This window comes from Rattus norvegicus, chromosome Y (genome assembly GCF_036323735.1).
Source record: "Rattus norvegicus strain BN/NHsdMcwi chromosome Y, GRCr8, whole genome shotgun sequence".
NCBI classification, from domain to species: Eukaryota; Metazoa; Chordata; class Mammalia; order Rodentia; family Muridae; genus Rattus; species Rattus norvegicus.
The window spans coordinates 27,363,694-27,435,782 of NC_086040.1; the positions used below are offsets into that span (position 1 = coordinate 27,363,694).

Below are 72,089 nucleotides of genomic sequence, written 5' to 3' on the forward strand. Positions count from 1 at the left end.
GGACTTGTAGACATCACAGCCACTAACAACCCTAATGTGATTCAAGATTACTTACAACAGATCAGTGGAATGAAAACAGTTCCCTGGGTCTTCATAGTAAAGAAAGACTGCATAGGCAGACACAGTGATCTAATATCCCTCCAACAGAATGATTAGCTGAGGACATGGCTGAAGCAGATTGGAGATCTGCAGTTATGAAAGGGTTGGCAGTAAAAGCCCGTGCTGACAGAAGATATTCAGTAATACTGAGGCCAGTGCACCTGAAATATGATGTGCATCATGGAGGATGTCAGTATTTTCTTGATTGGAATTGTCTACAAATTGGTTTATTCGATTCCTCAGTGCAAAAATCTGATGCTGTTTGCCTGAAACCATGGGCTATGGAAGCTTAACACATCACACAGGATTGAGTATCCATTCTTCATGTGCTGACATGTCTCTACCTCTAAGCCCATGTTTAACAATCCAGTGCATCTAAATCTCCAGTGAATCAATTACTGTTTATCTACCATGCTGTTCTGCTGAGGTCATTTGGCAGAAGTCCACTTCCTAATGGTTAAAAAAAAATCAGATTAAAAGTAGATTTGATATATATATATATATATATATATATATATATATATTGTGTGTGTGTGTGATTTGGTTGCGGTATGTGAACTGTATGTTTGGTAATTCAAGCTTTTGGGGTATTGAGTGTGTTGTGTGTGTGTGTGTGTGTGTGTGTGTGTGTTTTGTTTTTGTTTTTGTTTTTGTTTTTGTTTTTGTTTTTGTTTTTGTTTTGTGTGTGTGTGATTTGGTTGCCTCATTCCGGATGGTATTTCATAGTTTCATTCATTTGTTATGAATTTCACGATGTCATTGTATTTGATTACTGAGGGGCTCTCCATTATGTAGATTAACCACATTTTCTGTACCCATTCCTGTGGTCAAATCATTTGGGTTCTTCATAGCTTCTGGCTATCATGAATACAGCTGCTGTAAACAGAGTACAATGTTTGTCCTCGTTCTATGTTGGGGCATCATTTGGGAATAAGCCCAGTAGTGGGATAGGTAAGTCCTCAGCATATACTATGTCCAATGTTCTGAGGAAAGCCCAGAGTAATTTCTGGAATATTGTACCTCATTTCAATCCCACCAATAATGGAGGAGTCTTACCCTTTCTCCACATGGTGACCAGCATCTACTGTTAACTGAATGTTTGATCTTAGCCGTTCTGCCTGGTGTATCCTTTGATTTGCATTACCCTGGTGAATAATGACGTTGAACATTTCTTTATGTATTTCCCAGCCATTCCAAGTTCTTCTGCTGAAAATTATTTGATTAGATCTGTACCCCATTTTTAATAGGGTCATTTGACTTTCTGGAGCATAACTTCTTGAGTTCTTTTTACATATTGAATATTAATTCTCTTTCAGATATAGGAGGGCAAAGACTTTTTTCAATGTATTAGTGGCCATTTTGTCATAATGACAGCGTTCTTTGCCTTGAACACACTTTGCAATTTTACAAGGTCCAATCTATCAACCCCCTTATCGTAAAGCATAAGCCACTGGTTTGGGGTTCTGTTCAAGAAATTTTCCCTAGTCATCACGTGTTCAAGCTTTTCCCCACTTTTTTTTCTTTTATTTTTTTTCTTATTTTCAGAGCTGGGGACCGAATCCAGGGCCTTGCACTCGCTAGGTGAGTGCTCTACCACTGATCCAAATTCCCAACCCCGCCCCCACTTTTTCTTCTATTAGTTTGTGTATATCTCTTTTTTCTCGATGTCCTTAGTCCACTTGGACATCAGCTTCTTACAGTGTGATAAGAATAGATTGATTTACATTAATTTACATGCTGGCATCTACGTGAACCAACACAGGTGTTTACTTGCCTGTCTCTGTACCCATACCATATAATTTTTATCACTATTGCTGGGTATTCAGCTTGAGGTTAGGGATGTTGATTTCCCAAGAATTTCTTTTAATTTGAGAATAGTTTTTACTACCTTGTTTTTTTCTTATTCTAAATGAACTTGCATATTTCTCCTTCTAACTGTATGAATAATTTTGTTGAGATTTTCTTGGGGATTGCATTGAATCTATAGATTGCTTTTGGCAAAGGGCCCTTTTTACTATATCAATACTGCCAATCCATGAACATGAAAGGTCTTTCCATCTTCTCAGATTTTCTTCTTTTAGAGACATTAAGTTCTTTTCATATGGCACTTTCCTTTGCCTGGTTTGAGTTACACGGAGGTATTTTTGTTATTTGTGATTATTGTGAATTGTGTCATTTCCCTAATTTCTTTCTCAGTATGTTTATTCATGGAAGGTCACTGATCTGTTTGAGTTAATTCTATATCCAGGACGTTGCTGAAGTTCTTTATCACATGCAGTAGTTTTCTGGTGGAAATAATGGAGTCACTTAGGTATACTATCATATCACCTGCAAATAGTGATAGATTGGCCTCTTCCTTTCATATTTGTATCCCTGTGTCCTCCTTTTCCTGTCTGATTGGTCAGGCTAGCACATTGAGCACGATATTGAATAAGTAGGGAGAGACTGAATAGCCGTGTCCAGTCCCTGATTTTAGAGGGAGATCTTCAAGTTTCTCTTCATTTAGTTTGATTTTTGGCTACTGGTTTGCTGTCCATGACCTTTACTATGGTTGATTATGGGCCTTGAATTCCTATCATTGCAAGGCTTTGGCTATGAAGGGGCATTTTATTTTGTCAAATGCTTTCGCAGCATCTAATGAGATGAAAATGTCATTTTTTTCTTTCAGTTTGATTATCTGGTGGATTATGTTGATGGAATTCCATAGTGAAATATCTTTGCATTCCTGTTATGAAGTCTCCTTGATCGTGACGGATGACAATTTTGATGTGTTCTTGGATTTGGTTTGCAATGATTTGATTGAATATTTTTGTCAATATTCATAAGGGAAATTGGTCTGAAGTTCACTTTCTTTATTGGGTCCTTGTGTGCTTTAGGTATAAGTGTAACTGTGGCTTCATCAATGGAATTGGGTAGTATTCCTCTGTTTGTATTTAGTGGAAAATTTTGGACAATATTTGGTTCTAGGAGGTGCGGATAGAATTTTCCACTAAAATCATCTGGTCCTAGGATCTTTTCCCAATTGGGAGCCTTTTAATAATTGTTTCTAATTTTTTTAGGATTCATGGTACAGTTTAGATATTTTTTCCGACCCTGACTTAACTTTGGTAACTGCTCCCTGTATAGAAAATTGATCATTTTGTCCAGATTTTCTACTTTTCTTGAACATAAATTTCAGTAATACGGTATGATGATGTTTTGATTCCCAGATTCTGTTATTTTGTTTCCCTCTCCTTTCTGATTTTGTTATTTTGATACTTTCTCTGTGCCCTTTTGTCATTCTATCTCAGGTTTATGTACCATGTTGATTTACCCTTGGATCCAGCTCCTGGTTTCATTGATTCTTTGTCGAGTTCTTTGTGTTTCTCCTTAGTTGATTTCAGACCTGAGTTTGATTATTTCCTGTTTCTGCTCCTCTCGGGTGAATCTGCTTCTTTTTGCTTTTGACTTTTATATTTGTTGTCAAGCTGCTAATGTATGCTCTCTCCAGTTTCCCTTTGCATACTCTCAGAGCTATGAGTTTTCCTCTTAGCTCTCCTTTCATTGTGTCCCATAAGTTTTTTTGTTGTACCTTACATTTCCTAAAATTTTAAAACATTTTTAATTTTTTAATTTTTTTCTTTAGTTCTTCCTCCACCAAGTTATCACTGAGTAAAATATTGGTCAAACTCTATGAGTATTTGGGCTTCCTGACATTTTTTTGTTATTGAAGTCCAGCCTTACATCATGGCAGTGTGAGAAAATGCTTGGGATTATTTCACTCTTTTGTATCTGTTGATGCCTCTTTTATGACCAACTGTATGATCAGTTTTGGAGAATGTGCCGTGAGTTCCTGAGAATAAGGTGTATTCTTTTGTTCAAGGATGAAATATTCTATAGATATTTCTTAAATCCATTTTTTTTACCCGTGTTGTCCTGTATTTCTTGAAGAGTTTTATATGTTCCCTACTCAATGTCCTCTATCATTATCATGAAAAATGATTCTGAATCCACATCTTGCTTTTTCAGTTTGTTGGGGTATCCAATTTTTGCTTTCTTGGGATAAGGGGGCTCTGATGATGCCAAGTAGTTTTGGTTTCTATTGCTTAGGTTCCTGTGCTTGACTCTTGTCATCAGGTTTTCTCTGGTGTTTCGTGGTCTTGCTGTCTCTGACAGTGGCATGACCATCCTGTAAAACTCTTTGTCACTGTTCCTATAGACTTCTTTTCTCCCACCAAGATGTGGGTACAGAGATATGTAGGACCAGATCAGCAATGTTTGCAGGCAGAAACAGTAAGTGTCCTGTCCCAGACTGCGCTTGATTTCTGTGTCCTCAGGCCTCCAGCCTGGTTGCTTGGAGCAGAAGGGTTGATCTCGCCTGTGTTCTCAGTTGTGTTACTTTTCCAGGCCACTGGCTTCCATTTCTGGACACAGGTAGATACTGGAAGGATCCCCTCCATTACTCTCCCAAGGTTCCTGTATCCATAGGGCTGTAAACAGCTTCCTCTCAGCACAGGAATGTGAGCAGAGGTAATGGTTTCCCCTAAGTTCTCAGAATTTTCCATGATTCTGTGAGTCCAGCTTTCTCTCCCTCAGATTTTGGGTACAGAGAGCTATTGTAGTATGTCATCTCTGGGCGCAGCCAGAAACAGGAAGCTTGTATCTTCTTGATATTATCATCCTAATAAATGGAAATATCAGGATAGGCATTTACAGTATATGAAATATGTGTTGAGGGCGTTGTCATGGAGAGGTGGATACAAATAGATACAAAATACACTTGAATAAGCGTGGTGTATTAAGATACATCCTGACTAGAATCTGTGGAGAAAAATGACAGAGTCTGTATTATATAAAATAGATTATGAAAGTGAGTGGAAAAATTCTTCTAATAAACATAATATAATTTTAAATTGAATCTTCTTCATCATTTATTTATATAACACATCTTCATTAGGCATCTAGAATTCCATCGATTATGATACATTAAGGATGCCAATAAGAAAAAAAACGAATCTTCCATAAACAGGCATTTTAGATTTTTTGTTGCATCTTAAGCATGGATAATTCAGAGAACATAGGGGAAATCATTACTTCTGCTCCCTTAATGTAAAGGGAGAGAAAGAACTTAGAGTGTTGTCAAGCATATGCTCACAGGTACTTACTTATATAATGGGTCCATGGTCTTAATTTTCAGTGAGCTTGGTTTTTTTTGGGGGGGGGTAATCTGAGTTTCAATTTTGTAATTTATTTCTGTGTTTTCTAACTTCATTTACTATATCATTTATCTTTTATAAAGATTAATATTTTATTCAGTTTGTTATTTTATTTATATTTCATTTCAGCTTTTCTGCTGAGATTAGATCTCTCCAAAGTAAATGAACTAAAGAAACCGATTTTGATATTTTACTAACATACCAGATTACCGCAGACGATGTGGCTATTTGATTATAGGAGAGCACTAACTATGCTTCCTTTGGTATAGAATATGAAGATGAAACCAAAGCACAAGTTAAATAATTAAAATAAGGTATTAGCTATAATGGTGAATTTTGTAATTGGATGGATTCACTATCATTATCATTAGACCTGATATGATGTAGAGAATTACAAAGAGCTAATATGTGACTATTTCAATAAAAACACCTAATATACAGTGTCTAATTTCAGTTTCATTGACATTTTGGTTGTGTCACAAGCCTTTAACATCTGAGGTATTTTTGTAGCCTCTTATGTGGAGTTCTCAAACACACTAAATGTATTTACTCTATAGTATGCAGGAGAGTTCAGAAAGCATATATAATATAATAAACACAAGACAAATAAAATTTTTTAGCCATAATCATAGAAAGATTATTTGTCCTCAATATTTATGCTTGCATGTAAGAACAGGATTCAATGTACAATTGTCTTAACACTCTTCCAGGCAAGCCACACATCCAGGGAGGGGCTGATGTGAGTAGATCCACACTGAGTTGTAGTAACCTAAATCTGAGCTGTTCTCACCATACTGAACGTGTTACCTTTCATCCTCTGTGGCTAAGACCTTGTATGAACAAACCTAAGAAACCTAGGCTCTCCTGTTCTGTCTGCAACTCATTAAGTCTCTCAGAAACCATGTTAGGAACCCCAGTGTGTTCCGTTACCATAACCTTTCTCTGCCTGAGGCATCTCATCTGTAAAATAAGAATAAAAAGCCCCTTTTGCTTAACAAACACTCAATGTGGCTGAGACCCGGGAGCTGTCCCAGGTGCTGAACACAGAGTACAGCCAGACACAGATTCAGTGCTCATGAGAGTTAAAAGCTGAGCTGGGAGAGATACATAATTAATACGATCATATATTAATATAATAAAGAACTTGGTAGTGGAAAAGTTTGAAAGAAAAAAATAAAACAAGGAAAGAACAGAGAATCAAAACAGAAGGTACAGTTGTGGTTAGAATGGAAATCACGCCCACTGCAAAACAGGGAGGATGGCACAAGTTCACTTCTGAAATAAATAACTCTAAAGATCAATTCTGTGCTCAGAAGAAAAAAAGTGCCTATTAAAGATAAACTTTAATTTTTTTTCCCAGACAACATCTAATGGAATTGCTAACCAACTGGACTAAATGAAGAAATGTTAAAAGGGTGCCACAGAGACGACATAGTAATTAAGAATGCAAACTGCTTTTACAGAAGATCTGAGTTTGGATTCAGGCTCCCGTGTCCTGTGACACACAACCACTTGTTATTTCAGCTCCAGGGGATCTATCGCCCCCTACTGGCTTTCTTGGACATCGTGCTCATATGTGTATACACACACACACACACACACACACACACACACACACACACACACACATACACGGACATACACAGAGATAATTAAAAATTAAAAAGTAGACCTGGAAAAAGAATGTTACAGAAGAATCATATAAGGAGACAAAATAATGAGTCAGAAATTCATATCCATACACAGACCTCAGTGCATGAGGGACAGGGTAATTAAAACAGAACTAAAATTAACATTTTCAGTCATGATTGCTCTGTAACATGAAATAATAGCACTATATGTTCACATCTGAAGTAAATATAAAATAGACAGCAAGCTAGAGCAGATGGGAAGGAGTAATTGGAAATATAGATTCCACGGGCTGTGTATTAATAAAACTAAAGAAGTATTTATAGGGGTGAGTCTGGATCCTTTGACACATATTATAAATACCAGGTGTGGTGGGAACACATAAAACAAGTGTTTTAATTTTTAATACATCTTGATGCTGAGGACCAGGGATACCAGCACATCTGCTTACATCTTGCTTCTAGAAAAAGAGTGGCCTCATCTTTAGTGCCCATTCTTGGGAAGGTGAAAAAACAAACAAACAAACAAACAAACCCGGATTATGTCTACTAAGTTTGAAGAACATGTGGACTTTGACAAGTTGGTAGCCAGAGTGCCTAGAACATCTACAAAACACAGTACTGGAGAGAAAAGTGAAAGACTCAAAGATCATACTGTGCCTGGCCCACCTTCTGCTGATTCTTCTACTGACAAACTTGGACAGGTAATTTCCCCACACATTCCAGGTTCATATAAACCATCCTCTCTTGCCATAGAGATCTTGGATCTTCCACTTTTCCAGGAGTTTCTGGAACTATCCAAATGTTTCCAAGGATCTACAGGTCATTCCACATTTGCCCAGGTGTGCAAAGTCTTCCCACAGATCCTGAAAAGAAATCATACATTCTCCTCTTCCAGAAGGAGTGTCTTTTTTTCTTCCATCTTTATTAAATTTGGTATTTCTTATTTACATTTCAAATGATATTCCTGTTCCTGTTTCCGGGCTAACATCTCCCTAGCACCTCCCACTCCCCTTCTATAGGGGTGTTCCTCTCCTGATCCACCCACACATTCTGCCCTTTCCCAACAATCCCATTCACTGGGGAGTTCAGTCTCGGCAGGACCAGAGACTTCCCCTTCCACTGGTGCAGGACTCCCAGCTGCCGAGATGGTTCTTTTCTGCGCATGTGCACACATATGTGTTGATAAGCCCGCAAACCCTCTATTCCTCTGGGAGAACGTTGCCCTAGAGATATAACAGCCAGAATATAGCCATCGAGGCCCTGGCAGCCTGAGAGTTCTGCAGAGGCTGACAGTCTCCCATTCCGCTTCTGTGACAATCAGTATTGAATGTCTGGGAATTCTGAAGTGGCTTTTGTTGTATCGACTGACTTGTTAGCAGAAATGTGAGAGCATGAGTAACCCACACAGAGGTGGCTCATATCTCACAGGTGACAGGCGTGGCACTTGTGCTTGCCCATATGCCCTTTTATGGTGTGCATGTGTTTCTCTCCCTCTCCAAGCAGGCTTTGGTGCAGGGAAAACTCCCGTTATCTCTCTCTCCATAAAAGGATATTCATCTCTGGTTTGAAAGTCAAACCATCAGCCATGTGTGCCATGGAACAGCAATGAGGACAGATTCTTTTACGTATGCAAATGTATTCCGAGTATTACTTTGGATTTATAATCGTAAGAGTATTACCAGCAGGTGATGAAATTAAGATTTAAATATCGTGCTCCATTTAAATGGTAGGTAAGCTTTTGGCTTGATCAGGAATCAGCACATTGTTGGGTAAATACTAAATGGGGTGTGATGACATCCCGTAATTAGTTAGGACTTGGGGGTGAATAAGATTTCCTTTGCTGCGTGACATTTTAGCTCAAGGCAACTTTGAGGCTTCAGGGAGGACGCTCGCAGTCTCAGAAGGGTTTCCATTAGAAGGAGGAGATGGTTGAAGCAGTTATCTCACCTCCGGGTGAGAGTCTAACTCTAGACCTGGATAATTAGATCAACAGTTAGATCTAACTGCAGACAAACATTAGGATGGAGTTCAGGCTTATAGCCACACAAAGCCATTAGGTGGATCAATGAAAAGTAAGCATTTCTCCTCCTGAGCAGAACAATCCACACTGGAGCTGCGCGTGGGTGGCTGCAGGCTCGAGTCTCTACAGGTGCTCTCTGAGTCACCTGCAGGTATAGGATGGTTTACAGTCTTTGTCCCAAGCCTACAGTTAAGAGGTCCTCATCCTGTCTCCGGGCTAGAAGGAACTGAAGTTCAGAGATGTCTTTGTTCAGGTCTGCAAAGCAAAGGGCAGGGCAGAGAGAGATTCACTCTCGGTATGTCTGACCCTTGAAGACATCCTCAGAGACACTGCTGCAAATCTCCACCCCCAATCATTGATCCCAATGCAAGAGTGACCATCAAGATATCTAAGACTTGACTTCCACTGTGCACGGAGAAAAACTTCTGTACGAGTTGAGGTCTCTTTTAGGGTGCACAAGGAAAACCTTCCTCCAGTCCCTCCCACCAGCTCTGGGGTTGCAGGAGAGATAACAGGCAGGGTCCCTCCATCTTGACATTTTCAAGGCTGTTTTAGGCTAAGTCCCCACCTTCCGGGTTTAGGGTGGGTGGAGGGTGGGTTTTGGAGAGCGCTGCCTGGACTATCTGAGATTGAAGAAGGCACCGAGGGGCTCCGGGCCACGTGCGCCCTCTAGCGCCAGTCAGAGAGAAGATATCCGTGAGTTCTCACCTTTGAGACCTGCATCCACCTCTGACCTGGGCACAGCCATATTCCTCCAATTTGAGAGGGCCACCTGCCCTTTGGTAGGTCAGTGATTGCCTAATAGGGCTACAGGAAGAGCATTTAGTTGCAAAAGGTCTTGGATTTGGTCTTCAGCGCTACTTAAAAACAAAACAGGGCATTTCGACCAACCCCTTTCTTTTTACATCAAAAACGGATAAATGGAGCCTAATTGCAGTTTCAACTTATGTATTTTGTCTATCAACTTCTTTCTTTCTCTCTTTCTTTTTTCTTTCTTTTTTCTTTCTTTCCTTCTTTCTTTCTTTCTTTCTTTCTTTTGTCCTTCCTTCCTTTCTTTCTTTCTTTCTTCCTTTGTGTGTGAGAGATACATATGTGTACTCATGTGTTTGAATGTGTATTGTGCAGACATGTGTGTATGTGTAATATGATGTCATAGATTTTCATTGCTTTCCTATCATATTTTCCGCAGCAAGGTCTTTCAGTCAAAATCAGACTCATTGATATGGCGAGTTCTGCTTGCCACGTTCCTCCCTGGATTCCCTAACTCTGCCGTCCCAGGCTTTAATTATAGGCAACCTCCACACCCACCCCCTTTGACCCCTCCCCCCATTTATGTGGGTTTCCAGGGGAAGGAAGTTGTACCTATGTCTCTGTGTTTCCATGTAAAGTGCTTTAGTTGTGGATCCATCTCCCTGGTTTCTGTAGTGTATGTCGAATGCTCATATTTGACTGAGCGAGTGTTTTGAAATTGCAAAGGAAAGATACCTAATCCATCTCAGGCCAGGGGGCCATGGCTCTTGGTGCATTTGGAATGTAGGTTGCAGTCCTCAGCCGCATCAGTGTCTCTGACGCTGAAATTGTAACCTTTTCTTTTTCTTTTTCCTTCTTCATTTTTTTTATATCAGTGTCTATTCATTATCCACAGTGCTGGGTTGCATCAAGACAACTTCCTTTAATCATGTCATGTGCTTTACCCTATCCGACCTTCCTGCTCACCCCCATCCCCCACCCCCCTGCCTAGTCTCCTTCCTTCTCCAGGCCTTTGTCTGCTTTCGTGACATATGGACATATTTTTTTTTCCAGATCTGTTAAGAACCCATAAAGATTCAGTAAAGAATTACAGGACTCACAACGAGACAAAAATTACAATATTTGCTTCTTGGTGTCTGGTTGATTTTACTTACTGCGGTGGTCTCCAGTTTTCCTACCAAAGACTTAATTCAATCCCTTATGTGTCTGGATAAAATTCCATTGTGTATGTGCACCAGGACTTATTCAATGGTCTATTGATGGATGCTCAGGCAGATTCCACATCTTGGCTACTGGGAATGGTGCCACAGTAAGCATGGTGTGCAGGTGTCCTCTGATGTGTTTCCTGTGAGTCCTGTGGGTATGGTGGCCAAATGCTCAGGCTGACTGCCATTCACCGAGAGGCTCTGAGCCTAAGCTGTGTGCTCTCTCTGTGGATGGAGACTTAGCATGTGATTACTCTGTGTGTGTGTGTGTTTGTGTGTGTGTGTGTGTGTGTTTGTGTGTTCACTGAATGACTGTGCACCCTTACATTGGGACTCTTCATGGAGTTTTTGAAAGCTAGAGCTGTGTTGGTGAGCATTGGAGATAAATGTTTAGCACCCCATTCCTCTATCCTTCCCTACCCCTCTGCTTCCTTCCGCTCCTTTTTGCTTCCCCTTCTTCCTCCACTCCCCCTTTCAAGAAAGTGTCTCACTATATAGCCTAGGCTGGTCTCATGCTTGCAATGATTCTCCTGCCTCAGCCTTCCAAATACCAAGAAGTCCTTTCCTTGGAGGAAGAGAAAGACTTTCAGAGGTGCAGTTGTGGGCATGGGTTGCCAGGAGAGGAGTAGACACCTGACTGTCTGACTTTGTACAAGGAAACTAGGACCAAAGCAGATAGCATTGGGGACAGTGAGGTTGGCCACTGTGCCCACTCCCTGTCCCCCGCACCTCGAACCAGAGCTCTGGCAAGTCATGTTTTAAAAGGCATCAAGTCATGTCAGTGGTCAGATAGAAGATGGCACAGGTATCCTTGGGAACATGTAAAGCAGAAATTATTACCTACAATTTCTAGTCTAGGAGAAGAAAGGGCACCCAGATTTTGTGTGTGTGTGTGTGTGTGTGTGTGTGTGTGTGTGTGTGTGTGTGTGTGTTTATGTGTTGGGTCATAGCAGGAAACAAGGTGGATAGCTGGATTTCAAGATTCTCTGAAATTTGAGTATTTTCCTGAGCTTCTGGGTAGAGATATGGCTGTGTGGGTCTGTTTGGTATATGATCTTTTAAATAGAGAAGGGCTTACATTGGGAGGGCCCATCCCAAGCAAAATGGACAAATACCACATGGTATCCCTCATTTTGGGGGCCGTAAAATTCTTTAAAGATTCATTGTGCTCATATGAAATGGGAGAAGCAGGTCTGGGGGATTAAGGTGGTTGAGTATAGAGCTTGCTGGATGCAGAGGAAGAGGTGCTGCTCCTCTGTTAGCCAGCAGACTGGCCAGGACAGCATCAAGTGAACAGGCAAACCATGTTGTCATAACTTGGGGGAACCACGGTGAATTAGGATGAAAAGCATCTCTCCTGTCCCAAGCCAGATTCCCCAGGGCCTCTGGGCCATCTCAGACACTGACTAACAAAGGCATCAATATCAGAGCTGAGAGATCCACATCTGAAACTAGTCACATTCCTCAGTTTCTCCTCTGGAAGATACAGATCAATTACAGTCAGGACCAGCTTAGGCACAGCCTAGGTTCCAGCTGCCTTTTCAGCGCCACCACCACCCTTGTTAGAGAAGGTGATCTGGCACTGATGAGTGGGCTGCATTCTTGGGTTATGGTTATTCTAATACAACCACTATAGGAAACATCTGTTGCTGGACATAGCACCGTAGTCATGGCCATGCCTGGTTGGTTTCTATTAATATCATTCATGAATCACAGGCTTAAGTGGATGGAGGGGTGAAAAGGTTTTGTGGCTGTGGGACCACTTCCCTACTGGGGACTTGGCAAGACTTTGTCTACCCTGGAATTTCTCCAGTATCCTCCCGTTATGTTCTTTCCATTTAAGGTGTTAAATCAGAGAGAATGGGTCCAGGTGGTATCCCGGAGACCGTGGCTCTGACATCACGGAAATATCTTGTGATCAGGCCGAATTAGCATACACACTAAGTTCTCATGCTCTTCTTCAAGCCAGTGGCCTCTGCACTGAGCCCCATGATTATTGATTACTGAGTGAATGTGAGACTGAAAGGAGGAGGTGCTGCAGTATTGCCGTGTACATGGAAGCCAGATGTCTTCCTGTTGGCAGATCCCACATCGGAATGACTGTGGCTCCAGACAGAGTGCCCAGGCCTGAGAATTTAAATTATTGAATCCCTAAGGTAATGAGCCATCTCCCAGCCCCTGGTGTTTTGTCTGATGAGTCTGCAAGTTGCATGTTTAATATGTAAGGAACGGGAACCATGAGGAATGGGAAAAAGAGAGTGTTTGCCTCCTCTGTCCACCCTCTCTGCTCTCAGGGAGGTTGTGGCAATGGCAGGCTGCCCTCATCTTCTCAGTGAACTGGACTTCGTGGATGTTCTCAGGACCTTAGAGAGGGCCAGAGAAGCTGCTTTGTTCTGCAGGATGTATCTGACTCTGGAAGGTTCTGGATGAATTCCAGCTAAATGGATACCTTTACCTCACAGAGAGGGAAATCAAGAGGCTCGATTATTTTACCAGCATCTGGAGTGTGTTGGACCCGTGGGGAGGGCTCTGTCCTTTGTCAGCAGTGATGGGGACAGTTGTTACTGAAGTCAGAGCTTGAGCAGTTCCTGTCCCACTCAGAGACCTCCATTCAGGTAAAGCTGGATCCCCTACTACACCACAGGGGGAAATCAGTGAGTTTATTACACAGAGAAGGTGACTGTCTCTGTTTCTGATTTGAACATGGGCATTTAGAGAGAGCTTTATACACAATTCTGTGGCTTTTCAGGCACCACTGTTCAAAAGATATAATTACAGCAAAGTTGAAGGATAAAGTGAAGTTTAAAAATTAGGTAAAATATAGTGATTGAATGTACTTGTTTTTATTTATTTTTTTTTAGATTTATTTTGTTATTTTTATGTACTTGCACCTATGAGTTTGTCCTATATACATATGGTACCCTTAGAGATCAGAAGAAGATGTCTGATACATTCTAACTGGACTTATGGATGGTTGTGAGCTGCCACGTGGGTGCTTGGAATGGAACTCGGGTCCTCTGCAAGAGCAGCCATTGCTCTATAGGACTGACCCATCTCTCTAGCCTGTGACTTGTTTCTCTTAGGTGGTTTTCTTTTTGTAAATAAAGTTCAAATATGGTTTTATGAGTTACATCGTTTGGGTGTAATGATGAGAGTGGATTAGTAACAGTGTGAAACCACAGGCAATACACTTCCTGACACTCAATAAGGACAGTTTCAATTGTGTGTGTTCGCACACACACACACACACACTCACAAACATACACATGCATGCATGCACATTCATATTATTTACAGATTCCCTTGGAGGCCAAAAGAGGACCTCAGGTTCCAGAAGCTGATTTACACGCAGCTGTGAGGTGCTTAAGTGGATCCTAAGAACAGAATTTGAGTTCCCTGCGAGTTTGGAACATGCTCTTAACTGATGGGCTATCTCTGCAGGCCCATTTGTTTTTTTGTCTCGACTCAGATATCTTTAGGATAACGTGAACTATTTCTGCAAGCATCCTTGGCTGGGTCGGTTGCATTGATGTTTCTGATGCTCAGCCATCAGGAGACAAAGGCTAGACCCCAGAAGATAGCTTCTCTCCAATTTAGCGTCAACCTTAACTCTCCAGTTCCTCTATACTGTCTTGTTCGAACCACAGGCACAATGGTGCTTCCTCCAGGACGCTGGAGGTGTGTTCTGGTAGGTTGAGCAAGGACATGAGGCTATGAATAAAGGTCAGCGTGACTCAGTGCCTTTTCCTGTACTATTTATAAAATGTTTTGGCTGGAATTAGGGCTGCGGCTGGTTAAGGTGTGTAAATTAGAGACAGCCTCAAAGTCTCCTGAGTTGAGTCTCTTTTATAACCTCAAAGGCTCTTTGGGGATCATGTCACCAACCACACCACTTTTAGCCCTTAAAGGGTGGCTGAACACAGGCTTTGGGGCTGAGATACTTCTGCAAGCTGTGAGACTGTGGAGTCAAACTGCTGTCGGGCCCTCAGCTTCCCAGCTTCTATCACATGCAGCTTTTCATCTTGACATCACAAAGTGGAGGGGAAGAGAGCTGGGAGCTCATTACCATGGGTGTCTTGGAAAGTTTGGGGGCGAGTTCTGCAGTAATTAAGCATCATTTGAATAATGAGCACATGCTATTTATTTTCTTGGAGAGCTGCTCTGAGGGAAGCACAGAGGCTTCTCTTACAGGAAGCCTGGTGGCCCATGTGCCCGCCGCCCATCATTTGGGGGAAGGAGGGGGAGGCAAGGGTGCTAATTTAAACTCTCTGTTATTGAAGGAAACACCCATAACTGGAACATTGTGGGGCAATTGTCAGCAGTTTCTGTGTGAAAAGGCCTGGGATCAGCGAACGTCTTCTCCAGTCCTTTCAACGCTGCTCTCTGCCGTGCATAGGAGATGGTCTAAAATCTGCCCATCTCATCTCCCCAAATCATGTGTTCTTCTTCATCTGTTATGGGAATGAGCAGAATGGTGGTGAACTTGGGATCATGTGGCCACCTTAGTGGTCATGAGGGGGACTCCACAGGAAGAGAGGTGTTCTCACACCAAACACCCACATCTGCCTGATCTTGAACTGGGTGCTTAAAAAGGACGGGCATCTCTGCACCAAAACGCAATGATTCCTCTGTACATATGGATATTTAAATCTGATCGGAGCTCATGATCTAGTCTAGGTAAAACAAGCAGCCTATGTGCCTTTTCTCTGTTTTTTTTTTTTTTTTTTTTTTTTTGCAATTGGCTTAGCAGAGTGACTTCATCTCTCATGAGGTTCGGGAAGAAATGAGACAGATTCCTTCAGCTCTGAGACTAAATCACATACCTTCATGCCTTTGGCTGCACCCAGCAATCTTCCTTCCCAGAACTACTTGCCCATCCATCTAGGCCAGAATTCAGAGCCATAAACAAAAGTACAGAAGGCTCAATCCTGATTCTGTTGAGTGTGTGGCTCAGGAACTCACACATGCCGGCAACTACAGGGTGCACACTGGAGCTGCACACACTTAACATTATGATATAGCAGAGGAGGGGAGGGGATGTGCACACATGCCAATTTCATACTCCAGGGTGATAAAGGACTTTGTGATCTTAGGGTTTTGGAGCCACCCAGACCCAATGATTGTTCTTAATGCAAACATCATGAGTCTTTAAGCAAGACATTAAAACAAGGGTGCAATTATCATATATGTGAAGAGACCCTGTGGTGGATTGAATGTGCACTGCCCAGGAAATGGCACTATTAGGAGGTAGTCCTTCTTGGAGAAGGAGTCTCCCTGTAGGGGTGAGTTCTTGAAATACTTCTCCCAGCCATATGGGAGACAGTCTTCTCCTGGCTTCTTTTAGATGAAGATGTAGAACTCTCAGCTCCTTCTCCAGCACCATGTCTGTCTGCACACTGCCATGCCCTCTGCCTTGATGATAATGGACTGACCCCCTAAACCTGTAAGCCAGACCCGATTTCATGTTGTCCTTGGTCATGGGGTCTCTTCTCCACAGTGGAAACCTAACTAAGACCCCAGACTGGATAGTTCATGGGATTGCTCAAATATCCTTGGCACCATCACTCTTTTATCTTCTGCAATGGCCCAACACAATCTCTCTCCTGTCCAGGGTGCTCCTCCAGTCTTGGTTCTCACAGGACTCCCCTATACAAGGTACTTTCCCTCAGAGTCTCCTAGTGTCTACAATACCACCAGCCATGGCATCCTCTTCATTGATAGGGTGAAGTCTACTCTCGAGGATGCACACCAAGTCTCCCATGTGGTTTTGTAGAGTAGCAAAGCATCTACAGGGAGAGGGCACAGATTCTAGGGCTTAGCGAGATGACTCAGCCACGAAGAACACTTGCTACTCTTGCAGAGGACCCAGGTTCTATTCCCAGCATCCATATAATGGCTCACAGTTGGACTGTTAGCCAGTTTCAGGAGATCTAATGCCCTGTCTTGGCCTCTTCAGACATCAGGCAGGCATGTGGTACACACAGATCCATGTAGCCAGAACATTCACACATTCAATAATATAAACACATCTGATTTTTAAAAGGTATGAGCTTTGGGTTATGAGCACGGGTGATGCTGACCGTGGATCCCAACAGCTCTCTTTTAAGGGGAGGAGGGACATCAGGAGTTTGGAACCCAATGGCTGTAGGTGAGGGAGCACCGTATGGTCATGTCAGTATAATGCCTCCTGGTTTGGAAGTGCTCATCTCAGGGCTCTGATGGTGCCCATGAGGCAGAGGTCTCAGCACTGAGCTTGGGAACAGTCAGCTCTGGGGGAAGGTGGCAGGTGAATGACTATGTCTTTCTTCAAATACAATGAAAGAGGTTATTTTCCCCGTGTTTTCTGTCATCATAGAGTTCTAAAAACCCCCGTGGTCGAGATGAACTTAATTTGAAAGTCATTACAATGGAGATGAGGGGGTGTGAGCTGACAGTTCATTAAGGAAATATTTGATGAGCCAAGAAAAAAGTGCCAGAATTAACATAATAAACACAATTAATGAGCAGGGTGGCTCCAAAAATTCATAATAGAAAATAACAACACAACACGCAGGCCCTCGTCTCTGTTGGCCTGACAGGCTTCTGACAGTGTGTCCTGATTTGTTTGTGTTAAATGGTTGAGGCTCTAGGCTTGCCCACATGGCCGATGTTGTCTCTCATCTGAACTTGACAGGATAACTTTATGTTTTTGTGTAAACACATTCCTAATGCCTTAATCGCTTTAGCTCATGTGGGCTCGGTGTTTGCCGGCCAGTCAGGGATGAAGAGGCTTAATGTGTTTCTTCCTCAAAAACAACTAGAACAACAACAACAACAATAACAACAACAACAGCAGCAGCAAAAACACAACCTCATAACAAACAAACAATAAAACAAGTTTGCATTTTTTTTAAAAACCACAACAACTTCATATTCACCAAAAAAGTAAACTGGAATTTATGTTATCTGGTGGGTACTTGTTCATCTCTCTAGAGCGCTATTGTATTAGGGTTTCCAGAGAAACAGAAACGGCAAAATAAATACACATTGTCTTAGTTGGATTTCCATTGCGGTGAACAGACACCATAGGCAAGGAAACTCTTTTTTATTTTAAGGCTTATTTTATTTTAATGACAGATCATGTGAGGCCACAGTGAGGCCACTATGAACAGACATGAAGGAAGCTTTATTTCTTGGTCTCTTCTTCCTTGGACAGAGTCTTGATTATCTCCTCCTCCTTTGCTTGGATGTGCTCCTTCCACGCGTTTTTGTGGTTCCCTGGTCTTAGACCTGCGAGCCTGATCTTACCAATCATGCCAGCTGTGTTGGTCAGCAGATCCTGCGGATAGTGTCCTTGTTTCCCCAACTGGCATTAGAAGCTTTCTCCACTCACATTTTGATGTAGGTTCTGGGAATCAAACCCATGTCTTCATGCTTATGACGTGTCCTGGTTAGTTTTCACTGACATCTTGACATAACTTAGAAGAGACTTGACATAGAGAATGGAGACATGGAGAATGTATGATTTCTTTTCAGGATCTGTGGGAAGACTTTGGACATCTGGGAATATGTGGAATGACCAATAGATCCTTGGAAACATTTGGATAGTTCCAGAAACTCCTGGAAAAGTGGAAGATCTGAGATCTCTATGGCAAGAGAGGAAGGTTTATGTGAACCTGGAATGTGTGGGGAAATTACTGTCCAAGTTTGTCAGTAGAAGAGTCAATAGAAGGAGGCCCAGGCACAGTGTGATATTCTTTGAATCTTTCACTGTTCTCTCCAGTACTGTGTTTTGTAAGACTAATTGAAGAAATGAAAAAACGGTGCCAGAGAAACACAACATAGTAATTAAGAATGCAAACCGCTTTCCTGAAGATCTGAGTTTGGATTCAGGCTCCCGTGTCTTGTGATGCAAACCACTTGTTATTTCAGCTCCAGGGGATCTACCACCCCCTACTGGTTTTCTTAGACATCATGCTTTTATGTGTATACACACACACACACACACACACACACACACACACACAAACACGTACACTCACAGAGATATTTAAAAATTAAAAAATAGACTTGGAAAAAAGTTAAAGAAGAATCATTTAAGGAGACGAAATAATGAGTCAGAAATTGATATTCATACACAGAAATCAGTGCATGAGGGACAGAGTAATTAAAACAGAACTAAAATTAATATTTTCAGTCATGATTGCTCTGCAACATGAAATAGTAGCAATATATGTTCACATCTGAAGTAAATATAAAATAGACAGCAAGCTAGAGCAGATAAGAAGGAGTAATTGGAAATATAAGATTCCATGGGCTGGGTATTAATACAACTAAAGATGTATTTAACTAGGGGTGAGTCTGGATTCTTTGACACATATTGTAAATATCAGGTGTGGTGGGAAAACATTAAACAAGTGTTTTAATTTTTTTTTAATACATCTCGATGCTGAGGACCAGGGATACCAGCACATTTGCTTACATCCTGCTACTAGAAAAGGAGTGGCCTCATATTTACTGCCCATTCTTTGGAAGGTGAAAAAAAAAGCCGGATTATGTCTACTGGGTTTGAAGAACATGTGGACTGTGACGAGTTGGTAGCCAGAGTCCCTGCAACATCTACAAAACACAGTACTGGAGAGAACAGTGTAAGATTCAAAGAAGATCACACTGTGCCTGGGATTCCTTCTGCTGACTCTTCTACTGACAAACTTGGACAGGTAATTCCCCCACACATTCCAGGTTCCCAGCATCCTTCCATATCTAGACATGGAGAACTTGGATCTTCCACTTTTCCAGGAGTTTCTGGAACTATCCAAATGTTTCCAAGTATCTGTAGGTCATTCCACATTGGCCCAGGTGTCCAAAGTCTTCCCACAGATCCTGAAAAGAAATCACACATTCTCTTCCAGAAGGAGTGTCTTTTTTATTCCATCTTTATTAAATTGTGTATTTCTTATTTACATTTCAAATGTTATTCCCATTCCTGGTTTCCAGGCTAACATCTCCCTAGCACCTCCCACTCCCCTTCTATAGGGGTGTTCCTCCCCTGATGCACCCCCACATTCTGCCCTTTACCAACAATCCCATTCACTGGGGACTTCAGTCTTGGCAGGACCAGAGACTTCCCCTTCCACTGGTGCAGGACTCCCAGCTGCCAAGATGGTTCTTTTCTGCGCATGTACACACACGTGTGCTGATAAGCCTGCAAACCCTCTATTCCTCGGGGAGAACATTGCCCTAGAGATATAACAGCCAGAATATAGGCATCAAGGCCATGGCAGCCTGAGAGTCCTGCAGAGGCTGACAGTCTCCACTGCCCCTTCTGTAACAATTAGTGTTGAATGTCTGGGAATTCTGAGTGGCTTTTGTTGTATCAACTGACTTGTTAGCAGAAATATGAGAGCATCAGTAACCCACACAGAGGTGGCTCATATCTCACAGGTGACATGCATGGCACTTGTGCTTGCCCAGATACCCTTTTATGCTGTGGATGTGTTTCTCTCCCTCTCCAAGCAGGCTTCAGTGCAGGGAAATATCCCGTTATCTCTCTCTCTCCATAAAAGGATATTCAGATCTGGTTTGAAAGTCAAACCATCAGCCATGTGTGCCATGGGACAACAATGAGGACAGATTCCTTTACGTATGCAAATGTATTCCGAGTGATACTTTGGATTTATCATCGTAAGATTATTACCAGCAGGTAATGAAATTAAGATTTCAATATCGTGCTCCATTTAAATGGCAGGTAAGCTTTTGGCTGTACCAGGAATCAGCACATTGTTGGGTAAATACTAACCGGGCTGTGATGATATCCCGTAATTAGTTACGGCTTGGAGGGGAAAATAAGATTTTCTTTGCTATCTGCCATTTTAGCTCAAGGCAATTTTGAGGCTTCAGGGTTTCCATTAGAAGGAGTAGATGGTTGAAGCAGTTCTCCCAGCTCCGGGTGAGAGTCTAACTCTATACATGGGTAATTAGATCAACAGTTAGATCTAACTGCAGACACACAATAGGATGCAGTTCAGGCTGATTAGCCACACGAAGCCATTAGGTGGATCAATGTAAAGTAAGCATTTCTTTTCCTGACCATAAAAATCCACACTGGAGATTCGCGTGCTTGACTGCAGGCTCATTTCTCTACAAGTGCTCTCTGAGCCACTTGCAGGTATAGGATGGTATACAGTCTTTATCCCAAGCCTACAGTGAAGAGGTCCTCATCCTGTCTCAGGGCTAGAAGGAACTGAAATTCAGAGATGTCTTTGTTCATGTCCACACAGCAAAGAGCAGGGCAGAGAGAGATTCACTCTCGGTATGTCTGAATCTTTAAGACTCCTCAGAGACACTGCTGCAAATCACCACCCCCACCCATTGATCCCAAAGCAAGAGTGACCATCAAGATATCTAAGACGTGACTTCCACTGTGCACGGAGAAAAACTTCTGTCCCAGTTGAGGTCTCTTCTAGGGTGCACAAGGAAAACCCTCCTCCAGTCCCTCCCAACAGCTCTGGGGTGGCGGGAGAGGGAGCAGGCAATGTGCCCCCATCTTGACATTTGCAAGGCTGTTTCAGGCTCTGTCCCACCTTCCGTGTTTAGGGTGGTTTGAGGGTGGGGGTTTGGAGAGCCCTGCCTGGACTATCTGAGATTAAAGAACACAGGGAGGGGCTCCAGGCCACGTGCGCCCTCTAACGCCAGAGGGACGATATTTCTGTGAGATCTCACCTGGGAGACCTGCATCCACCTCTGACTTGGGCACAGCCGTATCCCTCCAATTTGAGAGAGCCACCTACCCTTTGTAGGTCCGTGAGCGCCTACAAAGAGTGTTTAGCTGCACAAGATCTTGGATTGGGTCTTCAGCGCTACTTAAAGACAAAACAGGGCATTTCGACCAACCCCTTTCTTTTTACATCAAAAACAGAGAAATGGAGCCTAATTGCAGTTTCTACTTATGTATTTTATCTATCAACTTCTTTCTTTCTTCCTTCCTTTCTTTCCTCCTTTCTTTCTCTCTTTCTCTCTCTCTATCTTTCTTTCTTTCTTTCTTTGTGTGTGTGTAAGAGATATGTATGTGTACTCATGTGTTTGAATGTGTATTGTTCAGACATGTGTGTATGTGTTATATGATGTCATAGATTTTCATTGCTTTCCTATCAGATTCTCCGCAGCAAGGTCTTTCAGTCAAAATCAGACTCATTGATATGACGAGTTAGTTCTGCTTGCCACTTTCCTCTCTGGATTCCCTACATCTGCTGTCCCAGGCTTTAATTATAGGCAACCTCCATACCCACCCACTGTTACACCTCCCCCCATTTACGTGGGTTTTCAGGGGAGGGGAGTTGTACTAGGCCTCTGTGCTTTGATGGAAAGTGCTTTAGTTGTGGATCCATCTCCCTGGCTTCTGTAGTGTATGTAGGATGCTCATATTTGACTGAGCGAGTGTTTTGAAATTGCAAAGGAAAGATACCTAAGTCATCTCAGGCCAGGGGGCCATGGCTCTTGGTGCATTTGGAATGTAGGTGGCGGTCGACAACCTCATCAGTGTCTCTGATGCTCAAATTGTAACCTTTTCTTTTTTCTTTTTCCTTCTTTATTTTTGTTTATATCAGTGTCTATTCATTATCCACAGTGCTGGGTTGCATCAAGACAACTTCCTTTAATCATGTCATGTGCTTTTCCCTATCCAAACTTCCTGCTCACCCCCGTCTCCCACCCCTTGCCCAGTCTGCTTCCTTCTCCAGGCCTTTGTCTGCCTTCGTGACATATGGACATATTTGTTTTTTGTTTTTTGTTTTTTGTTTTTTGTTTTTTTTGATCTGTTAAGAAACCATAAAGATTCTGTAAAGAATTACAGGACTCACAAACGAGACAAAAATTACAGTATTTGCTTCTTGGTGTCTGGTTGATTTTGCTTAATGCGGTATTCTCCAGTTTTTCTACCAAAGACTTAATTCAATCCCTTATGTGTGTGGATAAAATTCCATTGTGTATATGTACCAGGACTTTTTCAATGGTCTATTGACGGATGCTCAGGCAGATTCCACATCTTGGCTACTGAGAATAGAGCCACAGTAAGCCTGGTGTGCAGGTGTCCTCTGATGTGTTGCCTCTGAGTCCTGTGGGTATGGTGGCCAAATGCTCAGGCTGACTGCCATTCACCGAGAGGCTCTGAGCCTAAGCTGTGTGCTCTCTCTTTGGATGGAGGCTTTGCATGAGATGACTCTGTGTGTGTGTGTGTGTGTGTGTGTGTGTGTGTGTGTGTGTGTCTTCAGTGAATGACTGTGCACGCTTACGTTGGGACTCTTCATGGAGTTTATGAAAGCTAGAGCTGTGTTGGTGACCATTGGAGATAGATGTTTAGGACCCCATTCCTCTATCCTTCCTTACCCCTCTGTTTCCTTCTGCTCCTTTTCCCTTCCCCTTATTCTCCACTCCCCCTTTCAAGAAAGTGTCTCACTATATAGCCTAGGCTGGCCTCATGCTTGCAATGATTCCCCTGCCTCAGCCTTCCAAATACCAAGAAGTCCTTTCCTTGGAGGAAGAGAAAGACTTTCAGAGGTGCAGTTGTGGGCATGGGTTGCCAGGAGAGGAGTAGACACCTGACTGTCTTACTTTGTACAAGAAAACTAGGACCAAAGCATATAGCATTGGGGACAGTGAGGTTGGCCACTGTGCCCAATCCCTGTCCCCCGTACCTAGAACCATAGCTCTGGCAAGTCATGTTTTCTAAGGCATCAAGTCATGTCAGTGGTCAGATAGAACATGGCACAGGAATCCTTGGGAACATGTAAAGCAGAAATTACTACCTACAATTTCTAGTCTAGGAGAAGAAAGGGCACCCAGGTTGTGTGTGTGTGTGTGTGTGTGTGTGTGTGTGTGTGTGTGTTTTCATGTGTTGGGTCATAGCAGGAAACAGGTTGGATAGCAGGATTTCAAGATTCTCTGAAATTGGAGTATTTTCCTGAGCTTCTGGGTAGAGATATGGCTGTGTGGGTCTGTTTGGTATCTGATCTTTTAAATAGAGAAGGGTTTACATTGGGAGGGCCCATCCCAAACAAAATGGACAAATACCACATGGTTTCCTCATTTTGGGGGCTCCAAAATTCTTTAAAGATTCATTATGCTCATAGGAAATGGGAAAAGGAGGTCTCGGGAAGGAAGGGGTTGAATAAACCTTGCTGGATGCAGAGGAAGAGGTGCTGCTCCTCTGTTAGCCAGCAGACTGGCCAGGACAGCATCAAATGAACAGGCAAACCATGTTGTCATAACGTGGGGAACCATGGTGAATTAGGATGAAAAGCATCTCTGCTGTCCCAAGCCAGATTCCCCAGGGCCTCTGGGCCATCTCAGACACTGACTAACAAAGGCATCAATATCAGAGCTGAGAGATCCACATCAGAAACTAATCACATTCCTCAGTTTCCCCTCTGGAAGAAACAGATCAATTACAGTCAGGACCAGCTTAGGCACAGCCTAAGTTCCAGCTGCCTTTTCCACCACCACCACCCTTGTTAGTGAAGGTGATCTGGCAGTGATGAGTGGGCTGAATTCTTGGGTTATGGTTATTCTACTACAACCACTATAGGAAACACTGTTGCTGGACATAGCACCGTAGTCATGGCCATGCCTGGTTGATTTCTATTAATATCATTCATCAATCACAGACTTAAGTGGATGGAGGGGTGAAAAGGGTTTGAGGCTGTGGGACCGCTTCCCTACTGGGGACTTGGCAGGACTTGGTCGACCCTGGACTTTCTCCAGCATTCTCCCATTATGTGCTTTCCAATTAAGGTTTTAAATCATCAAGAGAATGGGTCCAGGTGATATCCCTGAGACCGTGGCTCTGACATCATGGAAACATCGTGTGATTAGGCCGAATTAGCATACACACGAAGTTCTCATGCTCTTCTTCAAGCCAGTGGCCTCTGTACTGAGCACAATGATTATTGATTGCTGAGTGAATGTGAGACTGAAAGGAGGAGGTGATGCAGTATTGCCCTGTACATGGAAGCCGGATGTCTTCCTGTTGGCAGAGCCCACATAGGAATGACTGTGGCTCCAAACAGAGTGCCCAGCGCTGAGAATATAATTATGATCCTTGAATCCCTAACGTAATGAGCCATCTCCCAGCCCCTGTTGTTTTGTCTGATGAGTCTGCAAGTTGCATGTTTAATATGTAAGGAATGGGAACCATGAGAAATGGGAAAAAGAGAGTGTTTGCCTCCTCTGCCCACCTTCTCTGTTCCCAGGGAGGTTGTGGCAATGGCAGGGTGCCCTCATCTTCTCACTGAACTGGACTTCGTGGATGTTCTCAGGACCTTGGACAGGGCCAGAGACGCTGTGCTGTTCTACAGGATGTTTCTGACTCTTGAAGGTTCTGGATGAATTCCAGGTGAATGGATACCTTTACCTCACAGAGAGGGAAATCAGGAGGCTGGATTATTGCACCAGCATCTGGAGTCTGTGGGACCCGTGGGGAGGACTCTGTCCTTTATCAGAAGTGGTGAGGACACTGGATACTGCAGGCAGACCCTGAGCAGTCCCTGTGCCACTCAGAGACCTCCATTCAGGTAAAGCTGGATCCCCTACTACACCACAGAGGGAAATCAGTGAGTTTATTACACAGAGAAGGTGACTGTCACTGTTTCTGATTTGAACATGGGCATGTAGAGAGAGCTTTATACACAATTTTTTTGGCTTTTCAGGCATCATTGTTCAAAAGGTATAATTTAGAGCAAGGTTGAAGGACAAAGTGAAGTTTAAAAATTAGGTAAAATATAGTGATTGAATATACTTTTTTTATTTAAATTTTTTTAGATTTATTTTGTTATTTTATATGTACCTGAACCTATGTGGGTGTGCTACTTGCATACTGTACCCTTAGATATCAGAAGAGGATGTCTGATCCATTCAAACTGGACTTATGGATGGTTGTGAGCTGCCAGGTGAGTGCTGGGAATGGTACTCGGGTCCTCTGCAAGAGCAGTCATTGCTCTTTAGGACTGACCCATCTCTCTCTAGCCCGTGACTTGTTTCTCTTAGGTGATTTTCTTTATGAAAATAAAGTTCCAAGATGGTTTTATGACTTACATCGTTTGGGTCTAGGGATGAGAGTGGATTAGTAACAGCATGAAACCAGAAGCCATATACTTCCTGACCCTCAGTAAGGACTTCAATTGTGTGTGTGTGCATGCACACGCATGCACGTGCATGCATATTGTTTGCAGATTCCCTTGGAGGCCAGAAGGGGGACTCAGGTTCTGGGAAGCTGATTTGCATGCAGCTGTGAGCTGCTTAAGTGGACCCTAAGAACAGAATTTGGGTTCCCTGGGAGTTTGGAACATGCTCTTAACTGATGGTCTCCCTCTTCAGGCCCATGTGTTTCTCAGCCTCGACTGAGATATCTTTAGGAAAAAAGTGCACTATCTCAGCAGGCAGCCTTGGCTGGGTCAGTTGCATTGATGTTTCTGATGCTCAGCAATCAGGAGACAAAGATTAGACCCCAGAAGATAGCTTCTCTACATTTTAGAGTCACCCTTAACTCTGCAGTTCCTCTATCCTGTCTTGTTTAAACCACAAGCACAATGCTCCTTCCTCCAGAACTCTGGAGGTGTGTTCTTGTCGGTTTAGCAAGATGTGAGTCTATGAATAAAGGACAGCGTGACTCAGTGCCTTTTGCTGTACTATTTATGAAAAGTTTTGGCTGGAATTAGGGCCAGGGCTGGTTCAGGTGTGTAAATTACAGGCAGCCTCAAAGTCTCTTGAGTTGAGCCTCTTTTATAACCTTAGAGGCTCTCTGGGGAGCACGTCACCAACCCCACCACGTTTACCCCCAAAAGGATGGCTGAACACAGGCTTTGGGGCCAAGATACTTCTGCAAGCTGTGAGACTGTGGAGTCAAACTGCTGTCGGGTCCTCAGATTCCCAGCTTCTGTCACATGCAGCTCTTCAGCTTGACATCACAAACTGGAGGGGAAGAGAGCTGGGAGCTCATTACCACGGGTGTCTTGGAAAGTTTGGGGGCTAGTTGTGCATTAATTAAACCTCATTTGAATAATGACCACATGGTATTTATTTTCTTGGAGAGCTGCTCTGAGGGAAGCAGAGAGGCTTCTTCTACAGGAAGCCTGGTGGCCCCTGGGCCCGCCACCCATCACTTGGGGGAGGCAGGGGGAGGCAAGGTTGCTACTTTAAACTCTCTGTTAATGAAGGAAACACCCATAACAGGAACACTGTAGGGCGGCTTGTCAGCTGTTTCTGTGAGAAAAGGCCTGGGGTCAGCCAACGTGTTCTCCAGGCCTTTCAACGCTTCTCTCTGCTGTGCATAAGAGATGATCTAAAATCTGCCTATCACATCTCCCCAAACCATGTGTTCTTCTTCATCTGTTATGGGGCTGAGCAGAATGGTGGTGGACTTGGGATCATGTGGCCACCTTAGTGGTCATGAGGGGGACTCCACAGGAAGAGAGGTGTTCTCACACCAAACACCCAGATCTGTCTGATCTTGCACTGGGTGCTTAAGAAGGGTGGGCATCTCTGCACAAAAAAACAATGATTCCTCTGTACATATGGATATTTAAATCTGATATGGGCTCATGATCTAGTCTAGGTAAAACAAGCATACTATGTGCATTTTCTCTGTGATTTTTTTTTCAATTGACTGAGCAGAGTGACGTCCTCTCTCCTGTGATACAGGAAGAAATGAGCCAGATTCCTTCAGCTCTGTAATTAAATCACATACCTTCATGCCTTTTGGTGCACCCAGCAATCTTCCTTCCCAGAACTATTTGCCCATTAGTCTAGTCCAGAGTTCAGAGCCATAATCAAAAGTACAGAAGGCTCATGCCTGATTCTGTTGAGTGTGGGGCTCAAGAACTCACACATGCCAGCACTTACAGGCTGCACACTGGAGCTTCACACACTTAACAATATGATATTGCAGAGGATGGAGGGGCTGGGCCCACATGCCAGTTTCATACTTCAGGGTGATAAAGGACTTCATATTCTTGGGGTTTTAGAGCCACCAATACCCAACTAATGTTCTTCACGCAAACATCATGAGTGTTTAAGCAAGACTTTAAAACAAGGGTGCAGTTATCATATATGTGAAGAGACCCTGTGGTGGTTTGAATGTGCACTGCCCAGGAAATGGCACTATTAGAAGGTTGGCCTTCTTGGAGGAGGTGTGTCCCTGCGGGGGTGAGTTCTTGAAATCTTTCTCCCAGCCATGTGGGAGACAGGCTGCTCCTGGCTTCTTTTAGATGAAGATGTAGAAATCTCAGCTCCTTCTCCAGCACCATGTCTGTCTGCACACTGCCATGCCCTCTGCCTTGATGATCATGGACTGTCCCTCTAAAACTGTAAGCTAGACCTGATTATATGTTGTCCTTGGTCATGGTGTCTCTTCTCCACGGTGTAAACCTAACTAAGACGCCAGACTGGATAGTTCATTGGATTGCCCAAATATCCTTGGCACCATCACTCTTTTATCTTCTGCAATGGCCCAACCCAATCTCTCTCCAGTTCAGGGAGCTCCTCCAGTCTTGGTTCTCACAAGACTCCCCTATAAAAGGCACTTTCCCTCAGAGTCTCCTAGTGTCCACAATACCACCATCCATGGCATCCTCTTCATTGAGAGGGTAAAGTCTATTCTCTAGGATGGTCACCAAGTCTCCCATGTGGTTTGGTAGAGTAGCAAAGCATCTCCAGGGACAGGGCACAGATTCTGGGGCTTAGAGAGACAGCTCAGCCACGAAGAACACTTGTTACTCTTGCAGAGGACCCAGGTTCTATTCCCAGCATCCATATGATGGCTCACAGTTGAACTGTTGGCCAGTTTCAGGAGATCTAATGCCCTCTCTTGGCCTCTTCAGACATCAGGCAGGCACCTGGTGCACACAGCTCCATGTAGCCAGAATATTCACACATTTGATAATGTAAACACATCTGATTTTTAAAAGGTTATGAGCTTTAGATTATGGGTATGGATGATAGTGAGCATGGATCCCAACAGCTCTCTTTTAAGGGGAGGAGGGACACCAGGAGTTTGGAACCCGGTGGCTGTAGGTGAGGGAGCACCGTATGGTCATGTCAGTATAATGCCTCCTGGTTTGGAAGTGCTCATCTCAGGGCTCTGATGGTGCCCATGATGCAGAGGTCTCATCATTGAGATTGAGGTCAGCACTGAAGGAAGGCGGCATGTGAATGACTATGTCTTTCTTCAAATACAATGAAAGAGGTTCTTTTCCCCATGTTTTCTGTCATCATAGAGTTTTAAAAACCCCTGTGGTCCAGATGAACTTAATTTGAAAGTCATTACAATGGAGATGGGGGGTGTGAGCTGACAGTTCATTAAGGAAATATTTGATGAGCCAAGAAAAAAGTGCCAGAGTTTACATTATAAACAGGATTAATGAGCAGGGTGGCTCCAAAAATTCATAAAAGAAAATAACAACACAACACGCAGGCCCTCGTCTCTGTTGGCCTGACAGGCTTCTGTCAGTGAGTCCTCATTTGCTTTTGTTAAATGGTTGAGGCTCTAGGCTTGCCCACATGGCCGATGTTGTCTCTCATCTGAACTTCACAGGAATAACTTCATGTTTTTGTGTAAACACATTCCTAATGCCTTAATCGCTTTAGCTGCTGTGGGCTCAGTGTTTGCCAGCCAGTTAGGGATGAAGAGGCTTAATGTGTTTCTTCTTTAGAAACAACAACAACAACAAAAAACAACAACAACAACAACAGCAGCAGCAACAAAAAAACCCCTAAACAAACAAACATAAAACCAAGTTTATATTTTTTTTTTAAAAAAACACAACAACTTCATATTCACCAGAAAAGTAAACTGGAATTTATGTTGTCTCGTGGGTACTTGTTCCTCTCTCTAGAGCGCTATTGTATTAGGGTTTCCAGAGAAACAGAAATGGCACAATGAATATACATTGTCTTAGTTAGATTTCCATAGCTGTGAACAGACAGCATTGGCAAGGTAACTCTTTATTACATTAAGGCTTGTTTTATTTTAATGACTGATCATGTGAGGCCACAGTAAGGTCACTATGCACAGACATGAAGGAAGCTTTATTTCTTGGTCTCTTCCTCCTTGGATAGAGTCTTGATGGTCTCCTCCTTCTTGGCCTGGAGGCGCTCCTCCCACGGGTTTTGTGCTTCCCTGGTCTTAGACCTGCGAGCCTCAGCCTGGTCACCCTTTAGCTCCTTGCAGGTCTCGTCTGCCTTCTGTTTGAGGATCTGCTCCATAAGAATCCATTGGTTTTTTAATACATTTCTTTTAATCTTCAGGTACAGACTGTGATGTATATGGCAGTCCATCTTCTTAGATTCCCAGTATCTCCTGAGAAGCCGATGCAGGATCCTCATCCTTCTCATCCAGGTCACCCTCTCAGGCACCCAAGTGTTGGGGGTGCCCTTTCCCTTCCCTATGACCATATGCCTACCCTTCAAGGTGTGTTTCTGGCAGTGAGTCTGAGAGTGGACAGTTACAGGCTTCCAGATGATCAGGCCATCTTCAATCAGCTTCCTGATCAGCTCACGGGAGTTGGTGTTGGCGACTTTATTGGTCGCATTGGGGTCCAACTGTTCCTTCTTTTTACCTCAGTGGAGGACACTAGAGGCAAGACTCTTCTGTAGCCTGAGCATGCTCATGGCTGCAGACACAGCAGCCAAGGTAACTCTTATAATGGACAAGATTCCATTGCAGCCGGCTTACAGTTTCAGGGTTTCAGTACATTATCATCATGGCAGGAATCATGGGAGCATCCAGGCAGACTTGATGCTGGAGGAGCCCAAAGTTCTGGATGCACAGACAGCAGAAAGGGACTGTCTGTACCACTGAGCATAGTTTGAGTATATACAAATCTCAATGCAAAGCCTCCACAGTGGCACACTTCCTCCAACAAAGTCACACCTACTCCAACAAGGCCAAAACTACTCCAACAAGCCCACTCCTAGTCCAAAAAGGTCACACCCACTCCAACAATGCCACACCTACTCCAACAAGGGCACACCTACTCCAATAAGGTCACACCTACTCCAAGAAGGCCACACCTACTCCAAGAAGGCCACACCTACTCCAAAAAGGTCACACCCACAACAGCAAAGCCACACCTACTCCAAAAAAGGCCACACCTACTTCAACAATGTCACACCTACTCCAACAAGGCCACACCCATTCCAACAAGGCCACACCCACTCCAACAAGGTCACTCCTACTCCTACAAGTCCACACCTACTCCAACAAGGCCACAGCTACAATACAAGGCCACACCTACTCCAACAAGGCCACACCTCCTAATATTATCCCTCCTCATGGGTCAAGCATTCAAACACATGAGTCTATGGTGGCACACTCCTATTCACCACCAAACACATCTAAAGGTAATTTGGCTTATAGGACACTGGATAATCTAACAATGGCTGTCCCATAAAAGGTCCTGAGAACCCCATTGACTGCTAAGTCTATGATGATTGATGCCTCAGCCATCTTAACCTGGTGCTGAAGGCACGTGAGTTTCCTGGAGTCATTGGTCTTCAGTCTAAAATGAGATATCAGAGAAGGTGGTTCGAATATTAGCAAAGGAATGCATCAGCCACAGGAGAGATAAACTTGTCAGTGAGAGTGAAGGCAGGCAGACAAAAATCAAAGCCTCCTTCTTTCACATTTTTAAATCTGGGTTGCCAGGTAGTTTGTTACGACAGTAAGGGAACTGATTAGAGCAATTAATAGCAGTTCAACTAACTAGTAGCAGTCTTGAGAGCCAAGGGTTCTGTCTTTGTGCTGGGTGAGGAGTTGGTGAAGATCCTGTTGTCTCCTTCCAGAATGATGAGTTGATATCTTTACATGCAAATATCTGTGTGCGTCATTGATTGGCAGGCAGGGACTTACCCATTGTAGCCGAGTGAACCGATCCCATATGGACTGGAGTTGACTCCTGCTCCATTGCTGTTGACGTCTGAGCCCATAAGGAGAATGGGAAGCAAAAGAGGCAGGGATGGACAAGCAAAGCGTGGTGGCATCCTGCAGAAGCAAGGGGAGGGGCAGGGAGCACTCTCTCTCTCTCTCTCTCTGTCTCTCTCTCTCTCTCTCTCTCTCTCTCTCTCTGTGTGTTTGTGTGTGTGTGTGTGTGTGTGTGTGTGTGTGTGCACCCTACTGACACTAAGGCTCTAGACACTCACCTCCAAGAATGCTGAGAGATTGAGCATTTGTTGTGATATCCCCCACGTATGACCATGTGTTGTAGCCACTTTAGGGCATCACACTGAATCCCTTCCTGCTCTCAATGTGGCCAAAGCCCAGTGGGGATGAAATGGCCACACAGACGGGAGATGCTTGCCCTGAGATAACCCCTGTAGATCCTGTCATAGCTCTCAGCCCTCTGGGTTGAGTGGTTCTATATCCCAGGGCCCATTTGTAGTCAAGACCCTGTTCCTAAGCAAGTGCTATTCTTGATAGGATGAGAAGCCACCTCTTAGTGGGATGTCCGCTGCTGGAACCACTGCTGTAGCTTCTCTTGGGACAGTGGCACTGAATGTGTGGGACTATTCCTCTCTTAGTGCTAGACACAAGGAAAATCCGATCATCCCCAGGACTGCTCAGTGTGGGTCTCCTTCCTCCCCTTCTGTTTATCAGCATCTGAGAATTCAGGATGGGTCTTTATGTGCAGAGAAGTGAGAACTGTTCTCTGCCAGGCGAGCCTCTCTTCTCTCCACTTATCCAAAGCTTCATGTCTCATTCATGTCAGCACAGAGAACACATGGCTGATGGTGTACGACGTCCTTCTTAACTCCCCTGGGAGCTTGTCAGAGCTGCTTATAGGGGCAGAACTTGTGGATTTCTGCCTGCAGAGGCAGGTCCACTATGTGGAGAAGGGAGGGGGCAACAGCCTGAGGGGTAGACCTGAGCCCAGCCTGCTCCGCACTCCCTTGTGTTTCCTGTGAATCCTGATTGCACAGTTTTGTTTGCTCAACTCAGTTTTTGGTAGCATCATTCTAGGCCCCCTTTGCTTGTGGTTTGAAATTTTGAACTAATGCTAAAGTAACCTCTGAAAAGGGTGGAGCTGGGAGATGTAGTTTCTTCTTGTAGAGGGCCGCAATAACATTCGCCACCACAAGATGGCGCTGGCTTCCACTGCACCCCACGTGGAAGGCCGAGATAGTTTCGCCATTACAAGATGGCGCTGGCCTCTGCCGCGCCACCCGACTTCCTTTAAGGAAGTTAAATGTGTGCGCACGTGCAAGAGTCCCTTTGTGCCATGTCTTTGCCCAGTCTGGGGCGTTCTTAATGAGATCATGGGTAAGCAACCAATCAGGTGTGGATGTGCCGCGCTAGGGTGTACATAAGCCGCGCCATGCTGGCGTCCCAGGCGCCTTTTCTATTATTAATAAAGAATAAGAATTTTGGCTACAGAAGGATTCGTGTGTTCCCGTGTAATCTTGCTGGCGAGAGGTTGCGCTGGACATCTTCTGTTCAACTAAATCACAACTTTGTAAGCGGTGGGCGAGGTTGTTGCAAGTTTAGCCATTTTCCTCTCTGGGTTTCTTGTACCTTCTTCTTTGAGGCCGGGTAGTTGTGCAGGGATCCTGGCTGTTTCACACTGCACACCTTAGGTCTTAGGATGTGCTGCTGTGGAAACAACAGCCATTCTCTACAGCACTCGTTCCCTTAGCACGGGACCTTGGGGGACATTTGGTGTCCAAAGGACAGCACTAGCAAGAACATTCTTTGCTCTGGCTTTAGTAACATTGACTAAATGAATGTTGTTTCACGACCTCTGGACATTTATTTATTCATGGGTTGTGTTGGGAATCCATTGGAATTGAAGCATTCCCTTCTGGAGGGAAGAAAGAAGCTCAGAAGATTCAGGAATCTTAAGAAACCTTTAAATCTTAGGAATCTCGAAGGTTATGATGATCATGTCCTGTTCCAAAGAGCAATCAGATGAGAACAATTGCCCCAGGGGTCAGGGGCAGCCATGATGATGGGGGCTTCTTGGGTGGAGCTGCCTGCTGGTTGGGCTGAAATCTACAGGATGTAGCTATTTTGAGTGTCACCCATGCTGGAGTGGATTGTCCACTGAAAGAGTTGTCTGAGCCACTCGTCTGCTCCTGAATAGTCATGATAAGGTAGACCTGGCTGGAATTGTTTGCAGTTGGAGGACTACATGAGGTGAACACAGATTGTTCAGGTCTACCCAGGATAGGTCACATGACATAAGCTGCTAGACATTCATGTAGGTTAAAAAGTAGCAGAAGTCACCCTATGTTAACATAACCAGAACTGGGTAGCTAAGGGAGCAAAGCTAATGCAGGGTATTGGGCACAGGTTCTAGAGGACCCAGGGGAGGAAGGATGTTCCTCATCCTCGCCCCTCATCCCTGCACCTCTGTGCTGGTCCAGATACCACCAGGCAGGACGTCATTCTACAATCCACATCTACACTGGTTTACCGCCCAGATCCAATACTTCAGGAACCTACAGCACTACAATGACCTCATGGGCTGCAGGGAGGACACAGCCAGTACAGAAGTTACTTAAAATTAAAGGAGAACTATCACTCGTGTAGGGAGAGGACATTTTCACTCTCCAGGAGTCTTGCGTGAGAGCTTGGGCCTCCTTGGATCCACAGTTCTTGCTTCAGGGCTCAGCAAAGCTCAGGTCAAATGTAGTCATTCGTCGGAGCTGCCTTCCTTGATAACTGAGGTGCCGTTCTTTTATTTTCTGCGACAACAAAATTAACACTTAATTACGGTGGCATGTTTTTCATCATGTGATACACAGTGCTGACCCCCGAAGGCACAGGGAAAACATTAACATCTGTTTCCACCTCTCTGTGGTAATAGGAGGCTTGTTTCCTGCGGGGAAGTTGTGAGTTCCCCTGTAACACAGGTTATGTTCTGAAAGGAAAGGAGGGGGACTCCAATCTGCCCTGTAGTAGCTGCATTCAAATACAATGCTGTCTGTTTATTTTATCTGTCTGTCTGCCTGTCTGTCTATCTTATCTATCTAATCTATCATTTGTCTATCATCTATCATCTATTTATCCATCCATCCATCTACTTACTATCCATCTATCTATCTATCTATTTATCTATCTGTCTGTCTGTCTATTATCTATCATTTGTCTAACTATGTATAATTTGTCTATTTACTATCTATCTACCATTTGTTTATCTAATATCTATCATCTATTTATCTAAGGTGTGTGCATGGGTGTGTGTAGATGCATATGTGTGCAGATGTGTGTACATGTCTCCACATTCAGGTAGAGTCAGATAACAACTTCAGGCCTCATCCTCAGGCATGGTCTCTGTTTTCGAGATGGGGTCTCTAATTGGCCATGAGCTTACCCATCATGACAGCTGTGGTGGTCAGCATATCCTGGGGATCCTGTCCTTGTTTCCCCAACTGGCATTAGAAGTTTCTCCATTCACATTTTCATGTGGGTTCTGGGAATCAAACCCATGTCTTCATGCTTATGAGGTATCCTGGTTAGTTTTCACTGACATCGTGACATAACTTAGAAGAGACTTGACATAGAGTCTCCTGGTTAGTGAACCTCAACTGAAGTGCTGCCTCCATCTGATTGGCTTGTGTCCTACTATGTGAGAGAATGTCTCGACTGACAGGTGATGAAGCTGGGCACACCCACTGTGGGTGTCATCATTCCTAGGCCAGGGTGTCTGAGCTTCACGAGAACATGAACTAAGCATGGGCTAGTGAGTAAGGCCGTGAGAAGTATTCCTTTGTAATTCTCTCCTCGTGTTCCTGTCTGATTGCCCACAAAAGCTGGTAATCCAAGGTGCAAGCCAAAGAAATGTTTTCCTTCTACAGTTGTTTTTGGGTAGAGTGTTCGATCACAGCTGTAGAGAGGCAGACTAATATGTGAGGCAGACAATTTACAGACCAACTGACCTGCTTATTTGCAGTCATGCATTTTAAAAGAAAAAGCTTTAGGAATGGGCACCAAATGGCTGACTTTTTCTAGGGTGAATACAGAAATCTGATACCACAAAAATAAGATATATATATATATATATATATATATATATATATATATATATATGTGTATATATGTATACGTATATATATATGTGTGTGTGTTGTTTATATATATGTTTGTATGTATTGTGTATATATGTATATATATTGCATATATACAGTATAAAGATATCACATCTGTTAAATTAAGTGCACACACGCTAATATGTATATGTGTATTTATAAAATTATCAGTGTGTTCCATGTATGTATGTTTATGTGTGCATGCATGCACGTGTGCTCATGTTCTTGGTGTGCATATGCATGTGGATATATGTGTCAAGCCTGTCTGTATGCATGAAAGTGGATGTCTCTGTTGATGCTACTTAGTCTTGTCCTCCACGCCGTAACCGGCCTGCTTCTCAGTGTCACTTTAGATGCAGCTGGGTGTCTTCTCCTTCCGGTAGGAAATGATGGACCGAGAGTGAATATGATCATAGACTGTAGACCCCAGCACAGTTCATACACACATGGTGGGAGTGGCTCTGTACTCAGTTAGAAGCAGGTACTCAGGTCTCTGACTCTTGTCTATGAGCCAGAGAAGGACACCGTTCCTCTCTTCTCTACTGCCCTGATTTCCATGACGTGTCCTCCTGCTGCTCCTCAGAGTTGCTGGAAGGACGCTCCCTGCCTGTTGCCACATTAGACAGACCTGCACCCGGAGAAGCCCAAGTGAGGACAGCGGGTATGTGCTGGTTCCGAAATCCAGGTTAGCTCCAGCACTACTGCCGATCATGTAACAGAGCTGTGCAGTTGTTGTGGGTGTATAATTGATCATTCCCACATGCCTTATAAACCTTGGACATTATCTTTCTGGTCCAGGCTTGAGAAATGGCCGTACAGAGAGTTTTGCTACTACTTTGCCCTGGGAGAGAGCAAAAAAAATTTAGTAGATATTATTAAAAGGCTTTTAATCTATGAACACATAACCAGCTGAAATGGGCTGAAAGTGCCTGTGACTGAATGGAGGATGTGTGAGGCATCTTTATCTAATAACTACCATTTGCCATAATAAAGATTTCAACTCAAAGCCAATGAGTCAAGTTCTTTTCTTTAAAGTTGCTTCTGCCAATAGCCCTACACACCAGTAACCCATTTTATTGCTGTCTCTTCTACTGAGAGCGGAGGCAACGGCTTTCTATTCTCCCCAATGCCCCACAAGACTCAGTACTGATTCCTTTGGGCCCTCCGTGGAAGGTACTTTTAAGCCTAAACCCGCAGGCACTGTTTGGTGGGGGGATGGTTGTGTGGGGTCCAATGTCCCCATTTGTGTGTCCAGCTTGCGCTCAGTTCTCACATCACGTTCTCTTATCCGCGTGCTCGCCCACCCTGAATCATTTCAGACAAGGTTGTACCTGCTTTCTTTACCCAGGAGGGGTTCTGTTCTCTTCTTGTCTCTTGGGCTTCAAGAAAAGGGTCTCACCCCCAAGTCCCCTGAAATAATTGACAAGGTAAAGCACATCGTTGGGTGACAAGCAGGGGTTTTCAGAGCTAACAGGCAGAAAGGAAGAAATATTGGTAAGATTTATTAAGTCATGAACTAGTCCCAAGACTAATAATATATGAAAATAAAAAAAGAAACCCAGCTTAAATAACAATGCACGCACACGCACACACACAGACATACAGTCCTTCTACACAAGCATGCACACGCACGCAAGAGTTCACAGTTCACAGACAGGTGTCATCATCTTCTGTGTTCTGACTGTGTTCACAGCTGGCTGAACTTACTGTGGTAAAGACCACCACCTATTTGATTATTAAACCGTGCCTTTGCCTCCTGGTCATGCAGGTCGGTGATACTGCCTGTCATCCGTGGACTGAGTGCCAATGGAATGGTCAGTGTATATGACTGGATTACTGGCAGCCTCCTCTCCAGCCCTTCGTGTCCTTTCTCCCCTCCTTTCTTGGCAAGCTCTTTGGGCTCCCAGGTTTAAAGTAGGGCAGAGCTATGGGGAAGGGGAAACCTGGGTCCCAGGAGACAATGTGGAACCATGTTAAGAAGTTAATTGCAGCCAGAGAGGAGGTCTGGGCCCTGGGTTGGCAGCTGATATCTCAAAGAATCTTGTCTGAGTCATTTATTGACTTCCTCTTCAGAGATAACTATACTCGGAGAAGCAATCCTCTCTATATACCCCACCAGCTGGAAAGGAGCTTTCTTTATTGAATTTCCACATTTCAGTTTTCATTTTGTAAGGTATGCATCACGTGTACTCACGGTCGTGTGAACATGTTTGTGGAGGCTGAAAGACTGGTGTCAGTCTCAGGAACACCCCCCACATCATCTGAAACAAGGACTCCCATTTTCCTGGATCTCACCAGTTAGGCTAGATAGGCTGGCCCTCAAGCCAGAGGATCCACCTGTCTCTACGCATCAGCACCGGATTAAAAATATACACTGTGCACAAACACTCCCAGCATTTCCTTCAAAGTAAGAGCTCGGACTTATAGACTACAAAGTTAAAATAATAAAGGGACTGGAGAGATAGCTCAGCAATTAAGAGCACTGACTGCTCTTCCTAGACGTCCTGAGTTCAAATCCCAGCAACCACATGGTGGTTCACAACCATCTGTAATGGGATCTGATGTCCTCTTCTGGTGTATCTGAGGATGGCTACAGTGTACTCATAAATAAAGTAAATAAATAAAAAAAAATTGAATGCAGTGTTTCTGTGGCTTTCATTGGGCTGCCTCCTTCTCTTCTCTTTCTTCTTCTTTTCCTTTTCCTCCTTGTATTCTAAGGCATATATATATATATATATATATATATATATATATATATATATATATATATAATGTGTGTGTGTGTGTGTGTGTGTGTGTTTTATGTGTACTGGTGTTTTTTTTTTGCATGCATGTATATGTACCTGGGCATGACTGGAGCTCAGGGAAGCCAGCAGAAGGTCTTTCCTGAAACCGGAGTTATAGATGTGTGGGGGCTGCCATGTGGGTACAAGACATAAAACCTGAGTCACCTGCAAGAGCAGCCAGTGCTTTTAGCTGCTGAGCCGTCTCTCCAGCCCACAGTGGGTCTGATCCTTAACGGCAGAAGGGATCGTGTTTAGTCTTTCTGGTCTGGTAGGAGGTGGATTCCAGAATGATCATGAGAATTGCTGAATTAGAAAGGAAGGATGGGGTAGAAGGCTCGTTTCCTACATCCTGCAAAGAAAAGGCATCTAGGTTTATAGTTACTGGAGAAATAAGGACAGCCTCATACATACATCAGTCACCTATTAGAGTAAATGTCGACCGGATTGTCCTCTTCTCTGTTAACAACACTAAAGTAAATGGCTCATAAAGTAGAAAGAAGTCCCCCCACCCCTTTAACAGAAAGAACTTACACGTGAAAATGTTTTGACAATTAAAGGGTAAGTAATGAGAGAACCATGATGCCTGTTTTGACTGAAGGTTGACAAGGCTTCTGTAAGCATTTGAGTTGGGAACTGCAGTGGATGTTTGGGTTTGTTACTTCTGTCCTCTGTCTGGTAGCTTCCACTGCTTGAGTATCAGCAGTCTTATGAAGATCAGAGTGTGTTGTGGTTAAGGTGTAATAACAGGAGCTTAAAAATTTGTTAATGACTAGAAATTGTAGAAGGGGGGAAGGTATCTGTTTAATGAGACCTGGAATTTTCCTTGAGTTCTTTTACAGCAAGATGCTGAGGTTTGTGCAGCAGGCTCAATGCTGCGCTGTAGACAATACTGTAGCCCTCTCTGTCAGTTAGAAAACAAAAAACTGAAAAAAAACACCACGTGAGCAGCAGACACGCTCCAAGACTTGGTCTTTTTATACAGCTCAAAACCCACCTTCCTAGGGAATGGTTCTGCCCACAATGGGCTTGACCCTCCTAATCAGTGAATAATCAAAGCAGTTCCTCATAGACATGTGCATAGACTCACAAACCTCTGGGCAGTGCAGCTGAAGCAAGGGCATTATTGAGATACTTGTGTTTCTTTCGTCTTGTGGCTCTCTTCTTTCTTTCTTGACTTAGAACCTTCTGTTCGGTTACTAGGTGGGGGAAGGGGGCCCACACAAAAAATGTACTACGGATTCCAGCTTCACCTCTGCCTCTGGTCCTCTTGTTGGCCCTGTGGGAAGCGTTAAGTTCATCCTCTCTTTCTGTTCCCACTGCTAAACTTTATAACCACTGGGTCATTAGCACTCTTTCTTATCCATGGAATAAGGACAGAAGTGACTGTGTCATCTCCTAGGTAATGCACACTGTCCATCCTTCTCTTGAGCCTGCCCAGGTCACTGTGACTTACAGTGATAGAACAGACAGAAGGTGCAAGCAAAGGCTCCTGGGCATCTGTGAGGCCTCAGTCCTCCCTGCTGCCCCATGGAGTCTCTTCTAGTTTCCTTCCTGTGGCTGTGATAAAATGCTTGGATGGAAAGTAGTGTAGGGGAGGAAAATGTTTTGACTTCAACTTTCAGGTCATGGAGGGGAGTCAGAGTAGGAACCACAACAAGGTCATGAGGCTGATGCCACCAAGGGACTCTGCTTGTTGGCTTGCTCCAGCTCCACTAGCTTTCTTATACATCTCAGAACGGCCTTCCTAGGGATGATGCTGCCCATGGTGGGCTTGGCTTAGGAGGCTAAGTCTGTCAACAGTCAAGGAAATTACTCATAGGCCTGTCCTCAGACAAACACAATAACACAAGAAGACATTTGCTAAGCCACCACGTGTGTGTGTGTGTGTGTGTGTGTGTGTGTGTGTGTGTGTGTGTGTGACTTCGGTCTTAATAGTAGTGGGTTTTATTACAGATGAATCAGACACCAGGGTAACCATGCAGGAAGAACACTCCGTTCTGTCAGGGAAAAAAAATCACCTCAAATTCATTGGCTTTCTTGATGAGGGTTTTTCTGGTAACAGCTGAGCTGGCTGGAAGTTGGAAAGCTATTGGGAGAGAGCAAAGATGGAGAGAGCACTATGTTTACAGGGATAACTGAAGGTTGTGCTCAAAAAAGGGTCTGAGTCTCACGGAGTGCAATTGCAGAAGCTCCAGCTGATGGTGGAGCTGGAGCCTAGGACCCCTGCAAGGCTGCCATTATATGTTCTGTGATGAAACGGCCAAGTGTGAGATAAGGCTAGATGAAGTGGAAAAATTTTGGTTTCTTTGGAAACTCACTTGTGTCACAGGATGCTTTTCTGGAAGCTATGTTAGGAGAGGATGTTTTGCTGAAGCAGACACATGAGAAGGCGTATGGTATTTCGCTGGAGCACACGCTTGAAGGGGACAGGATGTTTATGGAGAACATAAATGTAATCCCACAAAGAGGGAGAGGACATTTTTCATTGCTACACCTTGCAAGACTTTGATGGTCTTTGCTGGTCTTCATTCCATAATGAGAAATGGACAAAAGAACCTGTGCTATTCGGCCTCTTCTGGCTGCTTCTGCTGCTTCTTGTTGGTTTATTAGAGCCTTGTGGTCTCTGCCAGGTCAAGGCACTGCTACTGATTTGTGTTTTGCGTTTGCTATTGGACCATACTGCACAATGAAGATTGAACTTACCCCAAAGAATTACTTCAAATAGGTCCACAACTCTCTCCCTTTTCCTATCAACTTTCTCCCTCTGCTACCTCAAGTTGGTGGGCTAGAAGGTTTAAGAACCCTAAATAAAGTAGGTTTTGAAAAAATCTAAGCGTACAGACAGATTCATGGGTTTTGAGAAAGGGTTATGTCTCCTGCTGAGAGGAGATGATATGTAGGTTGTGACTTTTTGGTTCTGTGGTCTACTGTGACCCATTAAATGGCCAGTGACTGACAGTCTCCCAGTAAGTGCAACACAAACTAAAATGCTTTTGCTTGGCGTTGGGAGCTGTAGAATGTATTCAATTCTTGTCACATATCCTCGAGTATTCATGTTGGTGACAGTAGTTACTCTTCAGTTCTGCCATACAGGGCAATGGGTCTGTACACTGAGAGAAGAGAGTGGCTGGTGGTGAGGATGTAACATGGAGTAAGAGAAACATTAAGGTGCTGGGTCTCTCTCTCTCTCTCTCTCTCTCTCTCTCTCTCTCTCTATCTATCTATCTCTTTTTCCCCAATTTGACAATCTGGAGTCAACTGAGAAGAGAGAACAATTCAATCACTGCCTCCATTAGATTACTCTTTGGGTAAGTCTATGGAACACTTTCTTGATTAATGATTATTGTTGGATGGCCCACCATTGTGGGCAAGTTCATCAGTAGTCATGTATATAAAGAATAGCCTTTTAGGCTGTAAGAAATAGTAATGGAGCAAGCCATGGGGAGTGTGGCGGTTTGAATAAGAAAGGCTCCCACAGTAATATATTTGAATATTTAGTTAACAGGGAGTGACAGTATTTTCAAGGATTAGCAGGATTAAGAGTTGTGGCCTCATTCGAGGAAGTGGGTGTGTCCACAAGTGAGGGGTTTGAGTTTTCAAGAGCCCCATGCTTTCCCAGATTTTCTCTCTATCTCTCTATCTCTCTGTCTCTCTCTGTCTCTCTCTCTCTCTATATATATATATCTGCCTCTCTCTCTGTCCCTCTCTCCCTCCCTCTTTCTCTCTCTCTCCGTTCTCTCTCTCTCCCTCCCTCTCCCCCTCTCTCTCTCCTACCCTCTCCCTCTCTCTCACTCTCTGTCTCTCTCTGTCTCTCTGTGTCTCTCTCTCTGTCTCTCTCTGTCTCTCTCTGTCTCTTTCTGTCTCTCTCTCTATGTCTCTCTATCTCCCTCTCTCTCTACCTTTCTCTGTCTCTCTCTGTCTCTCTCTCTCTTCTCTCTATCTCCCTCTCTCTCTCCCTTTCTCTGTCTCTCTCTGTCTCTCTCTCTCTGTCTCTCTCTGTCTCTCTCTGTCTCTCTCTCTTCCTGTCTCTGTCTCTCTCTGTCTCTCTCTCTTCCTGTCTCTGTCTCTCTCTGTCTCTCTTTGTCTCTATCTCTGTCTCTCTCTGTCTCTCTCTCCCTCTCTCTCTCCGTCACTCTTTCTCTCTGTCTCTCTCTCTCCCTCCTTCTCTCTCTGTTTCTCTCTCTGTTTCTCTCTCTGTTTCTCTCTCTGTCTCTCTGTCTCTGTCTCTGTCTCTCTCTCTCTCTCTCTCTCTCTCTCTCTCTCTCTCTCTCTACCTCTCTGCTTACAGAGCAGTAGCTCTCTATTTCTCCCAAGTTATGCTCCCTGCCATGATGATGGACAAGACTTCTGACACTGTAAGTTATCCTACAATTACATGCTTTCATTTATAGTAGTTCCTTGACCATGGTGTCTCTTCACAGCAACAGAACAATGACTGAGACAGGGAGCAAGGCAACAAGCAGAGCTCTTTGTTACTGCTTCAAGGTCCTGTTCTGGTATCCCTCAGTGATGGTCTGTAACCTGTAAGGTAATAATCCTTTCCTCCCCAAGTTAGTTTTGATCATGACATTCATCACGGAGAGAAGGAAACAAACTAGAACGTCACAGGTCAATACATGAGCAAGTCTTACCTTAAAATTAAAACTAAGTGTCTATACCTTTCTATTTGTGGTTATGAAGTAAGAGTCTGTGGCTCTACTAGACTCACTGTTTCTATAAGAAATTTTCTTACTTAGGGTTCCTATTGTTGTAAGGAAACAAGGTGACCAAAGAGCAATTTAGGGAGGAAAAGGTTTATTCAGCTTACACTTCTACATTGCTGCTCATCAGCAAAGGAATTTGGGACAGGAACTCAAACAGGACAGGATCCTGGAGGCAGGAACTGAGGCAGAGTCTATGGAGTGGCACTGCTTACCGTCTTGCTCCTCATGTCTTGCTTAGCTTGCTTTCTTATAGAACCCAGGACCACCAGCCTAGGAATGGTGCCGCTCACAGTGGGCTGGGCCCTCCCCCACCAATCACTAAGAAAATGCCCTACAGCTGCATCTTATGGACGCATGTTCTCAACTGAGGCGCCCTCTCCTCTGATGACTCTAGCTTGTGTCCAGTTGGCATAAAATCAGGTCGGTGGTTAGAATGTGATTGTCCCATGGGAAGTGTGGCACAAGTAGGAGGTGTGGCCTTGTGGGAGTAGGTGTGGCCTTGTTGGAAGAAGCATATATCACTGTGGGGGTGATATGCTTCTTCTCCAACACCATGTCTGCCTAGATGCTTCCATGATTCCTGCCTTGATGAAAATAGACTGACCTTCTGAACCTGAAAGCCTGCCCTAATTAAATGTTGTCCCTTGGGGTTGGGATTTAGCTCAGTGGTAGAGCGCTTGCCTAGGAATCCCAAGGCCCTGGGCTTTTAATTTTTAGAGCAAAACAAATTCCACTGGAAAAGATACTGGGGTTGTCAATGGCCCTTGTGTATCTGAAACACAGAAAAACAAACATTTCCCCCCAATCCTATAAATTCCCCATCTATGTCCCCCTCACATTGTGAATTTCACCTTAACGGATCTTTTCCACCTGATTATAGACATAGATGAGGACGTCGCCATCAAACTTGATCAAGTACACGGAAGGCTTGCCAGGAACTTGGTAAATGACTTTGCCGATCTTTTTGGACCGGTCGCTTCTGGTGAACTGCACACATTGACCTGTTAAGATGGCGCTGTCAACGTCTGACTTCACCTCTGCTGGAGGAGTCTCTGGAATGATAAAGAGGTTACCTTCTGTGTAATCATCCAGGAGCTGGTAGATGTATAGGACTGGATCTTTCTCGTAGGTGATGTGAAACCAGTCCTTCATGATCGGCACCTTGGCTAGGTCCACCCCCCTCCAGTTGTCGTTAGAGCCATATTTGCCCTCAAATTTATGCTCCACTGCTCGGCCAACCATAGCACTTGTGAGATGGGCGTCTTTCACTTGAGGAAACACTACTTTGTGAGGCAAGACCTTAAGCTTTAAAATCATCTAATCGCTGTGAAGTGCCAGTCCATAGACACAGTCATATCTGTCATACTTGACCAGATAGAGAGAGGGATTTGTTGGCAGTTGATCTAGTTGCCTTCCACTGGGTGACGGGCTCATCACCTTCCTTCCATCCGTGAGAAATTCTGCAGACCACAATGTTCCCCAGGGCCTGTTGAGACGGCCTCCTCCACCTCCGCTTCTGGAAGGATGGTGTGCTCAGCCTCCTGAGAGATATCCTCTTCTTCTTGGCTGTAGACCTCGTGTGGTAGGCCACGGCATCCTGGTCCACTGTCTTGTGGCTACAATCTGTGTTCAGGCTTGATACTTGCCCGTGGCCTGGGTTTGAAGAGCTCGCCTGCTTAAACCAGACACAATGCTGGTGCCTCTGTCATGTGAGTGCCTGCAAGAACAAAGGGGGTGGGGTGGGGACGGTGCTGGACCAAGGCTCTAGTCTAAGAGAACTTTGGAGCAGGTGAGGAAGGCGATGGTAAACAGGGTTGAGCATCTGAATCTAATTCTGTCGTAATGAGAAGTTCGTAGGAGGGCTGGGCAATGGTGGAGCACACCTTTAATTCCAGCACTCAAGAGGCAGAGGGAGGAAGACCTCTGTGAGATCAAGGCCAGCCTGGTCTATAGAGTTAGTTCCAGGGTAGCCAAAGCCTCCCACAGAAAAACCCTCTCTCAAAAATCAAAATCTAAAGTTCAAAGGGAAATGAACAAATGGTTCTCTACAGCTCAGAATAACATATTCAGACACATTTCTTCAGCCTGAGGCACTTTGCCTCTGCTGAGGAACCTCTCCTTGAATGGCTAGGTCAGTGTGCGATTAAGTATCCCTGTCCCCACTTTAAACAAGCAGAACAGAGAAAGGATAGCAAAAGAGCCAGAAGGGTGGCCACACCCCTCTTCTACCCTCTAACTATGAGCTATGTGGCAACATCCACAAGTGTCTGCCCAGAGACACAGCACACCAGTCCACTGGCTTTCTGTACTGTGCATCCTGACCCAGCCCCAGCTTTATTCCGCGACGCTCTTGCATCTTCGACCGCAACAAGAGTCTTTTGTGTAGTCAACAGCAGCCATTTAGAAATAATATCTCCTGGGGTTGGGATTTAATTCAGTGGTAGAGCAGTTGCCTAGGAAGCACAAGGCCCTGGGTTCGGTCCTCAGCTCCGAAAAAAAAAAAAAAAAAAAAAAAGAAATATTGTCTCCTAAAATGCACAGGCACAGAGAGGAGCTTTGGCACTTTAGTAGGATTATGAATTAGATATTGTTAGCAAAGTATAATAAGCTCCTGAAACTGACTAGCCTAGACCTTCCGCCAAGCTCTCAAACATGGAAGACATCAAAACATAAGGTTACTCGCTGTACGAGGGAAAACTTTTAGCTTTCTGGGGTACAAGGGTCCCAGTTATCTTCATAAATGAATTTACCGAAAGAAAATGTCCTAGTCGTCCAGATTCTGTCTTTTGAAACCGGTCAGGCACCAAAAGGCTGTTGAACAATTGTGGGGTTCAGGAGCTGAACTGGCTTTCACACCCCGCTGCGAAGATAGTGAACCCACCTTCAAGGAGTCTAGCGCCCCCAAGTTGAAGAGAAGCGCAACCTCCGCCCAGTGCTCTGTGACATCATCCTGGCTCTGCTTATGTCATAGAAGCCCTCTCAGCCCAGTTCCTTCCCTAGTTACTCTTAGAAAAGTCCAGCATCTAGGTTTTAGCTTCTCATGTAGCCTCGTGGAGACCCAAAATAAAGTCCCCACCCAAATATTCTGATGACTCGTGTCACAGTCTGCCCAAGTAACTCTTTTCATGTATTTTTTTTTTCTGAAAAGGCTTTGGTTTCTGAGTCACCAACATCCTTGGTGGTTATTTTCCCAGCTCCTATCTTTCCTTTGGTTATATTTAAGCCATTCTCCGTATCAGAAATGTTGCTAGCCTCTCTCTCCGAGGCAGCACACTGGATAGCACCCAAAAATTAGCTTTATCAAAACCCACAATAATAGGACGGCCATTTTTATTCAAACAAAGCTGGAATTTGACAGGGTTAAATACCTTGTATTGAAGTTAATGGCAATCATGAATTATGGATTCTTTGCAAAGAGCGAGGAAAAGTTAGCTCCTGGACCTGCTTCCAGGATAAAATGATGACAAACCCATATCGACCAGTCATATTTTAAATATCTTTAAAATTTACCAGCACTTCTATTTACAAGGAATTTATTAGATCAAATGCAGCAAAACAGAATGAAATAGATGAGGTAATTTTATTTTTGAAATATGGGTAGACAGAATACTGGATGCAGGTAAGTGTGGAATGTACCTGTAAATTACAGGGCACTTTAATTGTTTGTGTCACATAGTTCTTCAGATCCTCAAAAGGATTCTTTTCAGACCCTCCCCTGTCCCCACCACACTCTGACCCTTCCTTACCTCTTCCCAGTAATTCCCTTCCACTTTAACATTATAATTTTTTAAATGTACTTAGAGCTTAACAACTTTTGGCAGCTTTTTAAAAATCTGTCCACTTTTCTAAGTGCACCGTCTCCTTTGTCTCCCTTCTATCATAGTTTTAAGCACATTTTCCTTCACACTTTTTGTTTTCTACTCTCTCTGCTCTTATGACTCCTCTGCCATTATGTGACTTTGGTGAACTATGTGGCTGACCTCAATGTGGGGTTAACTCAAAGGACATGATTTTTCTCCCTTTTCTCCCCTTCATCTTCCTTCTCTAGGCACCTGCTGAGATTTACAGTCTTGGGGATTTTTTTGAGCCTGGAAAGCAGACACTCACACACACAAACACACAGAAACACTTATAAATACACAAACGCACACACACACACTCACACATACGCACATACACAGAGAAACACTCATACATTCACAAACACACACACACTAACACATATGCACATGAACACAGAAACACTCATACATAAACAAACACACAAACACAAACATACATACACACAAACACAGACACATGCACAAACAAACAACCCTGCCAGTCTTCCAGTTGTCATCAGTTAATTGTTCTGAGATAGTAAACAGACTTTCTCCTACTCAGAACACATTCCAAGAGGTTTCAAAACAGTTATCAAGAGTCATAAAAAGAGAACAAATGATTTGTTACAGGTGCAACGACAGATGATAAGATATTGACTGGGTTTATCTGTAAGTAACTTCTCTATCAACTATGGTTTTAGCTTCAGTGAACCTGTAGAGCTGACCCTGGTGATGAATATTTAGCCAGATAATTACTCCTGATGGATATTCATGTAAACATTCTCGGTTGTAAATTATATTTCAATTTATACTTTGATCTTTCATATGAACTTGTTATGAACATAGTAACACGGGATCTTGTATTCTGAAATATGTTTAAGCGCTGAGGAGAAAGAGAAGACACACAGAAGGACTGAGAGAGAAGGACTGAACTGGATGAACAGAGACAGATGGACTGAGCTGGACAGGGGCTGAGCTGAAAAGTCCTGTTTGAGCTAAGGAGAACTGAGCTTAGTAGAATTGAGTCAAAAAGATCTGGGCTGAGAAGAAATGTAAGGAGGAATAACTTAGAGACTATAGGTAACATAAGAAAGCAATCTGCAGAGGAGAAGAGGAAAAGAGAAGAAGCTGGAAAGAACAGAAGGTGCAGGCAGGTTTCTCCTTACCATGGGACAGAAAAGGTCATTTTTTCATTTTCTTTTTTTATTAACTTGAGTATTTCTTATTTACATTTTAAGTGTTATTCCCTTTCCCGGTTTATGGGCCAACATCCCCCTACCCCCTCCCACTTCTTTATGGGTGTTCCCCTCCCCATTCTCCCCACTTTGCCCCCCTCCCCCCAAAACTCACGTTCATTTTGGGTTCAGTCTTAGCAGGACCCAGACATTTGATTACATAATGCAATATTCTGTCATTTGTTATTCATTTAACAATGTGTCTTGAATACATGTGCATGGGGAATCTTCATGGAATATCATGCATTTAATAAATGGAAGTATACTCATTTGTTTAAATAATAACCTAATTGTGCCTTTCAGATTATTTTCATTTTTATTAACTCTAGTTCGCTACAGAAAATCAGCATGGACACTGACTCAGGCACAGTATTCAATGGTGATTATTTACATTATATTTTGTATAAATTACAAAACACGTTGTTGGAATGATGTCAAGCCTGTTAAGTAATGTAATACTTGTATAAATACTGCCAAATTTCCATCTCAGAAGACTATAATAAATATATATTGTCATCAATTTTACATGAGAACCCATATTATACCATTCAAAATTAAATGGTACATATATTTTAAAAAGGTATCAGTCTCTGACTTCTGTAAGTTCTTTAATTAGGGAAGGATTGAAAAAGTTGAAGGGGACGGCAGCCTCTATAGGAAAACCAGCAGTCTCAACTAATCCGCATCACTGAGATCTCCCAGACACTGAGCCACCAACCAGGCAGCATACACAAGCTGGTGTGATGCCCTGACACATGTATAGCAGATGAGGGCCTGGTCTGGCCTAATCCTTGAGAGACTTGAGGTCCCAGGATTATGGTGCCTGGCAAGGTCTGGGGAGCATCCTCCTCGAGTCAGGAGAGGATGGGGTGGAATGGGATGAGGATCTGTGCGAGGGGACCAGGAGAGTGTACAATGGAAGGAATGTAAATAAATAAAATAATTTACAAATAGTTTCACTCACAAATCAAATGCTAGATTCTTTTTAACCTCTACATTGCAATTCTATCGTGAAGTTTAGTGTTTTATGCTTACTGAACTGTGAAAGCATTAATCCTTAATTTACTCTTCATACTATTTGCAAATTGTCTCCTTTCTTATTACACTGCATCAACTGTGTTTGCATATGTAGAAGGCTTACTATTCATAATATGTGCAGAAAATACATTCATGATTCTTTTTATTTTAATGATCTGTTATGTGTGAACATCTATGTATAGATTTGTTCACATGAACACAGGCACTTGCGAAGACCAGGAGATGTCAGATCCCTTACAGTTGCTTTACAGCTGGTTGCAAGTGGCTTCATGGGTGTTGGAAACTGAACGTGTTTGCTCTTAAGAGTAGTTAACTATTAAGCTAATTCTACAATACTTATTCCATAATAAAATCAACCTATTGATCATTTTCTCATGTATTTCAGGGTAGCTTTGAATTTGAGACATCTTGGTTATGAGACTACATTCAGGCTTTATTTTTTCCAGTTTTTTTTTCCTTTATCATCGTAAGATGTGTTGGATTAAATATGTTAATATTATGCACTAAATCCTTAAAAGGTTTACTTATAGAACCTTGGGTTAGTGTCTCTTACTTTCCTCTGCAATGACAATATTAATTTTACAGTTTGCAGTTCTCTCTTTCTTTACACAATCCATATGTTGTGTTTTTACTTTCATATAGAATGAAGTAAAAGCCTTTTAGTTTTTCTTTGAATAGTTAATGTACTAAGAAAATGTGTTGAATTTCCTATTTTAAGGCCAATACAATACATTATTTCTTTAAAATGTTCCTAGAGTTTTGTTTTTACTTTTTCTTATTATTATTGTTCTCATTAGTCTCATTGTTAATATTCTGTGTAAGCTTTTATGTGTTCTGGTCATGTAGTGAATATAGATGTCTTCCAAACATGTATGTGTAGGTATCAAATTTAGGTTCTTGGTTTTTCATGGCATGAAATTTTATCTGCTAAACCACCTCACTGGAACTCACTGTGACATTTTAAGGTAACATTTAGCTCCAGGCTGTTTTTATATATAAAATGTTTTCATCATATGGCTTTTAATAAATATTTTTGATTATTATAATATGAATTTCCATGTCCACTTGGTAACTCTACTATGCTTATTTTAATATTTAATTAATAATTTAGTCATAATTATTATGCATTTGATACCTAGCTAATATGAAATTATCCTAGATACAATTGACTACATGCAATTAGTTACCTAAAGCATGAAGCTTGGTACATAATTTTGTTCATTATTACTATGCATTTGCAAAAAACAGGGAATATTTCTTTGTCACAATCCTGATGCCTATTTTACAAAGTATGACAGCTACCAACTATCTGTGACTATTAATCACTTAAAAGGAGTTAGGATTATATTATTAAATTATATTTCCCCAACATCAATTAAATAGATTTATTTTACTTCAATTAAATAAACGTGCTATAGCAGGAAAAAGATTAATTTCCTTTTGTTAGGTTAAGACTAAATTTAACTTTTACATCCTCCTGCCTATCATAAAGTCAATATTCTTATACAGGAAGATGTGCCAGGCACAGGTCGAATTTCTAGTATAACATGTAATTACAATCATCAGTCTTGTCAGGTTCAAGTGTTTTTCACATCATGCCTGTAAAACACAATGATCAGCATGTCAGGATCACCATAAGGGCAGTGCAGAGGCATAAATAGCTTGGTGATAGCCAACAGCTCTCTAATTTTGCTTAAGTCCTGTTCAATGAACATGGATGGTCCAGGTAATTTAGCCACATATATAAGGCTATTGAAGCTGTGGTTTTGGGGGATAATATACAGCCCCTTACTTACTTAAGCCAGTATCATATCTAACAACAATCAAAGCCATGTGTCCTTATATACAGAATTAATTACAGTCTCTGCAACAAAGATCACAGTGAAAATCCCAGTTTTTCAAAATGCAGGATAGAAACTTCAAGTCCAGTCTCAATGGCTCTATCTACACAACGTCACTTGATTCAAGGCTGAGGAACATTACAGAAAAGGGGCAAGAAGATTGTAAGAGACTAAAGTTTACTATGAGATGGTGTCTCAAAGTAACACCAGAAATTACACTCATAACGTCTCACTAACACAACTGCCTAAACACCAGCTGAAGAAGACAGGGAATGGGGAGAATGAAAGTTTAGTTTTCTTTCTGTTTCAATTCCTTCTTCTTCTTCTTCTTCTTCTTCTTCTTCTTCTTCTTCTTCTTCTTCTTCTTCTTCTTCTTCTTCTTCTTCTTCTTCTTCTTCTTCTTCTCTCACTCTCCCTCTCTCTCTCATTTTTGGATATTTCCTGTTTACATTTCAAATATTATTCCCTTTTCCAGGTTTCGAGTCCATAAGCCCCTTAACCCTCCCCCTACCCTTCTATAAGGGAGTTCAAATCCCCACATGGCCTCCCCACCCCTCCCCTCATTCCCCTACACTGGGGGACAAACCATGTCAGAAAAAATTGTTTCTCATTCCATTGTTTCCAACAAGGCCATCCTTTGCTCCATGCAGTTGGAACCATGGGTCAGTCCATGTACAGTCTTTCTGTTGTGGTTTGGTCCCTGGACGCTCTGCTTGTTTGACATTGTTATTATTAGCTTCAGCTCCTTCAATCCTTTCTCTAATTCCTCCAACTGGGGTCTCATTCTTGGTTCAGTGGTTTGCTGATGGTGTTTGTCTCTGTTTTGACATATTCTGGCTGTGTCTCTCAGGAGGGATCAATATCCAGTCATTGTCAGCCTGCATTTCTTAGCTTCATCCATCTCATCTAGTTTTGGTGTCTGTATATGACTGGGCTACATGTGGTCCAGGCTCTGAACGGCAGGTCCTTCAGTCTCTGCTATAATGTTTTCCATCTTATCCCCTCCTATGGGTATTTTGGTTCCCCTTTTAAAGAAGGAGTGAAGCATCAGCATTTTGGTCATCCTTCTTGAGTTTCATGTAGTCTGTGTATTGCATGATGGGTAATTCAAGCTTTTTGGCTAATATTTGCATATCAATGAGTGCATATCAAGTGTGTTTTTCTGTGATTGGGTAACCTCACGCAGGATGATATTTTCTAGTTCAATCCAATTGCCTAGAATTTCATGAAGTCATTGTTTTGATAGCTGAGTAATATTCCATTGTGCAGATGTACCACATTTCTGTATCCATTCCTCTGTTGAAGGGCATCTGGTTCTTTCCAGCTCCTGGCTATTATAAATAAGGCTGCTATGATCAGAGTCAAATATATTTCTCTGTGTATGTTGGACCATCTTTTGGGTATATGTCCAAGAGAGGTATAGCTGGGTCCTCAGGTCATGGATTGTCCAATTTTCTGAGGGACCTTCAGACTGATTTTCATAAAGGATGTTCAGTCTGCAATCCCACCAACAATGGAGGAGTGTTCCTCTTTCCCCACATCTTTGACAGCATCTGCTGTTACCTGAGATTTATATCTTAGCTATTCTGACTGGTGTGAGGTGGAATCTCAGATTTGTTTTGATTTGAATTTCACTGATGATTAAGGATGATGAATATTTATTTAGAAGTTTTTTGGCCATTTGATAACCTTCAGCTGAGAATGTTTTGTAACTCTGTATACCCCATTTTTAATATCGTACTTTTGCTTTCTAGAATTTAATTTCTTAAGTTCTTGGTATATTTTGCATATTACCCACTATCAGATATAGGATTGGTAAATATCTTTTCCCAATCTGTTGGTTGCAGTTTTGTCCTAATGACGGTGTCTTTTGCCTTACTGAAGCTTTGCTGTTTTAGGAGGCCTTATTTCTCCATTCTTGATCTTACAGCATAAGTCATTGGTGTTTTGTTCAAGAAATTTTCTCCAGTGCCCATGTGTTCAGGACTCTTCCCCACCTTTTCTTCTATTCATTTGAGTGTTTCTGGTTTGATGTGTAGGTCCTTGATTCACTTGTACTTAAGCTTTGTACTTGGTCATAAAAATGGGATAATTTGCATTCATCTACATGCAGACTTCCTTTTGAACCAGCACTATTTTTGGAAAATGCTATGTTTCTTCCTTTGGATCGTTTTATGTCCTTCGCCAAATATCAAGTGATAGGTGTGTGGGTTCATTTCAGGGTCTTCAATTCTATTCTACTGGTCTATCCATCTGTCTCTGTATGAATGCCATGCTGTTTTTATCACTATTGCTCTGTAATTCTGCTTGAGTTCAGGGGTGATGATTCCCCCAGAAGTTCTTTTAATGTTGAGGATAGTTTTAGCTATCCTGGCTTTTTCTTATTCCAAATGAATTTGCAAATTGCTCTTTTTATCTGTATTAAAGAAGTGAGTAGGAATTTTGATGGATATTGCATTGAATGTGTACATTGCTTTTTCAAAATGGTCATCTTGACTATATTAATCCTGTCAATCCATGAGCATGGAAGCTCTTTCTATCTTCTGAGTTCTTCCTCAACAAATTTCTTCAGATACTTGATCTTCTTGTCATACAGATCATTCAGCTGCTTGGTTAAACTTACACCAAGGTACTTTTTATTATGTGGGACTATTGTGAAGTGTGTGATTTCATTATTTTCTTTCTCAGCCTGTTTATCCATTGAGGAGAGGAAGACTCCTGGTATGTTTGAGTTAACTTAAACCCTGACACTTTGCTGAAGTTGTTTATCAGGTTAAAAAGTTCTCTGACGGAACTTTTGGGGTTACTTTTATACTATCATATCATCTGCAAATAGTGCTATTTTGATATCTTCCATTACAATTTGTATCCCTTTGACCCCCTTTTGGTGTCTGGTTTCTCTGGCTATCACATGGAGTCCTGTTTTGAATAAGTAGGGAGAGAGTTGTGCAGCCTCGTCTCGTCCCTGATTTTAGTGGGATTGCTTCAAGTTACTCTCCATTTAATTTGATGTTATCTAGAGGTTTACTGTATATTTCTTTCACTATGTTTAGAAATGGGCCTTCAATTCTTGATCTTTCCACAACTTTTATTCTGATGTTTCACGCCCACCTCATCCGGCAAGGAAGAAACCACACGGTCGGATTCTTCTCTATAGCCTTTCTGGCAGGACCACCTCTTTGCTGATACAGGGACCTCGAGTGGCAAAAGCGCTCGCCTTATGTATACAACAGGCTGTGGCTATGCTAATTGTCCTTCAGGGATTGGTGGAGCACGAATCACACTACTATCACCCCTGCTACTTTTCCTTCAGGGATAGGCAGAGCATGAATTCCTCATTAGCATATTACCATCCCATCGAACTGACCCCAGGTGCAAAACACGCTCATGTGCAATACCGTTGATCACCACAGTAGGGTGCCGGGTCACCTCATTATCCTACAGCACCCCTGGCAAGGGGACAAGCCTCCGCATGTGCAATAAATCGTTTACTACCAGACGAGACTGGATGTCGGCACCATTTATGTTTTACCGAGACGCTCCCTACACTGAAGGGTTGTTGAATTTTGTCAAATGCATTCTCAGCATCTAGTGAAATGACCATGTGTCCTTATCTTTGAGTTTGTTTACATGATTGAAAACACTAATGTTTTTCTGTATATTAAAACATCTCTGCATTCCTGATCATGATGGATGATTGTTTTTTAGATTCGGTTCGCAAGAATTTTATTGAGTATTTTTGCGTCAATATTCATAAAGGAAATTGGTCTGAAGTTCTCGTTCTTTGTTGGGTCTTTATGTGGTTTAGGTATAAGAGTAACTGTGGCTTCATAGAAGCATTTGGTAGTGCTCCATTTCAATTTTGTATACTAGTTTGCACAATATTTGTATGAAGTCTTCTATGAATGTTTAATAAAATTCTGCCCTGAACCCATCTGCAACTGGGTTCTTTTTGTTTGGGAGAGCTTTAGTAACTGCTTCTAATTCCTTAGGATTTATGGGGTGTTGAGATAGTTTATTTGATCCTGATTTAACCTTGCTACCTGGCATCTGTCTAGAAAATTGTCCATTTCCTCCAGATTTTCCAGTTTTCTGTATATAGACTTTTATAGAGGAATCTCCTGATTGTTGGAATTTCTTCAGATTCTGTTGTTGTGGATCCTTTTTCATTTCTGATTTTGTTAATTTGGATACATTCTCTGTGACCATGGGTTAGTCTGTCTAAGAGTTTATATATCTTCTTGTTTTTCTCAAAGAAACAGCTTCTGGTGTTTTTGATTCTTTCTATGGTCCTTTTTGTTTATACTTGGTTCATTTCAGCTGTGAGTTTGATTATTTCCTGCCTTCTACACCTCTTGGGATCACTTATTTCTTTTTGTTCTAGAGCTTTTACATGTGCTGACAAGCTGCTGATATATGCTCTCTCCTTTTTCTTCTCCCGAGCACTCAGAGCTATAAGTTTTCCTCTTAGCACTGCTTTCATTGTGTCACGTAAGTTTGGGAATGTTGTATCTTCATTTTCATTAAGTCCTAAGAAGTCTTTAATTTCTTTCTTTATTTCTTCCTTGACCAAGTTGTCATAGAGTAGAGCATTGTTCAACTTCCACGTATATGTGAGCTTTCTGTCATTATTGTTATTGTTGAAGACCAGTCTTAGTGTGTGGTCATCTGATAGAATGCATGGGATTATTTCTATCTTCCTGCATATGATGAGGCCTTTTAGTGACAGATTATATGGTTAATTTTGGAGAAGGTTCCATGAAGTTCTGAGAGAAGTGTACATCCTTTATTTGTAGGGTGGAATGTTCTACAAATATCTCTTAAATCCATTTGGTTCATAATTTCTGTTAGTTTCTCTACATCTCTGTTGAATTTCTGTTTCCATGATCTCTCCAGGGATGAGAGTGAGGTGTTGAAATCTCCTAATTTTATGATCTGCGGTGCATTGTATGCTTTGAACTTTAGTAAGGTTTCTTTAATGAATGCAGGTGCCCTTTCATTTAGAGCATAGATACATATGATTGAGAGTTCATCTTGGTGGGTTTTTCCTTGGATGAATGTGAAGTCATCATCCTCTTTATCCTCCTTGTCGTTCCTTATCTTTTTTAAGGACTTTTGGTAGAAAGTCAATTTTATTTGACATTAGAATCCCACTTCAGCATGCTTTTTCAGGCAGTTGCCTTGGATATTTGTTTTCCAGCCATGTACTCTGAGGTAGTATCCGTCTTTGTCTGTGCGGTGTGTTTCCTGCCTACAGCGAAATGTTCGATACTGTTTATGTATCCATTCTCTGAGTCTATGTCGTTTCGTTGGGAAATTGAGCCCATTGATGTTGAGGGATATTAAGGAATAATGATGGTCACTTTCTTTTATTTTTCTTGTTAAAGGTTGAATTCATCTGTTTTGAATTCATTACAAGGAAATTATATTCTTGCTTTCAATATGATATATTTTCTCTCCTTGTGTTGGAGTTTTCCATCTATTATCGTTTGTAGGCCTGGATTGGCTGAAAGATATTACATAAATTTGATATTTTTTCATGGAATATATTGATTTTTCTGTCTGTATTAATTGAATATTTTATTGGATACAGTAACCTGGTCTGGCCATAGTGCCCTCTTAGGGTCTATTTGACATCTGTCCGGGATATTCTCAATTTCATAGTCTCTAGTGAGTAGTCTGGTGTAATTCCTATAGGTCTGACTATATATGTCACTTCCCCTTTTTCCCTTACTGCTTTTAATATCCTCTCTTTGTTTTGTGCAGTTGGTGTTCTGACTATTATGTGATGGGAGGTATTTTGTCCTGGGTTTCCTGTATGTTTTGGGCCAGGAACTTTTTGTTTTCCATTATCTTATCAGTTGTGTTGATGATTTCTATGGAATCTTCTGCCCCTTAGATTCTCTCTTCTGTCTCTTGCATTCTGTTGGCGATTCTTGAATCTATCCCTCCTTGTCTGTTCCTTTGTTTTTCTATCTCCATATTTGTCAATTTTTGCTTCCTTTACTCTTTCTATTTCTATTTTAAAATTGTCCAAGTGTTTGGACATGTTTCCTGTAATTCTTTCATGGATTATTGTGTTTCCTATCTAAGGGATTCTACTTGTTCACTTGTGTTTTGCTGCATTCTTTTAAGGGGATTCTTTAGGTTTCTCTTAAATTCCTCCATCAGTATCAACAATTGTGATTTTCAATTTAAATCTTGCTTTTCTGGTGAGTTTAAATATCCAGTATTTTCTTTGGTGGGATAATTGTACTCTGCTGATGCCAAGTAGTATTGGTTTCTGTTGCTTAGGTTTCTACGCTTGTCCCTAGTCATTGGGTTGTCTCTGGTCTTTGCTTGTCTTGCTGCTTCTGAGAATGACTTGACAATGCTGTAATCCTCTGTGTCATTACTGTTGTAGAACTGCTTTCCTGATTACTTTCAGCCTTTCCTTGGAACAGGTGTTCTGATTTCCTGTGTGTAGGCTCTCCTATAGACCTTTCTCCAGCTCTAGGCACAGGCAGGAATCAAAGGTTACTGCCCCTGATTGCTCCTGTATATCCTTGCCCACTTAAGGGCAAAGTTCGCTCTGTGTGATACCCTCTTGGGTACTGTGGGGTACTGTACTGTGGGGAGGTGGTTGTTCTATACCCTGACTTCTCAGGATTATCCAAACCCCTGAGGGTCCAGCATTCTCCCCTATGGGATTTGGGTACAGGGAACTGTTCGGCTGTTCAGTGCTGTCCTGTGTGCAGAGCAGAACCATGTGTACAGGGGGCTGCCTGTTTCTATATCCCAGTGTCCAGAGTCACTGTTCAATTTCTCCTTGCACCAGGGATGTGAGCTGAGGTGCGCAGATATATCGATCTGTCCTGCGGCCTCAGGATTAATCGCGAATCGTTTTTATTGTACAAATTTAAATGTAAATATAACATTTTTGATGTTGATTTGATTTTCTGGAAATTTAACTGAGAGAGGCAAGGCCTTACTCTGTAAGTAGAGAGCTACATATAGAAATATCGAAACTACTAATGAAATGGAAGTTGCTTTTAAAATATTTCAAATTTAGAAAAGTATTCATTTTCTGTTTTGTCTGTGGGAAGGTGGTTTATTTGTATTTTGTTTGTTTTAATATGGAGAAATATTTACAGTACATCAAAATAAGTGTGAAATGCAACACAATAGAATCCTCTTCATTACAGCAAATTTTCTACAAGAGCAAAATCTACTGAGTGGTCTGTAAAACAAACCTCCTGCCTCATAATTGTCAGAGCTTTAAGTCTGTCCTATGTTCTCTACACTTAGATTTTTATAAATTTTTCATGAATGGGTGCAGATCTAATCTAATAGATCTAATAAGCTAGTATACCTGACTATGTCGTCTGCCCCCATGAGAAAACTTTGTATCGTTTTGCTTTTTTGTTGTTGTTGTTTGGGGAGCTGTGTTTTTCATTATCCCCAATAGAAAATTAATCTAGTGATCAATTAGTGAATAGAAACGAAAATTATGTATTGTGCTGAGAAATTCCCCAAAATAGAGTTTACACAAAGTTAAATCTAAAATGTTTGTGTGTAGACATGCACTCATGTTCATGTCCCATGTAGCTGACAATCATTCAACACCAGATCAACTTAAGTGTTTTGGGAAATTAACTTTATTCAGACAGAAGAAAACTCATAGCAAATACATTTTTTTCTTCGCTGCATTTAAAAGTGACCAAATGGTGAAAAAGGATGTAAAGGAATAGTGTTACCCTGCATTGTTGTTTATACTAACATTTTAATTCATGTACAATCTCCATGTCCTCTTTCTCTATTGTGTTTCTCTGTGTCTGTGTTTCTGCATGAATATATAAGCAGACATGTGTATGTGGCATACATGTGAGTGTGTGTTCATATGTGTGTGTATGTGTGTGTGTCTTATATGGTATTTTTAAACATAGGTAACATGTTTATTTATAATTTGGAAATACTTAAACTCACATTTGATATGTGGATCAATCTACTCACATACCTCTGACATTTCATTGTATCAGGTGAATAGAGAGAGAGCCTAACAGGGTGGTGATATCTCCTTCTCTACTCTTGTCAGGAAAAAGTGGTGTATCTTTTGTCAAGAAAACCCAAACTTCAGCAAAGACATATACACTGCACAAAACAGGAGAGAACATCTCATTTGAAGGGAAAAGTTATCAGACTGGGAGAAAAATGAGTTTGCCTCATTCCAATATTTGAGGGACATGAGACTGAACTTCAGAAGATATAATGGGAAGGGACAGGCAGAATCCCCAAGGATCCAAAGTAAGCTAAACATTGGAGCTTCTCATTACACGAGAGCTCAGAGATTGGTGAGGATGGTGAATATAATGATAAGAACTTTGCAGTCCATACTCAGTCTCCATATAAGGCAACAATGTGAACAAGACGAGAAGGAGTCAGCACCACAGAGCTAACAGATACTTTAGCAGTCACAGTGTGAAAAACAGAGTGTAACTATAGACAGAAGAGAAGGATGATATTTGAAAACAGACAAGGCTGTGCTGGAACTGAAGAGTTTTCCATGCAAGTTACCAAGCATGCACACAGCAGGTGCCTGATGCAGAAGTGAGCAAAGAGGAATGAACTGTGTAGATACTATGTGTACAGAAATACAGGTAGTTTTGTGGAATTCTAAGATGTTGAGATGAAAGAATAGGAAGGAAAATCTATCAAGCCAGGCACCATGTCTTGCTCTTAGAATACTCACATTCAAGAGACTGAGGGAGAGAAATTAGGAATTTCAGGTTAGCCTGGACTACATATCCAGACAATACATCTTTTTTTTTCTTTATTTAAATCAGTAGTCCGATTGATAGAATATCATGAACAATATTAAGAAAAAAAGACATTTAATGCCTACACAGAAATACTCCTGCTAAGAAAACATATTCTATAAAGAGACAGTAATTATTAAGTTACAAATGCCAGCTGTCATATTGAATGTTGTGACATTAAGGGGTCTGGTGTTGTTTGGTTGATCCTTCTTTACTTTCATGGCTCACTTTACACATCTTAAAAATCTTCTCTGACGATCTCGTTACTGTGCAGACATCGAGATGTGCCTTACCCTTAAGTCTATGTATTAAAAGCACTAATCATTTATTTATCAAATGACTATTTGATTTTACTTTATCTTCAAAAATATTGAGTCTTGAGGAAATGATACGTTTATTGTGTGGATTTGAATATTTATAATAGCAATCAGAGGATAATCGGGGCCCAACACACACACAGGGTGGTTGGAGAGACTATACCTGTGTCATCAGAAAAGCATAGAGATGAGTGGATTGATCAGTTTTTCTGTATAACTTTGATAACTAGTTAATGATAAGAATGGGTAAAAATCGAGTTACACTCAAGGTTTTCTTTTCCTTCGTTTGAATGATAGCTTATACAGCATGTGAAACTGAACTTAAACCTAAGGTAAATCTTTTGCCTGAGTTTCATTAGTGCCAGGACTACATGTTTCCACCTTATATTGTAAGTATTTGTACACTTGGGTCAATGCTTAGCACACTTTGAAAAATCCCCTGGTGTTAAGAGAGGAATTATTAGCTATGAAATTATGTGAGAAAAAAATCACGTCTAAGCTTTGATTTTTGTGACTGCAGACAAAGACTTTGACTCTGATGTAACTGAGCCTCTAAAATACTAAAAAAATAATATCTCTCATCTGCAAGAATCCTACTAATTGCTTACTGCTCTGTGTTTTTGGAGATGAGTGTCAATTGTTTCAATTGCTCTTTGTTGCAGGAAATGGGCTTGTCTGTCAAATGCTTTGCAATTGCCAAGAACTGTGAAGTCCCTGGAAAATGCTTTGTCTATTCACCCTCATTCAGCTCTCATAGCCTTTGCTATCTGCACCCGTCCATCTCTACACACCCCCATGTACTTCTTTCTGGTGAACTTATGTATCCTGGGAATTGGTCACACTGGCTCTGTCATACCCAAGATATGGAGAGCCTTGTAAGTGAGATCTGAGGAAACTCTCAGGAGGGATGTGCCCCACAGATGTTTTTCTTCACACTTTTTGGTATAGCTGAGTGTTTCCTATTGGCAGCCATGGCCTTTGGCCACTGTATGGCCCTGGTTCACTGTGCAACCCAAATGAGTCGTGAGGTATGTGCCCATTTGGCAATTGTTTCATGGGGAATAGGTTGCCTTGTAGGGTTGGGACAAAAATACTTGAGACCCAAATCTAACAACCCACAAGGAGTTGATAAATTCTTGGTCATCTTCAATACAACCATGCTGAACCACATCATCTATAGCTTAATGAACCAAGAAGTCAAGGAAGCACTGAGAACAACTCTGGGTCAGAAGAAAGTTCTGATAATAGATAATTAAGGATCCCAAAGTGCTCTTTCAAAAAGGTGCAAAGTCTGTGAAAGAAAGAAAACAAAATCACTGTGCTCTTTCTTGGTGTCTTGAAACAAACTTTAAGAAACATAACTTTTTTTTTAGTGTTTTCCCTTTATTCACCACCATGTTTAATTGCAAATAATTGTAAACTTTGCTTGCTACCTAAACTACTTTAGTAGATCAGTCCAGTACTTAAGCGGTTTCATCTGGACAGAGTTTAAACCACATGCAAATGACTCAGGGTCTTGATAATTCTCTGTATCCATTCTTAGCTATTTGGAAATCTTCCAGAAATTGTTTGTTAATGATCTCAGCTCGTTATGCTACAATTCCATATTCCTCAGTACATGTAAATACACTGCATTTGACTGGAACTGCTAAGTAGTTCTCACGACAGTGAATTGTTAGCCTCTGCTTTGTGTACCATTTGATCAATCCATACTTCAGTTCTGGGCACCCAGGGCCTATGATTTCGGAACAGGAGTAATCTTTCCTCCACTTTTTTATTTCTATAGGGTGGAGGAAAAGAATTTCAGCCAAGTGATTCTCAACATCAATATCATAGTTTCAGATAAACACACACACACACACACACACACACACACACAGACACACAGGCATGCATGCACACATTATACAGGAATTGAAGTGGATTTACAAGTGACAGAATGCAAATATAAAAGTCAGCTAATGTCAGATAATTAGATTCAGGTTGCTATTCAACAAGAAAATAAAATAACAAAATTAGAATCTTGAGTCTTTATGACTATAATGAAAGAAAAATAAAATTCCATTTAAGTGTGCTGAAAATATGGAAGACATTAAAAAAATTACCATGACACTAAACTACAGTAATGTTTTAGGCATGAGTCACCCAAACAGAAAGACAATAATTATATTCTCCTCAGACTCATTGTTCTGAGTCTTCTTACATAGTGTAAGGACCATTCAGGTCAAAATGTTAGTAAAAAAATGACCGAGATGCTGAAAACAAATACTAAAGTATTGAAGAGACAAAGTCTTTCCATAGGCTTTAAGTAATTTTCCTATTACTTCTATTACTTTAAAAGAAAATACAAAAGAAAAATACATTAAAATACTTTAACTATGAAAGGAAAATAATTTAAAATCATTTCATTGCTCCGTAATTGGGTGTTGTTAAGATGACAGGCATCCTCCTAATGCTTAACTGTGATAAGCAAAGCAAGAAAAACTTTTTGGTATCTGTGTCAAGTACATATAATCTCAACCTAAAAGAGAAAATCCACTGAGTAAATCCAAATTCAAAAACATTCTAGCAAATTAATTATTTATCTTCAAAGGTGTAATCACAGCAGATAAAAATAGTAATGAGTTATCACAGAATAGAATGATGTAAGATATGTAATAGCAAAATGTCAACTGGATTTCTGGATTGGTTATAGGCATAGAAAGTGTACAGTACTAGAAACATTGTTGTTATGATTCGGTCTACCTTCTGTGTTACTTGTAACATTTTTTTTTCAATTTTCTGATTTTTGAGAATTAGTCATTAGATTGATTAAAGTATATAAAATTAAGGAATTAGGTTAAGATATAAAACCATACTGTTTCCTATCAAATAAATCTGATTTTCTTGTATAGTTTGAATTCTGCTTTATTTTTTGTATTTATTTATTTTATTAATTTATTTATGTCTGTTTTCCCCCACAGAATCCCTTACTCCAAACACCATCCCTTTCTGATTACTTCTTTCAAAGAGACAAAAAAAGTAGTTATAAGGCATGTTCAGTCCCTGAATAGCTGTTCATTCGCCCACGCATTTGAAAATCGACAACATTGATAGTGCAGACATCAGGAAATAGCTTCAAAAATGATCTTCAAAAATAAAATATTCTCCAGTTATCTGCTATCAGCTATCAGCTTGACAAAACTGTAAGAATCCAAGAACAAAGATATCCTTGAAATGTACGTAGAGAAAATTGATCAGACAAGAAGGATAACAGATAGCAACCTTCCTGGATTCAACACAAGAAAGCCTAAGTGTATTCTGTAAGTGTATTCTGCATGAGTCTATAGAGTTTATGGGCTAATACCTGGAAATGAACTCTTACAAAAACCAACAACAAACTAACCACCAACTGCAATATTTATAAAAGCCAAACAAATATGTGGAAAGTATTATTTTCAGCTCTATATGAGAATATTAATGTTTATTAATTTGTATATTAATAAAATTTTAATTTTATGACTGCAAATTTTTATTGCAAATTTAAAAATAAATAGATTTTAAGTGACCCATGTGATTATTAACTTTAGTGGCTTTGAGAGCATTATAGATCAATAAATTCTTTATTTGACTGTGATCATCTCTATGAATATCCACGAAAATCAAATTATGTCAACCAGGGACTGCTCTTCTGTTTTTATACTTTTTGTTGTACATGTGTAAGAGTTTTACCTATTTGTTCACGTGTGCAACACATTCATGCCTAATGTCCAGGAGGTTGAAGAGGGTGTGAAATTCCGTGATGCTGAAATTACAGCCACTTGTGAGCTGTCACTGAGGAGCTGGGGATCGTCCTCGGGTCCTCTGGAAGAACAGATAATGCTATTAATCACCGAATCATTTCTTCATATTCAGCAAACGCCATTTTTTTGTAAATATAAGCTGTCCTGTTCTGGATAGACCATGGTTTTCTCAAATGTGATAATTTAATATTAAACACACACCCACCAGCTTCTTACCTTCATATATATATATATATATATATATATATATATATATATACACACACACACACACATGCATAACAGCTCTTACCTTCAAGTTTACTTACACACGCACACACACACCTGCTTCTTACCTTCAAATTCACTTAGTTACACACACACACACACACACACACACACACACACACCTGCTTCTTACCTTCAAGTAGAATGAGTTATTTTCATAGTTATTTATTTATTCACTTTACATGCTGCACACTGCCTCCCTCCAGTTCACCCCTCTCACAATCCTTCCCCAAGTCCTTTCTCCTCTGAGCATTAGGGGACCCCACGGGTATCTCCTCACCTTGCATATCTAGTCTCTGTGATCACATCCTCGGCTACTGAGTCCAGACACAGCAGCCTAGATGGATAGGGGTGGGGAGGTAGAGGTCATTTCCAGAAAGAGGCAGAGAGCTGGGGTAAGAGATGCGCATGAATCAATGGGTGTTTCCTTAGCTGAGACTCACAGCCTCAGTGATATGGACCTGAAGAAGTCATCTCCTGAAGCCAGAGAGCAACCCAAATGGAATGATAGGGACACCAACTTTAGACCCAAAATTTATTCTGACCACAAGAAACGCAGGTGCTGTCCATAGAGCAGAGAGTGTGGAATGATCCACCAATGGTTAGTGCAGATTGAGACCCACCCCATGGATGAGCACTGATCCCTGTCACTGTTAATGACGCTCTGTTATGCTTGCAGAAAGGAGTCTATCATGGCTTCCCTCTGAGAGACTCCACTAAGCCGCTCACTCAGACAGAAGCAGAAACCCACTATCCAAACCACGGGTGGAGCTTGGGACTCTGACGGAAGAACAGAATGAAAACTTTTATGGCCTCTAAGGGCATAGGCAGTCCACAGGCTTTGTCTTCATGCGGGTGTCGAAAAAATTAGAATTGGAGTTTCCCAAAACATGTTATCTGTATATGGGATATGTGTTTCTTTAAAATGCATTTATTTATTTACTCACTTTACCCAAAATCGGTGCTCCATCTTCAGGGGATGCCAACACCCATTGTCGGGGGCACCTGTCAAAAGACAAAGCAACACATTTCCTTCCTATGTCCTGGGAGGTCAGGTTCAGTCCACGTTCACTCTGGTTGGTGGTTCAGTCTTTGGCAAACCCCAAGAGTCACCATGAGTTGACTCTATTGGTCTTCCTGTGGAGTCCCTCAAACCATCTGGGCCTCAATACTTCACCTGTTTTTGTTTTTTTTTTTTTTTTGGTTTTTTTTTTTTTTCAAAAGACTACTGAAGCTCCAGCTAATGTTTGGTGGTGAATCTTTCCACTTGTTTCTCTCAGCTGTAGGGTGGAGTCACTCAGAGGACACTTATGCTACGATTCTGTCTGCAAGCACGATAGAGTATCTTTGATAGTGTCAGAATTGGTGTTTGCCCGTGGGGTATTTCTCAATCTGGGCTAACCATTGGTTGGACGTTCCTTCCATGTCTGCTCTATCTATCTTTGTCTCTGAAGGTCTTGTAGGCTGTGTTCATTTTGGATTGAAGGTTTTGTGGGTGTTTTTTTTTTTCCTTGTCACATCACTGGGAGTCATGCCTGGCTACAGAAGTGGCAAATTAAGGATGTGTATTCCCACTGCTAGAGTCACCCCAGTAGACACCCTGGGGATTCGCCTTTCCCAGGTCTCTGGCACTTCCTAGAGATGCGCACCCCACACTTGTGATTTCCATTCCCTTTTCCCTGCATTCACTATACATAATTCCTCCAAACCCACTCTACCTAATTCCTCCTACCCATTCCCTTCTCTACCTTCCCTCCCATTCAGTTTCCTCCCTCCCTCGATCTGCCTCAATATCTATTCTGCTAAATGCATTTTAAAGTCAATATTTAGGAAAAAACACTGAGTAAGTATAGGAAGTATCCCATAAGTAATTGTGGTGGATATTTAGGCAAGATATGCACATATTCAATTTTATAGAGGCCAGAATTACAACATATATTGTTAGAAGAGACACTGTCTTTATTCCATTCAACATGAAGGAAAACCATTTCTATATTCTATTAAGTTATACAAGGGAATCTGTTAAAAAGATACACACATCACACAACATTATTACTTTGAAAGCTCTCTTTATTGCAAATATTTACACAATGAAAAGTACAAAGGTTTAAACTCATGTGAGTGTACTTTGTTGTAAAGTTAAAGTTTAGATATACAGGTTGATGACAACAGTCATCTCAGATTCACAGGGATAAATACATCAGGGAGTCATCTATTACCTTACCTGTCTTCTTTCCTTTATTCCTGATGAAGACTCATCTCACTTGCAGCCCCTGCTGTGACAGATGGATCAGAAAATGCCTGAGAGTCTACAACCCAGAAGCCATCGACAGAAAAGATAAAAGACAACATCTCCAAATAGTAAACGCAATAGAAACTTTCTTGTAGATCTTGAAACAAAATGCAAAGAACAAACCCACATCCTAGGATATTACCACATATAGGAAACGGTAGCTGTAGTAAGCATTCTCAGGGGATTTTAAACTTCTGCACCTAAGACCAAAACTGCCTCCGGGAACAGTAAGATTTATTCCTTTGGTAAGAAAGTCAGTCTGTCTCTTGACAGTCGTGTCATCTGTCCATCACTAGAGCGACGGCCATGCTTTATGAATGTGTACAGATAAACACATACCGGTTTTCACACCTTCAAAGAATTTCAAGAAGAACCTGAAAGAGAATATATAATGTTCTAGAGACGAAATACGGGAATTTAAATTAGCCAGCATACATATGTTGTTAAAATTTTCTGCCTACTACTATTTAATAATTTTTACTATTCCTGCTATGAATGAAAAGATGGTTATGTAATGTCTATCAATCCCCAAAGCCCGAAACATTGTGAAAAACTGTCTTATTTCTCCCTAACTTGGGTCTTTGGTCACCAACCTTTTCATTGCTCGTTGAAATACTGTTTCTCAAATAGAACATAGGACTCCGTGAGGGTGTCACTCTCATGTAGAAGACCAAGGAACTTTCTGTACTTGGATGCATTTGCTCTTGGGAACATGTAAATAAATCTTTCCATTTCAAGAACCAAAACATGGTTGTCCAATGGAACTATATGAAGCAAAATCTTCCTGCCATCAGTGAACATCAGCACACTGGTAACAGCACAGACAATAATATAATGGAAGAATCCTGGAATTATTACATTAATATATAATCAGTATGATGAGGATGATGATGATGATGATGATGATGATGATGATGATAATAATAATAATAATAATAATAATAATGGAATAATCCCCTCAAGGGATCACAGACTAAGGAAAGTAAATGTTGAGATGTGTTTTTCAAGGTTTATTGTATCCATTAAAGCAATTTTCACAAGGACAGACTCCTCAGACATGAAAATCACTCAACCTGTCATGGCTTCACAGAGAGAGTGGAGAACAAGAGTGGTTTTTTATGACAAGAGAAAGATTCGCCAACCTTCTAAAAAGAAAAGCAATCCAGACAGTCTGTGTGAGGATGGTTAGCTTATGCATGACTAACACACACAAACACACACACACACACACACACACACACATACACACATTTACACACACACAAACTTACACAGATACACAGAGACGCACACAAAGAGACATAGACAGTTAGACAAACAGACATACACACAGACAGACACAGACACAGACAAACACACAGACACAGACACACATACACATACACAAACACACAGACACACACGTATACACACAGAGAGACACATAAACACATACAGACACACACACAGACACACACACACATACACACACATATACACAAAGAAACACAGACGATAACCAATATACAGATACACACTCAGACACAGACAGAGACACACACACACAGAAACACATCTCTTGTCTCCTTCCTAGAGTGTCCAGGCACACAACAGGTGTGAAAGGATGAAGAGGGACCAGGAAACAGTCAGTCAGCAGAAGATTGTTCTGCCTGCAAGTGAATTTTGGTTTATTCCAAGAATTTCCGTGTCACAGCTCTGTTAGAAGGTGTTCAGGGACGCGCTGTGTGCATCTATTTTACTCAGGGTGAACAAGGGCTACACAAACCTTGGAGAGTGGGAAGGGGTTTTCGGGTGCATTTACATCGAAGGAGGATTAAGGTACCAGGAAGGTCTCATTTGCTATATCTTTATAATCTCTGTCCCAGCATCGGTCTGTTGTTCAGGGATCTCCATTTGACCTCCTCAAAAACCGACTCCACTGAATGTGCCCCATCCCCACCCCTGAGGTCCCACTTGCTTGATTTCAAAGGATTGAAGGTTCGGACTCTGCATTCACTATCAGATTAAATCCTCGGGAGTTTGCCCTCTACATGCCATGAATTAACCAGTGCATCCATCGAGTTTCCGCATTAACCCGTATGTCCCCTAATTCTAGCCGGTTCTCTCTGCACCGCGCTGTCCCTCCATCTTCCCCACCGACCTTCCCCTCCTGTCCTCAGTCACCCTCACTCATCCACAGAATCTGTTCCAGTTTTCCTTTCAGAGAAGTCGATGCTTTCCCCCTCACGGGCCTTCTCCTTTCCTGTGTCCTCTCTGCATTTGTGGATTGTAGATAGAATATGATTTATCTCACAGCTGATACCATGCATAGGTAAACGCCCGTCATTTGTGCTTCTCAAGGTCTCAGCTCCCTCTCGGGCTGATTTCTTTCTTTTAGTTTCATCTATTTTCTCTTAAGATCCATGATGTCATGCCCTACCCAATGATGTCAAATCCCGCCGCCATGATGTGATGCCCCCGCCCCCGCGATGTCATGGCCCACCACATGATGTCATGCCCCAACCCAATGATGTCACACCCCCGTCCTTGTGATGTCATGTTCCCGGTCCCCTCCTTGCTAGAATGGTTGCATCTATTCACCAGGTAACATTCTGAATGCTGCCCTTTCACAACATTCCTCCAGGCTCCCACCATTTACAGTCCCTCCTCCTATCCTCCCCCCTTCTCCGCTGAGAGAGTGGAGGACACCTCTTGGTTCACCCTCTCCCCTGGCACATCAAGTCTCTGCAGGACGAGATTCATCTTCTCCCACCAGGTCCTGAAAACGCAGCCCGGGTAGGAGAACAGGATCCACAGACAGGCGACAGGTTAGTGACCCCACGTGAAGACCATTGTGCTCCTCTGCCTCTCTCAGTCTTTCCCTCAGCTCTTCAGTGAGACTCACTGAGCTCCATCCGATATATGTCCGTGTGTCTGTGCATCTGTGTCAGTCGGCTGCTCGGTGGAGCCTGCAGAGGACAATAACGCTACCCTCCCGTCTGCAAACACAAGAAAGGACCAGTAATAATGTCAGGGTTTGCCGTCTGCCGATAGGATAAGTCTCACATCCGGTCACGTATCCTGTCAACATTCCCTCATTTCCTCTTCCATCTCTGTCCCTGTGTCTCTTATAGAGGGGGCAATCTCTGGGTCAAAATTTTGGGGTGTGTTTGTGTCCATATCCTTCCACCTTGGGTCCTCCGTGGCTACGGAAAGTGACCATTTCAGTTTCCGTATCCCCACTGCACCGAGTCTCAGCTAACGTAACCCTCATGGACGGCAGGGCAGCCTCACCCATCGCAGACTGTAGGATAATCACACAGATAGCGCCCACCCTGGACAGTCACTGATTCAGTCTATTCTCTTGGCCCTCTGTCCCCCTTGCCCGTCTCTCCCAAGAAATGATTCTCAAACCCCATTTTCCGTCCCATCCCCTCAGCCACCCAATCCTTTCCTTCCATCTGCCTCCTCTCATTAGTTTATTCCTCCTTCTGAGTGAAATTCAAGCATTTTTCTTGGGTCTTTCTTCATGTTTAGCCTCTTTGGTTCCGTAGAACGTAGTTTGTGAATTCTGTACTTTATGGCTAATACCCTCTTTTAAGTGAATGTGTACATGTTATTTTGGGTCTCAGTTACCTCATTCAGAACAATACTTTCTCATTCCATCTACGTGACCGCATCTTCACTACGTCCTTATTTTTCATAGCTGCGTAGTACTCCAAAGTGTAAATGAACCACATTTTCTGTAGCCATTCTTTGTTTGAGTGGCATTCTGGGTTATTTCTATTTTCTGCTCATTATGAAGAAATCCACTAGGAACCTTATGGAGCACATGTCCTTGCGGTATGGCAGGGTCTTTTCAGATATAAGGCCAGGATTAGTATAGCTGGGTCTTTAGGAAGAATATTCCCCATTTTCTCAGAATCCACTGGATAGATGTCCAAAGTCATTATTCGGATTTGATCTTCCTTCAGCATATGTTATTTGTATCCTGATATTTATCTGCTTCCTCAAAGGAGGTTAACCCCGACTAGACCTCTATCATGGATTAAGGAAATCGCATATGAACCTTCTGTTCATTTTAACTGTTCAGTAAATGCTAGAGGCTATGACAGGGAGCCAGAGGGGAAAGTTGATAATGGAAGGTTGAGGGTGGGGTTACGTAGAGAGGCAGAAGAGGGTAAGGGAGGTATAGTATTATTACTATATTATAATTTAATATACTAACATATTAATATCAATTGTATTTTATCATGATATAATATATAAAAATTTAATGTATTAAAACAATATATTTATTATTTATTATAAGAATATATAATTTTATATATTAATATAGCATATTAATAATTATTATATATTATCATAATGTTGATATATAACAATTTAGTATGTTAATATAATATATCAATATTACTTATATTATTATAATGTTAATGTATACTAATTTTATATATTAATTTTTAATAGTATTTTATATATGTATATACACACACACATACATATATAAATATATATTGTATGGTATGAAATATCCACAAAGTTAACTCCAAGTGGAGCTCGCACGTTAATCGGAAATGTTGAGGGTAGAATATTTTTTTCACTTCAGTTTGTTTATATGGTGGATCACTTTTATGGGTTTTCTTTTTTTTTTTTTTACATTTTATTTTTTTTTATTAACTTGAGTATTTCTTATAAACATTTCGAATGTTATTCCCTTTCCCGGTATCCGGGCAAATATTCCCCTCCCCCCTCACCTTCCTTATGATTGTTCCTCTCCCAAGCCTCCCCCCCATTGCCGCCACCCCCACCAGTCTGGTTCACTTGGGGTTCAGTCTTAGCAGGACCCAGGGCTTCCCCTTCCACTGGTGCTCTTACTAGGATATTCATTGATACCTATGGGGTCAGAGTCCAGGGTCAGTCCATGTATAGTCTTTAGGTAGTGGCTTAGTCCCTGGAAGCTCTGGTTGCTTGGCATTGTTGTACATATGGTGTCTCGAGCCCGTTCACGCTCTTCCAGTTCTTTCTCTAATTCCTTCTATGGGGGTCCTATTCTCAGTTCAGTGGTTTGCTGCTGACATTCGCCTCTGTATTTGCTGTATTCTGGCTGTGTCTCTCAGGAGCGAACTACATCCGGCTCATGTCGGTCTGCACTTCTTTGCTTCATCCATCTTGTCTAATTGGGTGGCTGTATATGTATGGGCCACATGTGGGGTAGGCTCTGAATGGGTGTTCCTTTAGTCTCTGTTTTAATCTTTGCCTCTCTCTTCCCTGCCAAG

General features: G+C 42.0%; 1 pseudogene; it reads right to left on the reverse strand.

Moving 5' to 3' along the window:
- Positions 1–29,956: 29,956 nt before the first annotated feature.
- On the reverse strand, positions 29,957–30,538 carry LOC134484484 (large ribosomal subunit protein eL19-like; annotated as a pseudogene).
- Positions 30,539–72,089: the final 41,551 nt, after the last annotated feature.